At 43.8% G+C, this 72,089-nt stretch overlaps 1 protein-coding gene and 2 pseudogenes across 1 annotated transcript; all 3 read left to right on the top strand.

Annotated features, from left to right (window-relative positions):
* Positions 1-10,267: 10,267 nt before the first annotated feature.
* Positions 10,268-13,123, top strand: LOC136489980 (protein TRANSPARENT TESTA 9-like; annotated as a pseudogene).
* A 20,048-nt stretch (positions 13,124-33,171) lies between these two features.
* LOC136489979 (fatty acyl-CoA reductase 1-like) lies at positions 33,172-37,262 on the top strand. Its single transcript, XM_066486481.1, is given in 10 exon segments — positions 33,172-33,321; positions 33,449-33,552; positions 34,627-34,748; positions 34,750-34,818; positions 34,904-35,004; positions 35,150-35,342; positions 35,602-35,763; positions 36,194-36,275; positions 36,382-36,788; positions 36,914-37,262. Coding segments are annotated over 10 exon segments (1,503 nt in total). The 5' UTR covers positions 33,172-33,230; the 3' UTR covers positions 37,086-37,262.
* A 30,536-nt stretch (positions 37,263-67,798) lies between these two features.
* LOC136486475 (uncharacterized) overlaps positions 67,799-72,089 on the top strand; it is a 19,499-nt pseudogene continuing 15,208 nt past the window's right edge.

Below are 72,089 nucleotides of genomic sequence, written 5' to 3'. Positions count from 1 at the left end.
CACGTATCGGAGTCGGCGTGGACTCAGCAGAAGTTGGACGCTGGAATCTGTAGGTAGCCGAATCGTCGTAGATCGAGGTGCTCTATAGGTAGCCGAATCGCCACAAATGATGATGAAGTTTCCATGCAAAACCGAAGAACGATCTTGCAGACAACGTCATGTTGATCTTGGGTCCATCTGGCTCACCGGAGGATCAGCGCGCACAGCCCTACCTGGCGCGCCAACTATCGACAGAATATGCTCGGCAGTCCAACGAGGGGTATCCCGCAATGGTAGATTTGTCAGTGGAGGTGCACGTAATCAGGAACCAGATGGTGACACATGGCGCAGAGACAGCAATTTAGACATGTTCGGGCCGTTTGATCGACGTAATACCCTACGTCCTGTGTCTTTGGTGTATTGTATTGATCTGGACGACCAAGTAGATGTATGTATCCTATCTGCTAGGGGATCCCTACCTCTCCTTATATACTCTGGAGGAGGTAGGGTTACAAGTGAAGGGACCGTGATGCCTAAGAAGGGGGTTTGAATTAGGCAACTTAAAAAATTCTAACTCTAAACTATGGCCTCTTTTTCTAACCTTAGCAAAACCTATGCAAAAGATAAACTATCTAAATGTGCAATTACGGTTTTGCTAATGTGTTGCTATCTCTACCGCAAACGTAGTAAAGTAATCAATGTAAATGCGGAAGCTAAAGAGCAAGGTAGAGATATGCAAACTCCCATCGACGACTCTGGTATTTTTACCGAGGTATCGAGAAGCGCGCAAGCTTCCCCCTAGTCCTTATTGGAGCCCCTCGCAAGGAATCCCTCGCAAGGGCCAAGCTCTCGGTCGGGTAACTCCGTGGATAGCCTAGGGGCTTCCCCACATGCAAGTGGGTCTCCGACGTGCCTTTCGACAAGCCTCTCCTGGATGCTCCCCGCCGTCTTCACTATCAAGCTTCCGGCAGAAACGCCGCGGGCCTTGTTCCCTCCGGTACACGGTGGCGGCCACACCACAAACACGGTTGGTGTGATCTTGCAAGACTTCAAGCCCCTCCGATGTACAACAATGGTGCGTGCAAGCACCAAGTGGTAAAAGGTATGCAAACCTCACTAAACACTAGGCCTAAACCTAGAGCAAGCGCATGAGCGGTGGTCTAATCAACCTAAGCACTTCGCAAAGCACCTACACTAATCACCTAATGAATCATTAAGCTCTATGCAAGTGGAGATCACTAAAATAGTGTAGCAACACCCTTGGTATGTTTCCTCAGCTCCACACTCCTCAAATAGTCAGTTGGGGTTGTATTTATAAGCCCCACTGAGAAAGTAGCCGTTGGGGTCGAATTCCCGCAAAACTGCAACTGACTAGATGCTGAATCGTCCTGACTGGATGCGTCCAGTCATCTCGACCGTGGAGCCGGCAATATACTGATCGGACGCTGGCCAGCGTCCGGTCGCAGATTTGCCGCTCAGGAACCTTACTGTACTCGATCGGACGCTGCATCCCTGCGTCCGGTCAGTTTCGCCACCCATGTCCGGTCGTCCCGACTGCAGAGCCGGTCCAGTCGTCTGGTCACCCTGACTGTAGAGCCACCAGCGTTCGGTCTAGCGTCTGGTCGCCTCTACGAGCTCGTTTCTTCATGATCTTAGGTATGGCTTGGTTCCAATCTTCATGCTTGGACTTTGTTTAATATCTTGGGTCTTCTCTTGTGCTTCTAAGGTCTTTCTTAAGGTGTTGATCATCGGATCACCACGTCGCCTTCGTCCAAGTCACATCTTGCACCCTATTGAACTACAAAATAAACACTTGCAAATTCATTAGTCCAATTTGGTTGTGTTGGTCATCAAACACTAAAATCCAAAGTAAATGGGCCAAGGGTCCATTTTCCTTACAATCTCCCCCTTTTTGGTGATTGATGCCAACACGACCAAAGCAAGCAAATAATAAGAATTTGGAAGTTAAAAACTGCCTACTTGCTAGGATGCAATGCAAAGGGCAAGGTTATATGATACTAATTGACATATACCAATTAAAACTTTACTTAAAAGCTTGTCTTGCCCTTGCAAATATCCCCATGTGATATTATGGATTAAAGCCTAGCTTTCTACAAAATATTCTCCCATTACTTAGACTAACCCATAATTCACTTTCCTCCCTTTCTCGGACCATTACTACTTGTAACTAAAATGCTTGTCTTTGGTCCTTCAAATTCTCCCCCTTTGGCATCAAAACACCCAAAAGGAATACATTAGTAGCACAAGGGAGGGTCAAACTTTGTGAACCAAAAGAAGGATTTTATTAGCATGGAGTAGGTCCCAAACTTGACTATCACATTATATAGACTAAGCTCCCCCTAAATTTATGCATACATATGATAAAAAGAAAAGCATATGCATAATTAGCAATTTATGGCACAAGAGAGGTTAATCTATATAATGCATGGAGAAAGCAAATAAATATCAAAGTGAGATCAACATGGTGATATCGGTTTAGAAATATCACATGTGAAAATCAATTTGATTTCTACCAATTGAAGTATAATGCTTTCCTCTGGGGACTCCATTTTCCTTGCAATGAGACTACTACACACAAGATAAGCTTGAAAAGGTGTTAGTCTTAAAGCATCCAACTTGTAGATTAAGCTCCCCCTAAATTTGTGCACACAAGTGTTGAATACTTGTAAAATTTGTGCACATTGATTTAAGTATAAAAATACCACTTGAAAGATGATATTTGGGAGAGATTATCTACAATTTGGACTTTGGCACATATTAGATAAATAATTATAAAACAAGCTATGTGTCGTGCTCCTAAACAATTTTAAACCATGTAGGTTTGCTCCAAGGGTTGATAATGAAACCGAGCAAGCCTACCATATGATATACCTATTGAATGCAAGACAAAAGATTTAAGCATGTAAATGCAAACATAGGCATGAAAGATAACTAGATGCTTTAAAAGTTTATCAATTGAAAAACAATACCAATTGAAATGAATACTAATTGAAAGTAAAGACATCTAGTTATCTAACATGGGAAGGGGAATTTGGGTCCATAGTATTCACTAACCTACTTGGCAATGACTTTGTCCATTATGATGCACCCCATGAAATGCACCCAAACTTTGCCAAGTCTCCAAATTCCCTGTTGTCCGACGGACTTCTCACTTCCCTTTCGGGATCCAAACCTTCTTGGTGCTCTTCATGTTTGAAATGATTTCCTTTGGCACCCAAAAGCATTTGACCCCATAGTTGGCTTGCTTGTTCACCTTGATGGCCACCACCTTGTCATTTTTCTTCTTCTTCAAGAGATAAGGTGTGGAGGCCTTCTTGTCCACCTTGTTGGTGTAGGTGTTGGAGAGCTTTCTTGTTTGCTTTTTCTCCTTCTTCTTTGCTCCTTCCCCATTCTTCACCTTGCACTCATAGGACTTGTGACCTTCCTTGTGGCACACGTAACAAACCACGGTTTGTCCTTCATCAAGCTTCTTCACTCCCTTGACGGTGTTATCTTGATGAAGTTGGGTTTGCTTCGCCTTGCCTTTCACTTGAGTCAAGTCCTTGGTGAGGCGAGCTACTTCTTGCTTGAGTTGCTCATTTTCCTTTGCAACCTCTTGTGTGCATGTATCTACAACAACTTTCTCGACACAAACTTGGTTGCACAAAGGTGAGTCTAAACATAAATCATTACAAGAAGTAGAGGCATCCTTTTTAGACATGTTAAAGATAGAACTTTTCTTTTTAGATGCCTTGGTGGGGTTTGTGCTAACGGCTTCAAGATTAGCAACTTTATTAGTTAGCTCATCACAATGTTTGCACTTGGTTTCCATTTTAGCAAGCAAACTATTATATGCTTCTTGTGAGCTAGCTAACTTTTCTTTTAATTTTTCTTTTTTCTTTAAGAGTTGCTCATCATTGATTGTGCATGCATTTGTTGTTGCACTAGTCTCAAGTTTCTCAATTTTAGTAGATAGTTCAACATTGAGATTAGCAAAGTTCTCATATTGTTCAAGCAAGGTTTTATATGTTTTTTATGAACTATCTAGCTTTTCTTTTCAACTTTTGAGCTTCTTTTGTTGACTAGTGTAAGCTTTAGCATAATTAAGATTTTCTTGCACAAGTTTATGATAAGAAGGCATATCATCATCACTATCACTCTCACTAGAGGAAGAGCTTTCGTTACCTCGTGCCATAAGGCACACACGAGAAGAGCTTGATGATGAGTGCTTGCGGCCTCGCCTCTTGTGATGGGTTTCTTCTTTACTTGAAGAATCATCCCATGATCTTATTGATGTGAGGGCTTGGTTCTTGCATGCCTTCTTCTTTGTCTTGGGTGTGGGCTTGTTTGGACAAACTTCCACAAAGTGCCCCAACTCACCGCATCCATAGCATCCTCTCTTTCTTTGCTCATTTCTTTGATTTGTGAAAATGAAATCTTGAATTTGGATGGGCACACCCTTGACGTTGAGCCTTTGGATCATCTTCTCCACCTTGTTGATCACTTTGATTGATTCTTCATCAAGATCGGAGGTGGAGGAGGAAGATTGATCATCACTTGAATCTTCATCATCATCATCATCGTCCTCATCTTCTTCATCTTTACTTGAGGAACTTGAGCTTGAGCTTGTCTCAACTTGCTTGCCCTTCATCTTCTTTTTCTCGCTACAAGCGATAGCTTTGCGTTTGCTTGATGAAGAAGCTTCTTCTTGACCCATCTTACGTGACATTTCAAATGCCACTAACTTGCCAATGGCTATGCCCGGGGTCATGTTGCTCAAGTCCTCCATGTTGTGAAGGATGGTGATGATGCTTGCATATTTCTTTTGTGGTAGCACGGAGATGATCTTCCTCACGATGTCCGCATCATCTAGCTTTAATAATCCTATAGAATGGAGCTCATTGATAATTAGATTCAAACGAGAATACATATCATGAATAAGCTCATCATCATTCATTGTAAAGGAATCATAATTTTGTTTAGCTAGACAATGTTTTTGCTCATGGACATTACTTGTGCCGTCATGGAGCTCTTGGAGTTTTAACCAAATTTCATGTGCCGTATTTAAAGTAAATACTTGGTTAAACACATCCATGCAAAATGATTCAAACAAGCAATTCTTAGCTCTAGCATTAAAATGCATTTCTTTTTCATCACTCTTTGTGGGTTTTTCGGGATTCTTGATAGGTTTCATCCCGTCACGAGTGACTCTCCATACACCCAAATCAACCGCCTCAAGGTAGCAAGCCATTCTAGCCTTATAATAAGGGAAGTTAGTGCCATCAAAGTGCGGAGGCCTAGAGGTATCCATCCCAACCACTCTAAATAGCGTCGGCTCAACGGCGGTTAAGCCAAAGGTCCAAATTGAGCCAACCGGCTCTGATACCAATTGAAGGGACCGTGACGCCTAAGAAGGAGGGGGGGGGGGTGAATTAGGCAACTTAAAAAATTCTAACTCTAAACTATGGCCTCTTTTTCTAACCTTATCAAAACCTATGCAAAAGATAAACTATCTAAATGTGCAATTACAGTTTTGCTAATGTGTTGCTATCTCTACCGCAAACGTAGTAAAGTAATCAATGTAAATGCGGAAGCTAAAGAGCAAGGTAGAGATACGCAAACTCCTGTCGACGACTCCGGTATTTTTACCGAGGTATCGAGAAGCGCGCAAGCTTCCCCCTAGTCCTTGTTGGAGCCCCTCGCAAGGGCCAAGCTCCCGGTCGGGTAACTCCGTGGATAGCCTCGGGCCTTCCCCACGCACAAGTGGGTCTCCGACGTGCCTTCCGACAAGCCTCTCCCGGATGCTCCCCGCCGTCTTCACTATCAAGCTTCTGGCCAAAACGCCACGGGCCTTGTTCCCTCAGGTACACGGTGGCGGCCACACCACAAACGCGGTTGGTGTGATCTCGCAAGACTTCAAGCCCCTCCGATGTACAACAATGGTGCGCGCAAGCACCGAGTAGTAAGAGGTATGCAAACCTCACTAAACACTAGGCCTAAACCTAGAGCAAGCGCATGAGCGGTAGTCTAATCGACCTAAGCACTTCGCAAAGCACCTACGCTAATCACCTGATGAATCATTAAGCTCTATGCAAGTGGAGATCACTAAAATGGTGTAGCAACACCCTTGGTATGTTTTCTCAGCTCCACACTCCTCAAATGGCCGGTTGGGGGTTGTATTTATAAGCCCCACTGAGAAAGTAGTCGTTAGGGTCGAATTCCCGCAAAACTGCTACTGACCAGACGCTGAATCATCCTGACCGGACGCGTCCGGTCGTCCCGACCGTTGAGCCGGCAATATATTGATCGGACGCTGGCCAGCGTCTGGTCGCCTGCCACCGGACGCGTCCGGTCGTAGATTTGCCGCTCAGGAACCTTACTGTACTCGATCGGACGCTACATCCCTACGTCCGGTCGGTTTCGCCGCCCGCATCCGGTCGTCCCGACTGTAGAGCCGGTCCAGTCGTCCGGTCGCCCCGACTGTAGAGCCACCAGCGTCCGGTCTAGCGTCCGGTCGCCTCTGCGAGCTCGTTTCTTCGTTATCTTGCGTACGGCTTGGTTCCAATCTTCATGCTTAGACTTTACTTAATATCTAGGGTCTTCTCTTGTGCTTCTAAGGTCTTTCTTAAGGTGTTGATCATCGGATCACCACGTCGCCTTTGTCCAAGTCATGTCTTGCACCCTATTGAACTACAAAATAAATACTTGCAAATTCATTAGTCCAATTTGGTTGTGTTGATCATCAAACACCAAAATCCAAAGTAAATGGGCCAAGGGTCCATTTTCCTTACAAGTAAAGTAGCCTATTTGGTAGTATACAATGTCTTGCGGTGCACGCCGAGCAGCGCCGTGCACGCCTTAACCTTGTGGGCCGGGCCACCCCTGGGGGCGCAGCCCATGTCTTGGGGGCCATACCCCTACACCGTCTAATAAAAATCACGGCAAACTTTTGCCATTTCTTTGAACAACGACAGTACTAGCGCACGGATGTCCTGATGGACACCCGCGACTGCATTCCATTTCGCGTGCCCCATGCGGGGCCACACCGCCCGAACGTCACCAGCATCGAGAAGAGGGGAGGGGGCGGCACCCGCCTATGCCTCTGGTTCGAAAGGACACGCAGTGTGCGCCGGCCACGGCGTCTTATCGGATGCCCAGCCGGCGTCGGGAGGAGGGACAACGAGGCGAGACAACAGAAGGCTTGGAGGGAGATGCAACACCCGATTTACTTTTGAAACATCGATATGCAACCCTTGCAACATAGGTCTGAAGACAGATGAAACAATTGAAACATCCATAATTCACTCTGTTTCACTATGTTTGTCCACACCCTCAGGGGAATTGTTGTTGTAGTATTTGTTGATGGATTGGGAATATCAAGAATATAATATAGTTATTGCAAAATTTCCACTGCATGCCTCTAACTAAGTGCATTACAAGAAGAGAAGTGTATCATATTATATAAGGTTAGTCGCAGTGGGGTTTTATCAGAGTTTTATGGGCATTAAATAAGCTAGCATGACATAGCATAAGTAAGAAGAGAGCTGATTAAAATTTCATGTGATGAAATAAGTTTCATGAAGATAAAACTTGCCTACACCGTTCAGAACACATTGGCGTCTTGAAAACAGAGCCATGAAAACCCATTGAGACTGGCCTAAGGATACCATTTCATACTGCCTTTTTTCTCCTAGCTCAATCACACTTCAATTCATCACAGCCCATCATATATGCTATGGATAATCATATCAATGGATAAAGTAGAAAATCACACGAATAGCTAGTATAAAGATCTATATTGCATCATGGTCATAATTGTGGAAAACAACTGCGTGTGGGCTGCTGAATCTACGTGGGGGATGGCCAAATCCCCGCTCTCCCATGCCAGATTCGTCCAGCTCCGTCGGGAGGCGGCGAGTGTGGCTCCCAATCGGGTCAGTCTCTCGGCAGCGGCGTGGCTACTCCGGACCCATTGGTGAGGCTCCAGCGTCCTCGTGAGGTGGTGTTCCTATCGGCCATGGGGGCGCCATCCTGCTGGCTTGTGGCGCCGGTGTAGTGCCAAGCCTTCCTAGGACCAGCGGTTGGCCTCTGCACGCAAGGGTTTCTTGGGTCAACGGGCTCTTCATGACTGCTGCTAGTCCCTCATCGCTTCCCACCATATTGGTTAGGTATGGGGCGTGTTCCTGTGGTTGCGCGTGCAGGGACACCTTTAGCGCACGTGCTGGCGTTTGGTGTCGGCGGGAATGCCTATGTGATCACCGGCATTTTTCTTCAAGACAGACTTTGTCTGCAGGGGCTTCGGTAGGTTGCGGAAGGTAGGTTGCTTGAGGTCAGGGCAAAAGATTGAACGACCACGTCTGCGCACGCCTCATCTTTCTTGGAGGCATCCTCTTCGTTCCTCTTCTCCTACCATGTTGTGATTGCAGGTGAAAATCTTTGCATGACGGGATAGCTTGTCGGCGCCTTTGCCATCGTTTCCTTCTTGGAGGCATCGCTAGGTTCTCTAGCTCCACTATTGCACTCTAGTCATCTTGCCGTTGCTTTGCTCCAAGTTGTGTTTATGGTGGTGCTCGACAATTCGTTGTGGTTGTTAGTTGTGCTCTGTTCTGATTGACAGAGAGTGGTTGATTGAGAGTTGTTGCTAGTTTGGTTCTTGGGTTGAGTTGTTCTGAGTTGTTTTGGTTGTTAGCTAGATGACAATGCAGTTGAGTTGCTAGCTAGTTGGGTCGTTTTTGACCAAGTTGGCACAGGTTGAGCAAAGTTGTTAGTTGTTTGGATGATGTTCCAGAGTTTGGGAGGACGAGTGGCTCCCTGTTGTGTGGGTTCTGGGTCCAATTTTCAGCTCGTTCGCTGGTCTGGAGGAGACCAGCCGGCTGGTTCCCCTCACGCGACACTGTTCATCCATCCAGCCAAAAAATGTTTTTCTCTCACAACAAACCAGCCGGAACAGTATTTTTCAGCCAAGTTTTAGACCAGCGAACGAGGCCTTTCACTTAAAAAATTGGACTCACACATATTTTTATTTTCCCCGTCCAATAAAAATCGCGGTAAAGCTTTCAAGGGAAAACTTTTGGTGCGTCTGAAAATGGAGCAAGACGCTCTTGAAAACATTAGTAAACACAGCACCTGCAACATGTGCCTGAAGCACCTACAATATGCTCTCGAAAACACTTGAAACAATTGAAACATAGGATTGCAACATAGTCTTTTAGAGCAACATCTCCTTGCAACACAACACCTACAACATGCACCTGAAGCACCTGCAACATGCACTCGAAACACCTGAAACATTCAAAATATAGGCTTACATCATACACTTTTCAAAGCAACATCTCCTTCTGGTTGGGCGAACGGAGGCGTGCATCGGCACGCAGAGCTCGACGGCGGTGTGTGGAACTCGCCTGTGGCGCAGATCTCAATGGCGTGGAGCTCGCCGGCAACGCAGATCTCGGTGGCGTGGAGCTAGCCGGCGATGCGGAGCTCGGCGGCGCGCAAAAGGCGATGCCGCACGAGCCATCCAAAGCTTGGCGACAACGCGCAGAGGGCAGGGTGGGCCGGACACGACTACGCAGAGAACGGGTGGGGGCAGAGGCGGCGGTGTGCAGAGAGTGGGGTGGGCTGCGGCGATGATACAGAGGAGCACGACAACAGCGCTCAGACAACACAGGCATTTCGGAACGGAACGGTGCGTCCGTTCGGACAATCAGGCCGTATCATTATCAAATTGTTTTCTCTGTAAACTTGGGTAGGTTGACTTAGTTCAAATGAAAAGAGTAGCTTTTAAGATCTGAGATTTTAAAAAGATTGAAGAAATCTAATAAATATGCTTCTAATTTGTTTTCGTGAATTGAAAATTTTATTGACTCACCAATTGCTTTTTTAGGCATTGCGAAAAATTGCAACCCGATGAATAGTAGCGTTTTCATCTTATTTGGTAAATATTGTCCAATCGTGGACCAACTAAGCTCAAAAGATTCATCTCGTGATTTCCAACTAAACTGTGCAATTAGTTATTTTTTTTACCTACATTTAATGTTCCATGCAAGCAACTAAAAATTGATGTGACGCGGAGAGAGTGAAAAAACTTAATTTGGAGGCGATCTAAACAAGGCCTTAACTATCGGAGATCCTCTGACACGCTGACGCCGACTGAACTTCGACTATCTAATCGATTCCGGCCGTTCCTCGTTTCGTTGGCTACCGTTCATTGCTTTGCCCCCAGGGCCCACCAATTGCGGAAAAGAAAATTCGCCAACGAAGCAAACCGAAAAGGATAGCGGAAGTGCGAAACAGCGAAACCCAACAGCGAGGAGAGGAGGAAAAAAAAAAGGGAACGAGCCCCCTCGACCCGCGATCCCCGCGCACCGGCCGCCGGCGATCGCCGCCGCCGCGGATGCGACGCGCTCCCCCTCCGGCGGCGGCAGCGTGGTGGCCTGCGCACGTTCGTGAAGGGCCCCTCCGCCACGCGCCCCGTCTCCTGTGGCTCCGAGTCCGAGCTCGCTCACCGCGCCCGCGCCGATATCGCCCTCCTCGCGCCCCGCGCATGTGCCATCGCCCTCCTCGCGCCCGCGCCCGCGCGGACTCCCGCGCCATCGCCTCGGGGCGGAGCTGATCCGGATCCACCACCATGTGGCTTTTCTGGCGCACTAGGAACCGCTTCTCCGTTGAGGAGCTCCGGTATCTGACAGATCAGCTGCAAAAGGTTCATGTGGTCAACGAAGCTAATCAGGATTTCGTGATTGAAGCATTGAGATCAATTGCGGAGCTTATGATATACGGGGACCAGCATGATCCTTCAATTTTTGAGTATTTTATGGAGAAACAGATCATGGGTGAATTCGCTCGTATCCTAAGGATCTCTAATCTGTCAAGAGTGTTACTCCAGTTGCTGCAGACAATGGGCATCATGGTCCAAAATCTGAGAGATGAACATTCAGTTCATTACATCCTTAGCAGTGAGCACATCAACTTCTTCATCACGTACCCGTTCGATTTCCGGATCGATGAGATGTTATCCTACTACATATCCTTTCTGCGGGCGATAAGTGGGACGCTGAACAAGGATACAATTTCTTTGCTGGCGAAGACGGAAGACGATGAGGTCACTTCCTTTCCTCTCTATGTGGAGGCTTTGAAGTTTGCCTTTCACCAGGATAGCATGATTCGAGTTGCTATTCGTACCTTGACACTCAATGTCTATCGCGTTGGAGATGAATCTGTTAACAGATTCGTTTCCCGTGTGCCTCTGTCAGACTATTTTTCTCACATGGTCCAGCATTTTCAGAAGCAGTGCATTGACTTGGATAAGTCGGTCGCACGCTCCTCGCGAGTTGCAGATTCTTCTCTGCCGGTGTCTTGTGTTGAAGATGCGATCGTGCAGATTGAGGACACGCTGTATTATTTCAGTGATGTTATGTCTTCTGGTATTCCTTATCTTGAAAGGTTCATCACTGACAATATCTTGCAAGCTCTGGTGTTTCGGTTATTGCTCCCGTCATTGCAGAGGCAGAGCGCAGATTTGGACCTAAGTGTCACTACATCCATGTATCTGCTTTGTTGTATACTGCACATTTTGAAGAATAAGGATATGGCAAGTACTGTCGCTGCTGCACTTTTCCATCAACCTGATTGCCCTGATGATATGAAGCGAAGGACACCTCCTAATGGGTATACATCTGAGCATGATGATTGCAAGTCTGAGAATCATTACACCACTGCCTCTGCTGTCGAGCAATCAAATGAGGATGAGCCAAATTCTCTGTCTTCTGTTAGTTGGAAATGCTTGCCCAACCATTCACCGCCAAGTGATTGCTGCCATGGCAACACACCAAGGGAACACTTGCTGTCCTATATCACAGAAGGAGATGATTCACAAGCTTTGGGTTCATTGTGCTTATTCGCTACATTATTGCAGACGAAAGAACTTGACGAATCAATGCTGGATGCACTTGGCATCCTCCCTCAAAGAAAGCAGCATAAGAAGCTTCTGTTACAAGCTTTAATAGATGAAGACCTTGCTGAAGGACAATTATTTTCATCAAGCAGTGGTCTAAATGATGACAGCATTCACAGTGATTTTGATATTTATGTAAGGAAGCTTCAGGATAAATATGGGCTACAGTGTCACCATCCACAGGCACGGCAAATGACTTCCAAAGCTCACAGATATCAGGTGCTCGATGCTTTAGTCGACCTTTTCTGCAGATCAAAGGTTTCTGCAGATGTTCGCTTAGTTGGTGGCTGGCTTTTCCGGCAACTGCTGCCCCATGGAGAGGAAGAATTCACTGCTTTTCATCTAAGACGACTAAAGGATTCACACAAGGATTGTAGCTCAAAGCTTTCAGAGGAATCTGGAGGATGCTGGTTCGACATGCTTCTTCCTATCATTAAAGAGGCTTGGAGGAACTGCAAGAAAGAAATTGAGGCATCTTCTGTTGCCATTGCAGAGGGAGTCTATGAGATAGTTAAGCATTGCATTCTTGCTAGTTGTAGAATTACGAAAGCTGATGAAGACTGCCCAGAGGGAAGCCCAATAAAATACTTAGAATACCCTCCATGCATCTCCAAGGACATAGAAACATTTTGCTGGTGCAAGCAACCAATGGGGGAAGAAGAGATCGATACTGGCAGAATGGAGGAATATTCACACAGCTACACTGAACCGCTGATGTTGACTGATGACACGAAGGGAGGTTGTAGAAGGGAAACTTTCAGCAGCTATAAGCTTCAACTGCTTACCGTGCTGAACAATTGCTATAAACTGCAACAGCTTAACATGCTGAACACTTGAGTTGAACATTTGTAAAGCTTACAGAAGAGGATCGGGTTGCTTGGCCAATTGCCATATACTAGGGGCTGCTTCATTCAGGACTATGGATTCAACTGTGCTTCAGTGTTTTTTCTTTGGATAATTCGAATCACTTTGATTGATTTGAATGTGAAATAAGATCAACCCTATATTACCTCAGAAAAAAAAAAGACACAAAATTCGCCACCGGCCCTCGTCATCAGTCTCTTGGGCCACTGTGTGTGAGACTGAGTTAGGTAACGTTACCTGATCGATGTGATTCCATGTATAAGTGAAGTCTTGATTACTGCAAGACTATATATACAAGAAAAGAAAATAAATAAGGCTATGTTTGAATGCAAAATATTTTGAGTTTTTTTTTAAAAAAATACCATGATTTTCTAAAATACTGGTTTGATTTGAGAGTGTTATGTGATGTTTGGATGCAACAAATCTTATGATTTTGTAAACCATAATACTACAACATCAAGATAGGGCCTGAATCTTTTGTTGACATGCCTATATTCTAGAGAGATGTCAAATCACTCGTACATGCGAAATGCTCTATATATATACTATATACATGAACGTTGCACCTAACTATTTTCAATTTATGGTTCAGTGGTTATTTTATAAACATATGCATGTGGGCTCAAACGAGCCACACATAGAGAACTAGAGAACAGTAACACGCCCATGATATTCGAGAGATTGGTTAACTGATGCAAATAAAATAGTTTTGAGACCATGGGGGTGGATTGGTGTCTTCAACTACTGCAGCCTACTAGGTAGCGTTTGGATGAGAAGATGAGGAGGGACGGGACGGGATGGAACCAGGACGAGCGCCGTTTGGTTTAGAGGCAACCGGGGCGAGGACGTCCCACGAGCGAATATTCGCCCAAGTTCCGGGCTCGCCTCGCCCCCAGAAAAACAAGAGGTAAGGGAGGCTTTTACATGTACGCCATTAAAAAAGTTTGTAATTACACACAAGCCATTAAAAAAATTGACCGCACACGAGTGCCATCGTTCTGAATTTCTTTGCTCTCCAAGCCATTCCGTCGGTGGTCTGTTAGTTTTTCACCGTTACCTGTGGGCCCGGTCAGTATAAATGTCCATAATACCCCTCTCATCCTTATCCTCTCTCTCAAACTCGATCCACTACTACAAAATTCAATTTGCGCAGCGTCGTCCCGAAGGTCTCCGTGGCGGGCTCCTATTTTTGTCCGTCACGGTAAATCCCACGATTTACCGCGGCGGGCACTTTTTATTTTCCGCGGCGCGCATTTTTGCCCGCCACGGTAAAACGATTTACCGTGGCGGGCATATTAAGATGCCCGCCACAAAAAATACCCTATTAACCGTGGCGGCCGTCTTAAGGTGCCCGCCATGGTAAATCGATTTTCCGTGGCGGACACATTATAAGGCCCGCCACGGAAAATGCCACGGCCCAATAGGCACACCAGCGAGGCCCATATCCAATTCTGATTTATCGGGCTTATATATAGGGGGTTTTAGGGTTTTCACTCCACCTCTCTCTCTCCACCACTCCTCCCTCAACCGGCAGCCACTCTCTCCCTCTCCTCCGATCCTCTCCTCCCTCAACCGGCAGTAGCCACCACTCCTCTCGGTCCTCTAGCACGAGGCACGGCGTCCCTCTTCCTCCCTTCCTCTCCTCCTCGTCCTCCCTCAACCGGCGAACCTCCTCCTCCCTCTCCTCCTCCCTCAACAGGTGGTGGACGGTGGCTCGAGGCACGCGGTGGCGCGGCGTCGTGGCCGCGGATCCAGGCGAGGGCGCCGGTGTGGACGGACGCGGATCCAGGCGTGGATCGAGGGCGCCGGCCGCGGATCCAGGCGTGGATGGCCGCGGGTCCGGCGGTGGCGCGGCCGGGGAGGCCGAATCTACCACGAGCCCCTCCTTCCCCTTCTCCACCAGGAAGATCCAGGTGACGGCGGCCCTAGCAGAGGCCCCGGCGGTGGATCCGGCGGTGGCGCGGCCGACGAGGCCGGATCCGCCGCGAGCCCCTCCTTCCCCTTCTCCGCTGGGCAGATCCAGGCGACGGCGGCCCTGCCAGAGGTCTCGGCGGCGGATCTGGTGGTGGCGCGGCTGGGGAGGCTAGATCCGCCGCAAGCTCCTCCTTCCCCTTCTCCACCGGGCAGATCCAGGTGCCGGCGGGCAGATCCAGGCGGGGGTGCCCCCGGTGGAGGCCCCGGCGGCGGATCCGGCGGTGGCGTGGCCTGGGAGGCCTGATCTGCCGCGAGCGCCTCCTTCCTCTTCTACATCGGGCGGATCCAGGCGGAGGCGCCGACGGCAGATCTAACGATGGCGCGACCGGGCTAGAGCTGCGGCGGATCCAGGTGACGGCAGCGGATCGACGTCGACGGCGAGATCTAGGTCCAGTGCGGCCCAGATCCAAGCCCATGTGGGCTTTTCTTCTTTTTTTTGTTTTTTCCAAATGATTTACCGCGGCGGGCAAAGCAGCCCGCCGCAGGAAGGCCACGATTTACCGTGACTTCCCGGCAGCGGCGGACCGGTTTGCCCGCCGCAGGAAACCAAAAACGGCCGCCGCGGATAAACATTTTGTAGTAGTGATCTCTGAGCTCGGGCGGCCGGAGGGGGAGGCGAAGGCGGCGGCAGCGCGGGCAGCCGAGACTGCGCGCCAGGCAGCGACTGTGGCCCAGGCGGCTGCAGACGCTGCTCTGGCCCTGCGCGCGGAGGCCGGCCGCGACCTGGAGGTGGACGCGGGCGCATGGGAGCTGCGCGACGAGCAGACTGCACTGGAGTCGCAGATCTAGCGGGACTTCGACGCTCGGGATCGTCGAGACGCACGGGACAGGGTTGTGCAGTCGCCCCCCAGGCGCTGGAGGTGTCACGGCCGACGGCACGGGACGCGTCTGGGGGCGGGCGCGGACAGGTGCTCGTCGGAGCTCGGCCATCGTCAGTCTCGCCATTCGTCCGTTCCTCCCCCATCTCTCTCTCATTTGTTTCCTTCGGTGACGAATAGGCATGTGTCGCCGCCCTTCGCCAGGTCTTCACCTGCAACGAGCATCGACCAGGTACGCCCGCCTCCATCTGTCCCCTTCCTGCCGTGCGAAGCCGAGCACCCCGAACTCTAATGTAAGCTATTTGTTTCGGATCTGACCCCAATATTCATATACACATGATACCTGCTAACTTCGAGTTTTTGCGAACATTATGGGGTGGTCCGCCTGAGGCAAATCCGGTATTACTGCTTATGGTTTGAATTGTGATCTTTGTCTGTGACCTGTTTTGCTGTCCTGTCGCTAATCCTCATTGCATTTTGTTGAGATGGAATGATTCTGTACCAGTACTGTTGACACAAAATGTGATGCACTGTGCCTCACACACAGCAAGCCGAAAAGCGTAGCTTTGATCGGGTTCCCGGGTGCTTCGTTATCCGGAAGCGTGCCAGTCAGTTTGACCTAAAAACTAACAAGGGATAAAACAATTAAATGTCAAACCGGAACATGTCGGGTAATACCAGACAGTTCCACATATACGGCCCTGAAGCCACTTACGACGACATACAGCTATAGAGAACTGTCTGCCAATGAGTTCATAAACCATTCAGCTAATAGTAAGATGAATGCACGTGGAGACCTGATTGCCGAATACACGTGCATGGGAAAACACGTTTGAACAAGTGAAATTAATTATGAGTTAATGCATAACCAAGCTCGGCAGTTCAGCCGAATTGGGGTCCATAAAGAAGGAACGTGCAAATAAAAAACGATTAAACTAATCTAAAACCTGCATCTGCCGCACGACACCTGGTTTTGTTAAAGCTTAAACGTGATTAACATGCATGAACCCGCGACATGTGACAATCTAGATTAAAATAATTCAGCCATTATATGCACACTATCTAGTTGCAAAGGTATTATGAAAAGCAATGATCGTTGAAGCACGAATAAAACCACAAGAGAGAAAAGGCCGAACAATATCAATCTAGATTGGGCAGAAGTATGTTACAAATATATATAAAATGTTCTGTAACATGCAACACTGGATAACTTAATGAATCTATTTAGATTTGTCATATCTAAAAGAGCCGATAACTATCTTGCTTTCACTAAGCATATTGAGCAAACGCCTGCCGCACGGTATCTACTCATAAACAAAGCATAAGCAAAGACTTCTTGATTGTCAAACAAAGATCCGCCGCACGACCATTGAAGACAAACAAGACTACTTGCATCACGTCTAAATCCACCGCATGATACTAAACATGATAACAAGGTTGTCGGAACTTACGGAGGTCGACGGGTCGATGACTCCTCTCGAAGAACTCGACTGACACGACAAAAGGACTCGAAAGTTGGCACGGGGCCGGTTGTATTGATTTGGTTGTGAACCCTTATTACAATGGTCGAGGGTCAATATTTATACCCTAGACAAAACACGAGTCCTAGAGGACTACGATTTATAAAGGAACCTTTAAATAAACTTGGAAACTCACGATTCCTTACCCTAAACTTTTAGAGTCCTTTACTATTACAACTTTCACCTTTTCGATCGGCCTTGCCTGCCATCTTCTGTTTTTCCCGAATGGAATCACCGCCTTCTGGAGTAACCGACCGCAATGCATTTAGCCGACCGCTTGCCTTGTTTGCCGAATACCTTCCTTCCCGCATGTGGGTCTACCTGTCATCTTCCAGAATCGACCAAAATCCAGTGTTAACACATGCCCCCTCAATTTCGGGATAAAAGTTGTTTTATTCTGAAATTGACCACAAGCTCTTTCATTCCCCTAGGTCATCACCGTTCAAAACCGCAGCCGCTGCCCAAAAATTCAAGCTTTCAGCGCGACCTCGGACCTTCTTCAAATCTTCAATGGCGACCCAGGATGAAATCCCAGAGGTAAACTTTACTTATATTCGGCAACTTTCATTTTATCCTCCCGCTCCTCTTTTGATTTACTCCCCTTTGATTTCAATCATCTTCTAAAGGAATACAAGAGCCAGATTTTGATCCCCTATGCTGCCAACCCCGACTCCTATTTCCTCGGCCCAATGGGAAATCCTGACCCTTCTGAAATTATTGAGAAGGAAATCCAAAGAATTCCTTTCAAGTCTGGGATTACCTCGCCAAACCGATGGCCAAACACGTTCAAGAATTGGCCATTTCCCCCAATCACCGGATGGCGTAACTGGTACAGGAGAATGCTGGAGAAAAGCAGCAGCCACTGGGAAAGTCAGGACATCAGTCATTGTCTGGAGTTATCTTTAGCAGAGACACCCAGGAATGACTCCCTTCTGATAGCAGCTTCTCATTTTTGGTCTGACGCTATCAATGCCTTTATCTTTGGTCATGGTATTATGACCATCACTCTAGCCGACGTATTCATGATGACTGGCTTGAATGTGTCATTGCCAGTATACCCCTACAAGTACAAGAGCAAAAGTAACCAAAGAGCCGTCAGCTCTGGATGTGGATAGGTCAAACATATTTAGAACTACATGAACGCATCTGGCGCCGTCTCTGACAAAGAGTCGAAAGCCTTCATGAATATGTGGCTATGCAGATTCATCTTCTGTGGAAAATCCAATGAATCAACCCTGAATCACATGGTAATGGCTGAAGACTTGGCTGCAGGCACTCAGATCCCACTAGGCAAACATCTCTTAGGGTCTGCTTATCATATGATGCATCAGATCACCCTTCAAATGCGCCAAGGTGGAGAAATTTCTTGTGTGAATGGTCCCTGGTGGCTAATTCAAATGTGGCTCCAGCTATATATGCATCAGATAACTCCTGTGAGCCTCTTCAACCTAAGTTTTCCCTCAGTTAACTATGCTGAAGGCAGCACAGCAAAGGTTAAGGCTTGTCAGACTTATGGGGAAGCAGCATCATCTATAAGCATTGATATAGACATTGGTCACTTCTTCAAGCTATTTTTCAAAGGATTCGGCAATGTGCTCTGGTTTCCTTACAGAGAAAATGAAAATCTGACTTTGCCCTGCAAGTTTAGCTATGAAATTGGTTGTTCAGGCCAAGAATCCACGGAGATTTTCAACTCCTTTATCAAACCTTGCACTTTGCCAGCCGAATTTCATCATGGAGAGATTAGTACAATCCACCTATGAATTCTATTATCCAAACATGGTGGCCAGACAATTAGGATGTGGCCAACTGCCTCCAAGATTCCTCTTCTCAGCAATCATAAAGTCAAGGGAAGTAATAACAGAAAGAATGGAAGCCAAGAAAATCTTTGAATTAGGATGGGAATTACCAACATATGAACCATCTCCATTTGGGCTAATAGATGTTGCTCATCCCTTCTTTGTCTCTTGGTGGCAAGAATGGCATGCTCACATCTTCAATATATCAGTTCATTCTTTATGCAAAAACTTGCAACCTGACTTTGCTTCTGATAGTGAGGTAATTTCATTATGCTCATAATTTCTTACTCCTAGACCCACTCCCTATTTTAAAATCTGGTTATGCACAGGATCTCGAGTTTACTCTCCCAGCCAAAGCACTCCAGTACTATTTGGCTGGTCCCAAGCCTGCCCTGGGGTTTGATGCTCCAGACTTAAAGGAATTCATGAAAACTCCTGTAACTTTGGATTCAGCACCTTTAAAGGCATTCATGAAAACTCCTGCTACTTCAGCTGCTGCATCTTCAAGAGGAAAAAGCAAAAGGAAAACACCTGAAAGTTTCCTCTTACCCAAGAAACCGAGGACCAAGAAAGCCAGATTACCTCCTAAGGTATGAACCTTTTATTTTCTTTATCAAGTTAACAACCTCACTTAATAGTAAACCTGACCATCTCTACATTCATTACTTCCATTGCAGCCACAAGTCGAAATTCCCACACTGGGCAATACCTCAGCGCCTGCAGAACCAACCCCTGAAGTTTCTACTGAAGATGAAGAAATTCATGATAGCGAAATTTCAGAGACTCATGAAGCTGAAGGTTCAAAGGCTTATAAACCTGATGAGACTATAGGTAACATTGTTCAACCAATTCTCTTTTTCTTTCTTTTAATAACATCTATTCTCTTATGCTCATTATCATTTACTTCACTGAAAATAGATGAAATCTTAGATGAACTGGCAAGGGAAACCTCTCCTGATCAAGCTCCAAACCTGTCCCCTCTGAATCTTCAGCCAAGTTCCCCAGCAAGCCATGGTATAACCCATCCTGATGATCAACCAGCTCAGCAGGTAATCCTTTGTTTTAACCTATATTTTAGCAAAATTACCCAATCGGCTAACACCTTCTTTCTTTTCTTTTCTTTAGAAGAACATCACTAAACCGACCACCAGTTACTCCTTCTCTATTGAGGACTACATCATTGAGAAAGGTGAAGAGATCACTTCCCATCAAACCTTATCACTGGAAAATCAGGCTCGGCTAAAAGAGGTGATCATTCTGCTGAACAAGGATACCATTAGTCTGGTTCAGGATGCAGACCAGATAAAAGACCTCCTTGAACTCATTGATCAAGATATCCCCTCTGCTCTCAAGGCTCCCCTAGAATCTGCAGCCCATCTTGACGACCATTTTGCTATGGTGAGAAGGGCAACCAAAAATATATCTTCGAGGACCGCTCTGCAGAAGGATAGATCTCTGAAAAAGCTGGAGATTAAAGATCTTCACTCTCATATCCAGACTACGAGAAATTCCTTGGCAACCTTGGAGCCTGAACTGAAAGCCATGGAGGATGAAAAAAGCAGACTAGAAGCTCAACTAGCCGAACTGAATGCCAAAATTCAGTCTCACAGGGCCCATATAACTAATTTGCCGAAGAACATAGAAGCAGCTTCACTAAAGATAGCTTCGACCATCAAAGAAGATCAGCAGATCAAAACTAAGTTATCCAGCATCCAGAGTTCTGAAGATGAAGATCAAAAAGTGCTAGATAATGTTAGCCGAATCAGGACTGAGGCTATAGAGGCAATCAATCACCTTCTGAACCAGTAGACATTGGATTTGTAATAAACTTAAGTGTGATATCTTCTTTCCCTTGATTAACCAGCTTTATGTTTACTTATTTTTATTCATTCAAAAGCAATCGGCCCCTTTCCCTTAACTTACTCGATTGGAATGTAGCCGATTGTCTCCATTCTTCCGATAGCCGAACGAGTCCAATTCAAATATTATGAGGGTATAACCGAACAACGTTGGCTCCAACAAACCAAGGAGATATTCGAGCGACGTTCGACTTAACCCATGCCTGGCCCAGCCCAGTAACGGCCCAGCCGAAAGGGAGAAAACCTACTCCGCCGTTCGGGATTCTCGCCCCACAACCCCGTGGAATTCACCATGATCCCTCGCTTCGGCTTATAAATAGACTTTTCCGTTGGCCTTCATCACTATCTTCGCCTCAGCGTTCTCACATCCGTCTCTTCTACTTCCTTCGTTCGATTCATTCCAGAAGGAAACCCTAACCTCCATCAAAGCAAATGATGAACAGTGGCAACCGTGGCAAGCGTCCTGCCGACGGAGAGGCTGAAGGAAGCAGGGCATCAGCGCTGCCGGCGTCGTGGGTATGATTCGGCTTTTTGCCCCCTTTGCAATTTCCTTGTTCATCTCTTAATTTCGATTTCTTCTTCCTCATTCATCAGGATAAGGGTCATCAGCTCTAGCCAATACCATCTCCTTCCTCCAGTGACGGCAGCTCAACCGGGAACTCCATCATCCGGCTCCTCCGGGTCTTCCAGCTCTTCAAGCTCTTACCACTCCAATCCTTGGGGTTCGGCAGAGCCAGCAGATGCACACCATCCATACTCTCACGAGGAGGCGCTCAAGTTTCGCCAGGAGAGGGACGAAGCCCGGGAGGAGCTAGGCGACGTCTCCAAGAAGTTCGGCATCGATCAAGCCGAATGGGAGGACCAGCGGAAACAATTCTGCGACGCCATCACCGGTTTGATATCTTCATTTAGTTTTATCATCCTGACTTCCTTTGCTTGCCGACCCATTTCTTCTTTTCTGCCCAGCTCTTTCCGCGGAGAATGACCGCTTGAAGACGGCGGCGAACAAGATTGCCGACAAGGTGAATGCTCAAGGGGAGACATCCGAGACACGCCTTGATGCTGTGGACGGCCGCATTGATCAGGCCGTCATCCAAGGTGTGCACCTCGGCGCTTCTCTCGGGCTGGCGGCAATGACCTCCCAAACCAACGAGGACTACTCCTCCCAACCAGTTGGCTTTGTTGGAGGACGCCCGGACGAAGTCGACGACATCGATGAGCGTCTGGAGGCCTACGACGATCATGCTGCTGCCCTTGCCGAAATCACAAACCCCCAGTCCGTCCTCAACAAGTTATTAGAGGAATAGTTTGTATTAGGATGGACTTTTTATAAATAATCTCGTCCTTTGGAAGAATACTTATTTCTTTGATTCTTTTCGGTAAAATTCCACTTGCGACTGTCAGAAAAATGCTGAAAACAACCCAGTTTCGGATAAACATTCTTGTGCTAGAGGCGATGCAAACTGCATCGGCTATTTTGTGCTAAAGGCGATATGAACGATATCGGCTATTCTCAGTCTTGTATCTGATCTTTAGGCTAAAGGCGATATGAACAATATCGGCTATTCTCAGTCTCGTATTCGATTTTCAGGCTAAAGGCGATTTTTTCTTTGTCGGTTTTTCTGATCTACATTCATGAACCAACCTCAACACTGGGGTAGTATTTCTTAAGAAATCTTCCATTGATAGCTCTGGTAAACCCCTCCCCAAATAAAGTCTTCAATATGTATGCATTGCCAGGTACACATTCTACTATTCGGAAAGGACCTTCCCAATTTGGAGACCATTTGCCGAACGCTCTATCCTTTGTTCCAACTGGCAATATAGTTTTCCAAACCAAATCTCCTTCTGCGAATTGCTTCAGCCTAACCCTTTTGTTATAATACCTGGCAACGCGTATTTTATTTTTCTCAATATTTTCCAATGCCTTGAGACGAATCAAATGTAAATCTTCCAATTCATCCATCATCAGATTCTTATAATCTTCTTTTGCCAATTCTTTCTGTAACACAACTCGCCTTGAATCTAACCGTAACTCCCATGGTAGTACAGCATGATGCCCATAAACCAGTTCATAGGGAGACGTTTGAGTGGATCCATGACAAGCCATTCGGTAAGCCCACAGTGCTTCATTAAGAACCAAGTGCCATTTCCTTGGTTTTTCATCAATCTTCTTCTGGATAATTTTAATCATAATCTTATTTGATGCTTCTGCCTGACCATTAGCTTGTGCATAATAAGGAGAAGAATTATACAACTTAATCCCCATACTTTTGGCAAAGTCACAAAATTCTGAAGAAGTAAATTGAGTTCCTTGATCAGTTGTTATAGTCTGAGGAATCCCAAATCTGTGAACTATATGTTCCTTAACAAAACTGATCATATTCTCTGACGTTACCTTCTTCAAAGGGATAGCCTCAACCCACTTGGTGAAATAATCCGTGGCCAAGAGTACAAATTTGTGTCCCTTACTAGAAGGAGGATTGATCTGACCAATTAAATCTATACCCCATCCTCTGAACGGCCAAGGCTTGATTATAGGATTCATAGCAGACGCTGGAACTTTTTGAATATTGCCGAATTTCTGACAATTGTGACACCCCTTGTAATATTCAAAACAATCTTCCAACATAGTTGGCCAAAAATAACCAGTTCTCCTAATTATCCACTTCATCCGATAAGCTGACTGATGTGCACCACACAATCCTTCGTGAACCTCATACATCACTTTCTTGGCCTCTTCTTGACTTAAGCATTTGAGCAATACTCCATCGATGGACTTGTAATATAACTGATCATCAAGAAACACAAATTTGAGAGCTTTGTACCTGAGTTTTCGGGAAACCTTTTGAGATGGATTTTTCAGATAATTGGTAACTTCGTATCTCCAATCACCATCTACTGGATCAGTATTTAAAACATCTTCCTCCATAGCAAAAACTTCCCGATTCTCTCGATATCTAGAAGCAGCTTGAGCTAACTTATTTGCTTCTTCATTGTACTCTCTAGGGATATGATGCAAGGTTACTATCAGAAAATTCTTCAAAAGTTCTCTACACTCCTCATAATATTCTCTTAACACATTGTTCTTGCATTCATACTGACCATTCAGTTGATTAATCACCAACTCAGAATCCCCAAAGATTTCAACAGCAACGGCCTTTACTTCTATAAGAAGCTGAAGCCCTCTAAGCAATGCTTCATACTCTGCCTGATTGTTAGTAACATGAAATTCAATAGGAACTGCATACTCAAAAGCTTTTCCTTGTGGGGAAATCAAAAGAATACCAGCACCTCCACCTTTGTTACAAGATGATCCATCGAAGAACAAGGCCCAAGGCACAATGCTTATCGCCTCAACAGAAAGATCCCGATGTTGGGTAATAAAATCGGCAATAATTTGACCCTTTACCGCCTTTGCCGATTCATACCTTAAATTAAATTCTGACAATGCTAAAATCCATTTGCCAATTCTTCCATTCAAAATCGGCATTGATAACATATGTTTGATTACATCAAAACTAGAAACCACCACGCATTCGGAATTCAACAAATAGTGCCGTGATTTGGTACATGAGTAATATACACACAAGCAAAGTTTTTCTGTAGCCGAATACCTTGTTTCCGGGTCTAGCAGTTTTCGGCTAAGATAAGCTATGACTCTTTCTTTTCCTTCAAACTCTTGCATAAGGGCCGATCCTATCGTTAAGGCTATCGGCCGCCACATACAACTTAAAAGGCTTGTCAAGTTGTGGAGGTACCAGCACAGGTGGTGCTTTCATATATTGTTTGATCTCATCAAAAGCCTTTTGTTGTATGTCACCCCATATAAATTTTTGATCTTTCTTGAGCTTTAATAAAGGGGAAAAGGGTAAAACTCTTTCTGATAGATTGGATATGAATCTTCTTACAAAGTTGATTTTGCCTAACAATGATTGCAATTCTGTGAGATTAGTTGGCGGCACAACTTTGTCTATTGCTTCCATGCTCTTTTTCCCAACTTCAATTCCTCCTTTATGAACTAAAAATCCCAAAAACTCACCAGCCGAAACTCCAAAGGCACATTTGTTTGGATTCATCTTCAAGCCATGCTTTCTTGTGCACTCCAGAGTCTTTCTTAAATCGGCTAAATGTCTTTCATGATTTCTAGACTTAACTACTACATCATCGATGTAGATTTCTACAATCTTGCCGATCAGCTCGTGAAAAATATAATTCATAGCTCTTTGATAAGTTGCACCGGCATTCTTTAACCCAAACGTCATGACTATCCACTCGAACAAACCAATATGACCAGGACATCTGAAAGCTATTTTCGAAATATCTTCTATTGCCATAAAAATTTGGTTATAGCCAGCATTACCATCCATAAAACTAATGACCTCATAACCTGCTGCTGCATCTACCAGCAAATCGGCAACTGGCATTGGGTAACCATCCATGGGAGTAGCCTTATTAAGATTTCTAAAATCTATGCAAACTCTCATTTTTCCATTTTTCTTGTATACCGGTACTATATTTGAAATCCACTCTGCATACTTGCATGGCCGAATGAAGTTTGCTTCTATTAACCTTTCAACCTCCTTCTTCACATCGGCCAATACTTCCTCTTTGTATATCTTCCTTGGAGGTTGTTTATAAGGACGAAACCCAGGTTTAATGGGTAATCGATGCTCAACAATGGAACGATCCAATCCAGGCATTTCCGTGTAATCCCAAGCAAAACAGTCTTTAAACTCTTTCAACAAATCTATCAACTTTGATTTATATTCTGGGTCTAACTTTGCACTAATATACATCGGCCTTGGCTTAGAACCATCACCAACATTGATTTCTTCCAACTTATCAGCCGACATAAAACCACGTCCCAACTTTCCTTTGTTGCCATCGACGGGATTTCCCATTAAAAATTGCTATGAGAGCCGACTGCTTGGATCGGCTGTTGGCCTTCGCTGAAAACATTTACATGACCTTTCTTTCCACACTTTTCCAGAGAAACAATCGACGCCCTCATATTCCCAATAGGTAGATTCTGTGGCAGCAACACTTACCGAATTATCAGCATGTACAACTTCAACATCATCTCCAATCCATTGAATGAGAATTTGATGCATAGTTGAAGGAATGCAACAATTAGCATGGATCCAATCTCTGCCCAAGAGTAGACTATATGCCCCCTTGCCATCAATGACAAAAAAGGTAGTAATCAGAGTTTTTGACCCAATAGTCAGCTCGACATGGATAGCACCTCGGGTATCAGAAGGATTGCCAGCAAAGTCCCTAAGCACCATGTCAGTTTTCAACAATTCTTCATTAGTCATCCCAAGTTTCCTGAAGGTAGTATAAGGCATGATATTGATAGCAGCCCCTCCATCGACAAACATCTTAGTTAAAGGCTTGCCATTGACATATCCCTTTAAATAGAGTGGTCTCAAGTGACGATTCTTGATTGGTTTATCAAAAACAGCCTGCTGTGTTAATACAAGCTGAGCCATCAAATCCTGACATTCACTTTCATCAAAATCAGAGTACACCTCTTCTTGGACATCTTGGCTTTCGGGAGCTATAAACTCTAATGGGAGGAAGAAAGCCATGCAAGCATTAGCCGAAGGACCACATCCATCAGGCTTCTTTTTAGGACGCCAAATTTGCTTTGTTTCGGTAACTTCCTGTTCCAACTCCCTATTCCTCAATCGTTGCACTCTTCTAATCTGACTTTTCCTCAGGCCTGGAGGACACCACTGTCCTTTTTGCCATACGTATTTATAGAAGTCAGCTTCTTCATTATGCACTCTATCATGAATCCAACCTGAACCTGCAACTCTTTTCCTTTGCTGATTCTCAAAGCCACCTATTTTTAAGCGCCGATCATCTTCAGGAACCTTCGTTCCAAGTCTTTCATAGACGGGACGGCGGTTGACTCGAGATTGCCTATACTCGGAGTATTGAGCACTACACTCCGGACAATTATTTCTTGCAGGCAACCTCAAACCTTCATTCCAACAATGCCTAAAGAACGAACAACCCCAATGAGACTGCTCCTGTTCTGTCATGTATTCTTCTTGCTCCCTTCGGTATACTTCTTCCTCATACCTCCGGCATTCTTCCATAAACCATTGCTTCTTACAGTATTCCTTCTCTTGTTCCCTCTGCCACTTGTTTAGCAAAATACGTGATGTAACTCTGGGTTTGGAAGTTTGACCTTTCTCGGTTCGGCTATTCTGAAACCAAACTCGTTGCTGCAGCTCTCTACTGGTAACTTGCCGATCCGGGTCAACAGCACCACTCTCCTTTGCTCTATCAGAAGTCAACACCTTCACCTTGCCCTTACCCTTGAGATCATTGGCAGAGACCACATTCACAGAGAAAGAAATCATATTTTGTGGAAAAGGCTGATCATCAATTTTCATCTTACCATCAAACCTCAAATGTCCCTCTTGGATAGCTTTCTGGATTCGTATTCTGAACACTCGGCAATCATTAATAGAATGAGAATTAGTGTTATGAAAACCACAATACTTTTTGTCTTTCACTCCTTCAGGACGTAGCATAGGATGTCCTTCTGGTAGCTTGATGCGTCCTTCCTTTATCAACAATGCAAAAAGTCTGTCTGCCTTAGTAACATCAAAATCATAGGTTCCCTTTTGTTGTTTCAACCAGCGTTGACTAACTTGAGTGGGTTCCTTTGCCCAATTTAACTCAGCTGCAGCTATCTCATCTTCATCAATATACTCAGTCGCTTCATCCAGAAAGCCTTGATACACCTCATTAGTGGCATTGTTTTTCTGAAAGCGATTATCTCTCCTGAATCCTTGGGCTTGATTACTCATAGCTGCTAAACGCTGTGCAAGTTGGCCAAGATCATCAAACTCTAAACCGAACAACTTCTCCCTGATATTCGGCAACATTCCTGCTATAGCTATTCCAGGTAGTTGATCATCTGGTAAATTTAGAGAATAACACATATTCTTGGTCTCCCTAAATCTGCGAAGATACTCCAATGGTGTCTCATTTGTTCTCATCCTCAGACTCATGAGATCAACCAACTTCTTCTCATTAGTACCCGTATAGAAATATGAATGAAATTTCTGCTCTAGTTCTGCCCACGTACCAATGGAATGAGCTGGTAGAGACGTAAACCATGTGAAAGCTGGTCCTGTAAGAGACAAAGGAAAATATCGAATCCTCCAAGCTTCATCTGAAGCAGCTTCTCCAAGCTGCATTAAGTACCGACTGACGTGCTCTATGGTACTAGTATCATCTTGACCAGAAAACTTGGTCAAATCTGTTGGAGGCTTTACCCTTGGAGGCAACGCCACTCTGTTGTACCATTCTGGATAAGGAAACTTGTATGAATAGAATTGATTCTTTGGTTTCAAGCCGAACTGATTTTGCATCATATCAGCCATCCTGTGCATTAAAACATCAATGCCTGGATCCTGATTTCCTTGTACTTGCACTCCAGAAGGCAATCCTGAAACACTTCTATACCCTGGATTTGGCACAGCATTGATAGCACTGTAATCAGTAAATTCTTGATACCCATCTCCATACATATTCTTCTGCAATTTGTTTGATGCTGGAGAAACTCTATAAGCTGAAGGTGGCACTTCTCCTGTGGTACCAAATGTCACCTGGCCATAGGTGGGATGTGATTGCTTTTCAGTGTGAGTCAATCCACCTATATTTGAAGGCGACGCTACTTCTTTTCCAACAGGCTTCTCATGATGCTTTGGAACATTGAAAAGCGTCGGCCCACTGAGTGGTCCAACATTTTCTTCGAAGTATTTATCAACCATTGGGCCAAAAGTACTGATCATGATTGCCCGAAAGGTATTCAGAAAAGCTGTGTGATGGTTTGTCATGGTCTCTCCCATAGCTTTATAAACCAGGGCTGCCATCTTCTGAGCATCCTCCTCTTCAGTGTAATCAGTTTGATGCGGAAGAAGAACCCTTGGCATTGACTGCTTTTGAAATACTTTATTGCTCTTGTTTTTGGAAAAAGACATCAAGCATTTCCGTTGGTATTGCTCACATGCTTGTAGCACTAAATCCTTGTAATTATCTGGCAATTCTGCCATGCTTACATCCAGAACATGATCATTGTTGATCTCAGATGCCATCTTGAACTAGCAGATTGTCCCACTGGGCGTGCCAAAAAGTGTGTTGACACAAAATGTGACGCACTGTGCCTCACACACAGCAAGCCGAAAAGCGTAGCTTCGATCGGGTTCCCGGGTGCTTCGTTATCCGGAAGCGTGCCAGTCAGTTTGACCTGAAAACTAACAAGGGATAAAACAATTAAATGTCAAACCGGAACATGTCGGGTAATACCAGGCAGTTCCACATATACGGCCCTGAAGCCACTTACGACGACATACAGCTATAGAGAACTGTCTGCCAATGAGTTCATAAACCATTCAGCTAATAGTAAGATGAATGCACGTGGAGACCTGATTGCCGAATACACGTGCATGGGAAAACACGTTTGAACAAGTGAAATTAATTATGAGTTAATGCATAACCAAGCTCGGCAGTTCAGCCGAATTGGGGTCCATGAAGAAGGAACGTGCAAATAAAAAACGATTAAACTAATCTAAAACCTGCATCTGCCACACGACACCTGGTTTTGTTAAAGCTTAAACGTGATTAACATGCATGAACCCGCGACATGTGACAATCTAGATTAAAATAATTCAGCCATTATATGCACACTATCTAGTTGCAAAGGTATTATGAAAAGCAATGATCGTTGAAGCACGAATAAAACCACAAGAGAGAAAAGGCCGAACAATATCAATCTAGATTGGGCAGAAGTATGTTACAAATATATATAAAATGTTCCGTAACATGCAACACTGGATAACTTAATGAATCTATTTAGATTTGTCATATCTAAAAGAGCCGATAACTATCTTGCTTTCACTAAGCATATTGAGCAAACGCCTGCCGCACGGTATCTACTCATAAACAAAGCATAAGCAAAGACTTCTTGATTGTCAAACAAAGATCCGCCGCACGACCATTGAAGACAAACAAGACTACTTGCATCACGTCTAAATCCACCGCATGATACTAAACATGATAACAAGGTTGTCGGAACTTACGGAGGTCGACGGGTCGATGACTCCTCTCGAAGAACTCGACGACACGACAAAAGGACTCGAAAGTTGGCACGGGGCCGGTTGTATTGATTTGGTTGTGAACCCTTATTACAATGGTCAAGGGTCAATATTTATACCCTAGACAAAACATGAGTCCTAGAGGACTACGATTTACAAAGGAACCTTTAAATAAACTTGGAAACTCACAATTCCTTACCCTAAACTTTTAGAGTCCTTTACTATTACAACTTTCACCTTTTCGATCGGCCTTGCCTGCCATCTTCTGTTTTTCCCAAATGGAATCACCGCCTTCTGGAGTAACCGACCGCAATGCATTTAGCCGACCGCTTGCCTTGTTTGCCGAATACCTTCCTTCCCGCATGTGGGTCTACCTGTCATCTTCCAGAATCGACCAAAATCCAGTGTTAACAAGTACAATTGATGCATACCATGTGATAGTTGATCTTCTGGCTAGAAAGTCACGTTGAGAGAGATCGAGTTTGAGGGAGAGGATAAGGATGAGAGGGGTATTATGGACATTTATACTGATCGGGCCCATAGGTAACGGTGAAAAACTAACAGATCACCGACGGAATAGCTTGGAGAGTAGAGAAGTTTAGAATGATGGCACTCGTGTGCAGTCAATTTTTTTAATGACATGTGTATAATTATAAACTTTTTTTAATGGCTAAAAGCCTCGAAAAACAACGGACGGGCGAGGTCCTCGGTGGGACGAGCCGCACACGCGCGTGAGAAGAAACGAGGACAGGAGCGGGTGCTTTGCCACAGTTGGGGAAGAAGGACGAAGCAGGACTCACCGGAGTTGCTGAGGAAGAAGCGGTGCGCGGCCATGGGGGCACGAGCTCCGCCCTTGGCGCCGTCTTGCCTGGCTCCGGCGAGCGGCCATTGGAGCACGGGCTCCGCCCCTGGTGCCGTTGTGCCCAGCCCCGGCGAGATCCGCCCCTGGCGTCGTCGTGCCCGGCCACGGCGAGCTCCGCCCCTGGCGAACCGCGAGGAGGTCCTCGGCGCGAGCTCTGAAGCCGGCCCTGGCGTCGCCGCGAGAGCTCCAACTCCACCGGTGGAGGAGGCTCGGGGCGCTGCGCGGAGGAAGCCTGGGGCAGTGCATGTCCGAGCTCTGGCGGAGGAGGCGCAGGGCAGCCCTGCTGCGAGCCACCAGCGGGCTGCGGCTCTGACGCGCGGAGGAATCGCGGCCTCACGAGAGGTTGCGTGGAAAGCGATGGAAGGGATAAGGAGAGAAAAAGAAAAAGAAAAAGAAAATTGACAAATGGGCTCCACCTGTTATTCACTTATTCCACTTTTAATGTCTTCTAACCAAACAAAAAACGGGTTGGTTCCATTTCTACCAACCAAATAGAAAATAGAGTCGGTCCGTGTCACTTATTATATATGGGACCATACCATTCCACCTTCACTCTCAACCAAACGCTACTTAGAGTACTAGCTAGAGGTTAGTTAGAGTCAAGTTCACAAATTTGTCTTTTACACGCTATATTTTGGTTGATGTACGATTAATGTAAATTTCTGCCGGGAGCAGATTACGTGGCATATAGAAACATGATTAAGCAAACTTCAGTTCGGTAGGATCTTTTAGATAGAATCTACACCTACCTGACTTCGAGCATTTTACGGTATCATATTTATGACTACTTATTTATTTAGTGGTAACCAACACATATACTCCCTCGATTCTAAAATATAAGATATTTTAGTTTTTTTAATATATACAGTTTTTAATATGCACTTAGATATACACTATGTCTAGATACATAGTAAAAATAACTATATAGAAAAACTAAAATATTTTATAATTTAAAAGGGAAGGAATATTAGTTTATAATGAGGCACTTATTGTATAGAGACTTTGTTGATCACAATTCTCAAGGTACGTCGGTAAAGTCCTTTGAGGCGCTCGTAGTCATAGTGAACGTATATAGTGCCTACATCCTATATTGAAAAGGGAGATTTTAATGTTCCAACCAAACAACCTCAAATAACTATATCTCAATTACTCTTTGTTCTAAATTACAGTAGGTGAGTACATGTTGTAATTGTATGGTTCATGCGTTTCAGATGTATGTTGTATATGTTATATTTGGATGTTGTCAAAGTAGATCTGGTGTTGCATATATTGCAATGGCTATACACGTATGTTGCAAGTATACGTTCTAAATGTTTTGACTGTTTTAGACATATGTTGTAAGTGCTTTATCTGGATGTTGTAGTGATTATACACATATGTTACAAATGTGTGTTCCAAATGTTTCATCTATTTCAAACGTATGTTGTAGCAAGTATTTCATGTTGCAAGTGTTTCATGAGCAGGCACAGGAAGCGAGCGCAGGCGGTCCCCACGTGCGTGCGGGAAGTGAAGCGGGTGCGGGCAGTCCCCACAAAGCGGCGTGGATGCGGGCTGGTGTGCAGGCGAGCAGGCGGGTGAGCAGGCGCAATAGGCAGCCCTGGGCAAGCGCAACAGGCCAGCAGGCGCGGGCATCCGTTTCAACGTCCTGGCGCTAGCCACACCATAAAAACTAAAGAGAAACGACGCAAGTGTTCCCATTGGGTGACATGGAACATGCATGATGGGTGGCTCACCTAAAATTTATCATGGGAAGGCACCGTATATATTTCACTATGTCCAAATTTCTAGAAGGTCCGTTTACTTCGCTGAAAAAACAAATCGAAACATTGTTTCAACTGATTTGTTGTGAGAAAAAAATACTATTCCAGCTAAAAAAACAAGTTGAAAAATACAGATTACAAGAGAAGCCAACAGTGCCAAAGTGATCGGTCACCATGTGCCGCTATATATATTTATTATATATATGATCATTGAGCACTCACATGGAAATCAATGCTCCAGTTCTAGCAGGGTACTATATGTCAACAAGTGGTTGATGAAGTGAAACAATTGACTGTCGACAGTCAAAAAAAATTTAGACCGTCTTTTGAAATAAAATACTGTATAATATCATGATTCATGACTTTTAATTATCATCTTGCCGATCAACGCAGGCCTAGAACAAAAATATATATATACTTCATTCAAACTGACGTCAGCACATCAGTCAACAACAGTATAGCTAGCTAATCCAAATGGAGAGCTCAGCAACACGGACGACGCTTTGCTTTGTCCATAATCAATTAGCTCCTCTATTTGTTTACTGCAGCAACCATCCTGCGGGTTCCTGCTGCCCGGCCACTGAAACACATCTCTCTTCCTGCCTATAAATACATGGTCTGTTTCTCTGCAGGATCCCAAAGCTAACATCCCAGAGCATAATACATCTCATCAGAAACTCTTAGACCGACACGGACCACGTACTGCTTGCACATTCGAAGATGATAGGTGAACTGGATTCAGATGTTGTTGTACGCTACTTCAGAGGCAAGAGCATCCTGATCACCGGTTCAACTGGCTTCCTGGGGAAAGGTACGGTACCTCTTCATGCATGCATGAACTCGTCCACAGCTAGTACTCTTTCAGGGTGTCTGCACAATGCATGGCTGGCTGATCATCTCAGGGGGTGCTTGTTTTCTGCATTTTCGTCTCTTCGTAGTGCTTGTGGAGAAGATACTGAGGGTTCAGCCGGATGTCAAGAAGCTCTTCCTGCTCATTCGAGCCGCCGATGTCGAGTCTGCGAAGCAGCGGGTCGAGACTGAGGTGAAAACAAAATATTTCTCTATTCTTCCTTCCACATCTTATTTTCTGAAGTTGTATCCAATGGCCCAGTCTGAACTTTTTCCGTCACATGCAAATATTTTTCTGGAAACCATTTTTCTCCGTACAAAGACAGATGAATCATTTTTTTTTTCCCGAAGGGTGGGCAAGAGCTTTGCCGAAATATATTAGTAGGAGAAAGAAAAATTATACAGAAAAGTTACTTACCCGAAGGAAAAAAAACCAACAAGAGACCACTGTCATGGAAAAAACTTGCTCCGACAACAGAGGAAAATCATGTATGAATCTTTTAAGTACGCAAATTTGATGTCCTCTCTATCTTTACCTGTGCTCGTGCAACTCATGCAAGATGCATGCACCACCCAAAATCCCAAATCTTGCTCACGCAATATTAGTAAAGGAAACAAGAGCACTATACAAATTTGTTCTTATATCTGAAGAGCAAACTATTTGTTTTGCAGCTATGTCTAACCATCCATTACCCTTATCACCCACTCAGCAAAATATGCCCTCCAATCCGACTTCAATATAATATGTCCTGTTGTACAGCAGAAGTACGTAACTGTGTGGCTATACTGTGCAGTAACCATCAACAACATGATGACCAGAACAATACTCAAATATGTTTTTTCCTTGAACAAATCTGTGACCAAAGCAGAATAGATCCCTTTAATAGAAGAAGACAGTGATGGGTCGGTAGAGGTGGCAGTTGCGGCAAAAGCTTTTGAGAAATGAATAGTAGCATAGCACAGATATGGAAGTAAGAGACATAGTGACCCCTTGCAATAGCTGATGGGGACCAAGTTCTGAAAGCGCAACTCTGCAGGTTTGCTGAGTCAGAATGTCTCCTGATGAATTTGCTAGCTGCATTCAGTCTGAAATATATTTTCTTCTGACCAAAATTAGTGGCCAATGCATAGGTCATTGAATGTTTGAAGCAAGAAGTACTATATACCGAATAACTGTTGCCACTAATAATATCAGTCTTATGGTAATCTTTCTATGCAGACTCTGTTTTTTTAACGAAATATGCAAACTCTGTTTCGTTATCGCTAGGTGACAGGAAGGGAGATCTTTAAAATTTTGAAAGAAAAGCATGGCAATGGGTTTGAAGGTTTCATCCAAGAAAAAATATGCCCTTTGCCAGGAGACGTCATTTATGAGAACTTGGGCCTAGCCCCTGAGAGAACTATGGAAAGAAATAGACATCATTGTCAATGGAGCTGCAACTACAAATTTCTACGAAAGGTCTGAGCTTATTTCTGTTAACAAATTATTTCCGATGGCATGAATATTGTGGAAATATTTGTTCAATTATCTGGCCAAACTGCAGGTATGATGTGGCTTTCGACACAAACGTCATGGGTGCCAAGCACATCTGTGAGTTTGCAAAGAGGTGCAGTAAACTCAAGATGCTGCTACACGTTTCAACAGGTAGGAAAGCAACAGTCCTGTGTTCCTTTGTGGCCAAATTTGGAACCATCCATTTTCTTCAATTAAGGGGTACAATATAAGTACAACTAAAAAAACTATCAGCAATCTGAATCCATATATATAATGATGACACTTTCATGAGCAGCTTATGTAGCCGGTGAACAAGAAGGGATAGTGCTAGAGAAGCCATTCCATTTGGGTGAAACCCTGAGGGAAGGCACACAGCTGGACATCAAATCCGAACTGAATCTGATAAAAGAGACAAGGAGAGAACTGAAAGCCAACTGTTCTTCGGAAAAGGCTGAGAGAAGAATCATGAAGGAGCTTGGCCTCAACAGGTGAGTGAGAACTAGAGAACTCATTACTACAAAAGTACATTTGCCCTGTTAATTATGTATCTTTGGCCCCGTTCGCTTCGTTGAAAAAACAAGCCGAAACACTATTCCGGCTGATTTGTTGTGAGAGAAAAACATTGTTTCGGCTGAAAAAACAAGCTGAAAAAGACGGATTATAAGAGAAGCGAACATGGCTTACTACTACCTACTAATACTTTCCAAATAATCACAAGCACATGACATGTCTCTGTCAATGATGAAGGGCAAGGGAGTTCGGGTGGCCAAACACCTATGTGTTCACCAAAGCAATGGGGGAGATGCTGCTGGGGCACCTTCGAGGAGATCTCCCGGTCGTCATCGTCCGGCCTAGCATCATAACCAGCATCCTGAACGAGCCGTTGCCTGGATGGATGGAAGGGATCAGGTAGGTGACCAAAAGGACAAGAAATAATTCACAAGATGTGCAGACATGTGTCAGGTACTGCCTGTCATGTGGGCCCAAGCCAGGCTAGCACATGGGGGCTCCAGCTACATAAAGGGGATCAGGAGGCCAAAGCAAGGCATCAACCAAATCATCAGAAATCATATTACCTTCCCTAGTTTATTACGAGTACTTTACTGTTTTTCTTCCCCAACTCTCCCTATCTCTCTTGTACCCGGACTCCTATCTCCAGTTCCTTCTAGAGCCTTCTAGATACTGTTGGTGTGAGATTTAGTTGCCCAGGATTGGGGTTTCTAACAACATGCTTCCAATAATTCTCCATTGATTTCTTCATGGCAGCAAGCAATGCAGTCAGCAGTATATATGCACAGTGAATGAAAAACAAAATGCATGGTTGCCTTCAATTTTGCAGGACAATTGACTCGTTCATCATCGGCTACGCCAAGCAGGCTCTGTCAATCTTCTTAGTTGATCTCGACTTGATAATGGACGTGGTGAGTTTCCGATCGAACGCAGCATCAAATTTAGAGAAATGTATGTATGTACTGTAGCTATCAAGCAGCAAACCAACAAGGACGCACGTATTCTGATTTCTGACAGATTCCTGGGGACATGGTGGTGAACGGCATGATGGTGGCAATGGCGGCGCACTCGGAGGAGCAGGGACAGCAGCAGAGCATCTACCACCTGACGTCGTCGGTGCGGCACCCGGCGTCCTACGCCGTCCTCGCGGAGTGCGTCCACCGCTACTTCCTGCACAATCCACTGAGGTCCGGGGGCAAGAACAGCGAGCCCGTGCGGCCTAGCAGGATGCGCTTCTTCCGCACGCTCCCTAGGTTCCGCGCGTACATGGCCGTCAAGTTCAGGCTTCCCCTTGAGATCCTTCGCCTGCTGAACATTGCCCTGTGCGGCGCTTTCTCCCGGCGCTACGACGAGCTCAGCCGGAAGTACAGATACGTCATGCATATTGCAGAGCTGTACGCGCCATACGCCTTGTTCAGAGGATGGTAAGGAATCAGCCGACCAAAGGCTTCTTCTTCTTTTCATTTTTTTTTTTTTTTTTTTTTTTTTTTTTTGCATTTTCGGATGCATGGCCGACAGCTCATCGTTGTTCTTTGGGTTTGGTCGAAAGCTTCGATGACTCCAACACGGAGAGGCTGAGGGCGGCCATGGCGAACAACAATGGGCAAGACAAGAGGAGCAAGGGATATGACGACTTTTGTTTCGATCCTAAGTGCATAGACTGGGACGGCTACTTCTACAGGGTTCACATCCCCGGTGTTGTCAAGTACCTGTGTGATTAGTAGAGAGAGAGCTAAATGTATCTCGTGTGTTTTAAACTCTTAATACACAAGTATGCCGATGTGTTGTGCTGCAAATATTAAGTCAGAGTGTCAGAGAGCTGCATTTGCAGATTCTTTCCCTAGCATTCTTGTTCAGTCATTCTTGTTCAGTGGCTATAATGAAAGCAAGTCATTAGATTTCTCATGTTGCCAGATTCTTTTTAAGAATGATGGTACAGGTTTTCCTTTATTTGGTCTTTTTCTTTGAAACTGGTTTTCCTTTGGTCTTATGCCACCGAAAGGTGTCTTATGTTAGGAGCTTGGTTGCAATGGGTGAACAAAGAAAAAAACCTTATCTACCAAAGTTTGGTTGAGGCAAGGACTCAGGTACACTTACACTCACACTTACACTTACATAAGCTAGAATTCTTTAAGCCAAAAACTCAATACTTTAATAATAATATAACACATGCCAAATTAATTTTTTAAAAAACTAGCTATTTTCACCGCCAAGGGATATAGCGTGACATACTAGAAATATACCCCGCACGTTGCCGCGGGATTTTATTAAAAATAAATCTGCTATATACATAGCATTACTATATGGTATTCTATATACTATGTACACATATATATGAATTTGACTTGTATGTTATTTTATTGTATCAAATTGTAACACCCTAAAATTTATCTATTTTGAAAATAGGTTTAAAATGATTTATTTCTGAATTTTATGCTCATGAAATATAGGAAAGTAAAATTTTTCATTAAATTAAAATTCATCATAAGGTAGCAACATGTTTGTGCATACATGCCCTTGCATTTGATTTATTTAGTTGAGTGGTTTTGATTGAAAATTTCAAATGGGTTAAATTGCTTTTGCAAATGAAATTAGAAATGGCATTGAAGTAAAAGAAAAGAGGGAAAATAAAATTTGAAAAATAAAAGAATTTAAAAAGGTTGTAAAATTTATTTTTGAGAACTTACTAATATTTCTCACTTTTAGTCAAGTTGAAAAGTATACTTGAAATTCTAATTGAATTTCGTTTGAAAAAGGAAAAGGAAAATAGAAAAGAAAATTTGGAAAAGTATTTTTCATTTCTCTCTCTCTCACTTCTTTTCTCGGCCTGAAGGCCTGCTTCCTCCTCTTGCTCAGCCCAGTAGCTGGCCTGGTAAAAGCTCTAGTTTGGTTTTGGTGAATTGATGAAACCCTAAGTGCTAACCTAGTTTATCAAAGTGATTATGAGATAGGTAGCACATTCCAAGTGGTGAAGCAAATGAAGATCAAGACATGATGATGGTGATGCCATGGTGATGATCAAGCGCTTGGACTTGAAAAGAAAAAAGAGAAAAACAAAAAGGCTCAAGGCAAAGGTATAAATTGTAGGAGCCATTTTATTTTGGTGATCGAGACACTTAGTGAGTGTGATCACATTTAGGATCGATAGCCGTACTATTAAGAGGGGTGAAACTCGTATCGAAATGCGGTTATCAAAGTACTACTAGATGCTCTAACTCATTGCATATGCATTTAGGATCTAGTGGAATGCTAATACCCTTGAAAATGTTTACGAAAATATGCTAACACATGTGCATAAGGTGATACACTTGTTGGTTGGCACATTTGAGCAAGGGTTATGAACTTCACCGGCGGAGTGCGGACAGTCCGACGGTGCCACCGGTGCCCTATACAGAAAAGACGGAGGTCACTGTAAGTGACCGGACGCTGGTCTCGAAAGGACCGACATGTCCGGTCAATAGAAGCAGCGAAGACGCTAGCGTCGGTCTCTGACCGGACGCTGGGTCACTTAGTGACCAGACGCTGGAGGGCTACGTCCGGTCCCACTGATGTGGCAGTACACAGAGGAGACGCCGAGTGACCAGACGCTGGGTGAGTCCGGTCGAGCATGACCGGACGCGTCCTGTCATGATTTCTCATTTTCTGGATGTTTACTGGAAATGACCGGACGCTGAGGTCCAGCGTCCGGTCACTTCATAGCAGCGCGTCCGGTCATTACTTGACCATTGAGATCGGGCGAATAGCATTTGAAGCCGATGACACGTGGCATGCATCGCACGACCGGAAGCTGGGGTCCTGCGTCCGGTCGATATGACCGGAGCGTCCGGTCACCCCATGTTGTGCCCAGTGAAGGGGTACAACGGCTCTATTTTGTGGGGGCTTCTATTTAAGCCCCATGGCTGGCTCAAGCTCACCCTCTTGGCCATATGCATTGACATAGCAACCTTGTGAGCTTAGCCAAAGCCCTCTCACTCATCTCCATCATTGATTCATCATCTTTGTGAGATTAGGAGTGAATCCAAGTGCATTGCTTGAGTGTTTGCATCTAGAGGCACTTGGTGTTCGTGTTTCACTGTGGGGTTCACTTGTTACTCTTGGTGGTTGCCGCCACCTAGATGGCTTGGAGCAGCGAGGATCGTCGAGCGAAGGTTGGTGATTGTCTTCGGCTCCGATCGTGGTGATTGTGAGGGGTTCTTGACCTTTCCCCAGCGAAGAGCCAAAAGGTACTTTAGTGAATTGCTCGTGGCTTGCGTGATCCTCATCTTGTGTTGGTTGTGCGGCACCCTATTGAGGGTTTAGCGTGTGATGACAATTAGCGCGTGAACCTCCAAGTGAGTGAATCGCCACAACAAGGACTAGCTTGCTGGCAAGCAAGTGAACCTCGATAAAAATCATTGTGTCATCATTTGATTCTGAGATGATTGGTCTTCATTGGTTTTCATTCTTGTGATTTATTGGTTCATTCCTCGACACGGCAGTATAACTATCTTGATCTCTCTCTTTACATTACCACAAACTAGTTATCAAGCTCTTTAGTGTAGCTAGTTGTGAGAGCTTGTTAGTTTGGTTAGTGTGGCTCTTTAGTTAGCCTTTGAGAGCATACTAACTCAGTGTAGTGACATAGTCATTGTGTGGTTAGAATCTATAGAAACTAGAATTGTGGTAGGTGGCTTGCATTTTTAGTAGGCTAGCGCAACACTTGCTTCACCTCATAATTGTCTAACCGGTTTGCTAAGTGTTGTTGTAGAAAATTTTAATAGGCTATTCACCCCCCTCTAGCTATTAGGACCTTTTAAGTGGTATCAAAGCCAAGGTCACCGTGATTTAAGGCTTAACAACCTTTGGTGTAAAAATGGCTCAAATCAACAACACCAAGAAGCCACCCCAATTTGATGGCTCAAATTATCACTATTGGAAAGCTAAGATGACAACTTATATCAAGTTAATCAATAGAAAGGTTTAGAAGGTGGTAGAGACAAAGATTGAGATTGAAGATGAAGAGGCTCCCACCGCCGCCGAAGAAATGCTACTCCAAAATAATGACATTGCTCTTAGTGCCATCCATGATGCGTTGGATGAGAGAACTTTTGAGAAAATCAAGAATATTGAGAGAGCTCATGAGGCATGGAAGAAACTAGAGGAATCATTTGAGGGCACTCAAGCCATGAAGGATGCAAAGGCATACATTCTCAAAGAGAAGTTTGCAAGCTTCAAGATGAAGGAGGATGAGAGCGTGCCGGAGATGTTCCATAGGCTTCAAGTGCTTGTCAATGATCTCAAAGCACTTGGAGAAGAGGTGAAGGACAAGGACTTCTCCCACAAGTTCTTGAGATGTTTTCCTTCAAGATTTGGCACATTAGTCACTATTCTAGTGAGGAGTGGTTTGGACACCATAACACCAAACCAAGTGTTGGGAGATATTATGACCGATGATACATATAGAGATGATGATAAGGAAGAAAAGAAGGAAAAGAAAGATGAGAAGAAGAAGAGTGTGGCATTCAAGGCCACATCATCCAAGGGCAAGGCAAAGCAAGAAACATCAAGTGAAGATGATGATGAGAAGATGGCTCTTTGTCAAGAGATTTGGCAAGTTCATGATGAAGAAGGGCTACCATGCTAGAAGAAAGAAGTCTTCATCCAAGAACAAAGAAGAGTCAAGAAGGTGCTTCAATTGTGGAAGCAAAGATCATCTTGTTGCTCAATGCCCATACAATAGCGACAAAGATGATGACAAGAAGAAGAAGAAGAAGGACAAGAAGGAAAAGAAAGAGAAGAAGGATAAGATGACCTTCAAGAAGGAGAAGGGTGGTTCATATGTGGTCACTTGGGATAGTGATGCTTCCTCAAGTGATGATGATGATAGTGATGATGACAAGACCACCAAGAAGAAGGCACTTGCAAGCATTGCTAGAGAAGCCTTCTCTCTTTGACACTCCATCATGCTTCATGGCTAAGGCCACTAAGGTACAAATTTGTGATGATGGAAGTGATGAAGAACATGATAATGAAAATGAAAATAAAAATGATAGTGATAGTGATGATGATGAACCTACTAAGGATGAACTATTTGACATGCTAGAAGATGCTAAAGAACACTTTGGCATTAAGAGAAGGGAATGCAAAAGCTTGCATAAGGAACTAAAAGCCCTTAAGCAAGCCTTTGATGAGCTCAATGCATCTCATGAGAGGCTAGAGGAAGCCCATGAGACGCTTGGCAAGGCACACAAAAAGCTTGAAAAGGCTCATTCCTCTTTACTTAATGAACAAAATAAAAAGAAGCATGTTGAGACTTGTGATGTAGGCTTAACTTGTGATATAATTGATGAATCATTATCTATGCCTATCATTGTTGCTCCCGCTAACCCTTCTTGTAGTACTTCTACTTCCACCTCATCTAGTAGTGATGGTTTCACTTGTGATGCCTCACTAATGGTTGAGAATGAGACCCTCAAGAAGGAGGTCAATAAGCTCACTCACACCTTGGCTAAGGCCTATGGTGGTGAGGACCGCTTGCTTATGTCTTGGGTAACCAAAGAGCTTCTCTCTACAAAGAGGGATTGGGCTATACCCCCAAGAAAGGTAAGGCGGTCTTTGCTCCTCACAAGACTAGTTTTATGAAGAACAATGGTCGGTTTTGCACTAGTTGTAAGCAAGTTGGTCATAAAGAGCATGAATGCAAGAACAAGAGCAAAAATGCTAATGTATCCTCAATTGATATTAATTCTTTCTATGTGCTTACTAAGGGTACAAATGGTGTGAGGGCTAAGTTCATTGGTAAACCATGGATGGGCTCAAATAAAAAAGTCATTTGGGTACCAAAGAGCTTAGTAACTAACCTTCAAGGACCCAAGCAAGTTTGGGTACCTAAAAAGAATTGATCTTCTTTTGTAGGTCAATTACAAAGCCGGAGGAAGGCATTGGGTTCTTGATAGTGGGTGCACTCAACACATGACCGGTGATGCAAGAATGTTCAACTCAATCAACACCAACGGCAATGATGGTTATGATACTATCACATTTGGTGATAATGGCAAAGGCAAGGTCAAAGGGCTTGGTAAGATTGCAATATCCAATGACATGAGCATTTCCAATGTGTTGCTAGTAGAGAGCTTGAACGTCAATTTACTATCTGATGAGGACATCACTACTTCATCGCATACAAGCCAAGTAGAGGAGGAGGTCCAGCATGGGCGTCCAATTCATCTTTTTCATGGTGGAAGCCCAGTCCAACTCAAGTTCGAGTCCAGTTCGGGCTCTAGGACCAGTCTGCCTTAAACTGGTCACCTAGGACGCATCCGGACTCTGTTTTTGACGATCCATATATAGTTGGAAATCTAATTTGATAAGGAAGCCAATCCAAGTGGTTTCACGTCAAAAGACCTTCGGAATCAATGGGAATCATCGAAACAAGTCAGTGTCCAGAATCTGCCAGGGTGCTACGACACCGTCTTTTGGTCCGTTGGACCGTGTATCGTGTTTGGGCCCATTAGGGGGCGCGTCCAGGGGAGGTGACGCCCAAGACTCTATAAATAGCAGCCGTCGCTCTCCTTAGGGTTTGGGTTTTGTTTAGTCCTTGATTTCCTCATGAAACAGACATCGTTTTGCTGCAACTGTCGCCGCCAAGGCCGCTTGCTATGAACCAGGGCCCCAGTTCTTGATCTTGTTCGCCTATGGCGATTAGTCCTTTCGAATAAAGACTTGAACTCCTTCTTGATTTCATAAGCCTCATATTTATTTGCAATTTCAGATTGCGTTCATCCCGTTCTTGCTTGTGTTCTCGATTCGCTTGCAGGAAAGCCTTCTCGGCGAGGTCAATCGCGTTCGCGTGGTTGATAACCAACGAAGCAGTGGTGTAACGGTTGCGGGGGTCTAAATCAATCTTGGTTCAAAGCCTAGATCGTGAACATCGAGTCTCCACCAATCAACGCTATCATACCTTTCAGAAGATTGGGCCTAGTCTACATCACTATCCGTGGCTCAATTATGTGATCTTGGATTCAAATGCATATTTGGGGTAGATGATGTAGAGATCATAAGTGTAGATGGCTCTAACTTGATCTTCAAAGGCTTTAGATATGAGAATCTATACTTGGTTGATTTCAATGCTAGTGAAGCTAAATTATCTACATGTTTGTTCAGTAAGTCTAGCATGGGTTGGTTACGGCATAGAAGGCTTGGTCATGTTGGAATGAAACAATTGAATAGATTGGTTAAGCATGACTTGGTTAGAGGATTAAAAGATGTTGTGTTTGAGAAGGATAAGCTTTGTAGCTCTTGTCAAGCAGGCAAACAAGTTGGAAACACCCATCATAAGGAAAGCATGATGAGCACTAGTAAAGCATTTGAGTTATTACACATGGATTTGTTTGAGCCAACTCAATATACTAGCATTAGTGGTAACAAATATGGCTTTATGGTAGTGGATGATTATACTAGATACACTTGGCTATTCTTTCTAGTGGACAAAAGTGATGTGTTTGCAACATTCAAATCACTTGTCAAGGGCATTCACAATGAGTTTGAGACAACCATCAAGAGAGTTAGAAGTGACAATGGTAGTGAGTTTAAAAACACTAGAATTAATGAGTTGTGTGATAAATTTGGAATTAGACATCAATTCTCGGCCAAGTACACTCCACAATCAAATGGCCTTGTTGAGAGGAAAAATAGAACACTCATTGATATGGCAAGGTCTATGCTTAGTGAGTACAATGTGAGTCAATCGTTTTGGGCCGAAGCTATCAACATGACTTGCTATTGTAGCAACCGCCTCTATTGTCACCCATTGAAAGAGAAGACACCATATGAGCTCTTGAATGATAGAAAGCCCAACATGGCATATTTTTGGGTCTTTGGTTGCAAATGTTATATCTTGAAGAAAGGCACTAGATTGGGCAAGTTTGACAAGAAATGTGATGAAGTATTCCTACTTGGATACTCCACTACAAGCAAAGCATATAGAGTTTGGAATTTGGATAGTGGTACTCTTGAGGAAGTTCATGATGTTGAATTTGATGAAACCAAGGGTTCACAAGAAGAGAATGAGAACTTGGAAGATGTTAGAGGCATTCAACTTTCAAATGCCATGAAGAATATGGATGTTGGTGAATTGAGGCCTAGGCAAGTGAATGATGATGAAGATGATCAAGTGCAAGTGCTCTTTAACTCAAATGTGCAAGATGATACAAATTAAGCTAGTACAAGTGGATCTCATGATAATGAATAAGATCAAGTGGCTAGTACATCATCTCAACCCATTGATCAAGCAAGTACAAGCAATCAAGTTCTAATCCTTCAACCAATCAATATTGCAAGGGATCATCTATTGGACACTATAATTGGTGATATTTCTAGAGGTGTACAAACAAGATCAAGATTGGCTTCATTTTGTGAGCATTTCTCATTTGTGTTATCCATTGAACCAAAGAAGATAGATGAAGCATTGAAGGATGTTGATTGGGTGAATGCTATGCATGAAGAATTGAATAATTTCATAAGAAATCAAGTATGAGAATTAGTGGAAAGATCAAAGGGACACAATGTGATTGGAACCAAATGGGTCTTTAGAAACAAGCAAGATCAAGATGAGATAGTAGTAAGGAACAAAGCAAGATTGGTAGCATAAGGCTATACATAAGTTGAAGGTCTTGACTTTGGAGAAACATATGCCCCGGTTGCTAGATTGGAAGCAATTAGAATCTTGCTAGCCTATGCTTGTGCCCATAATATCAAGCTCTATCAAATGGATGTAAAGAGTGTATTTCTCAATGGTTACATCAATGAAGAATTATATGTTGAGCAACCTCTCGGTTTTGAAGATGACAAGAAGCCTGACCATGTGTACAAGTTGAAGAAGGCATTGCATGGCTTGAATCAAGCACCTAGAGCATGGTATGAGAGATTGAGGGACTTCCTACTCTCTAAAGGGTTCACGATGGGAAAGGTTGACATCACTCTTTTCATCAAGAAGATTGGCAAAGACTTGTTTGTGTTGCAAATCTATGTTGATGACATCATATTTGGATCAACCAATCAAGACTTTTGTGATGAGTTTAGAAAGATGATGGCTAGTGAGTTTGAGATGTCCATGATTGGAGAGTTAAGTTATTTCCTTAGTCTTCAAATCAAGCAATTGAAGAATGGTACATTTGTGAGCCAAGGCAAGTATATCAAGGACATGATCAAGAAGTTTGGCATGAGTGATAGTAAAGCGATTAGCACACCAATGGGCACAAATGGCAACTTGGATAGTGATGCAAGTGGCAATATGGTGGATCAAAAATTATATCGGTCTATGATTGGAAGCCTACTCTATGTGATCGCATCAAGGCTGGATGTCATGTTTAGTGTGTGCATGTGTGCAAGATTTCAATCCTCACCAAGAGAAAGTCATTTAAAGGCTACAAAGAGAATATTGAGGTACTTGAAGCACACACAAAATGTTGGTTTGTGGTATCCCAAGGGAGCAAAGTTTGAGCTAGTTGGTTAGTCCGACTCGGATTATGTGGGATGCAAGGTTGAAAGGAAGAGCACCTCAGGCACTTGTCAATTGTTGGGAAGATCACTTGTTTCTTGGTCATCAAAGAAGCAAAATAGTGTTGCATTATTAACCACTGAAGCCGAATACATATCCGCCGGTAGTTGTTGTGCACAAATACTTTGGATGAAGGCCACTTTGAGTGACTTTGGAATCAAGTTCAAGAAAGTGCCATTGCTATGTGACAATGAGAGTGCAATCAAGTTGATCAACAATCCGGTTCAACATGCAAGAACAAAGCACATTGATGTTTGTCATCATTTCATAAGAGATCACCAACAAAAAGGGAATATTTACATTGAGAGTGTAGGCACCGAAGATCAACTTGCCGATATATTCACCAAGCCATTGGATGAGAAAAGGTTTTGCAAGCTAAGGAATGAGTTGAACATATTGGATTTCTCAAATATGTGTTGATGCACCCCCCACTTATATGACATGCCTCTCCTTCGAGCAATCCAAGGTAAAAATTGATTGGCATGGCATACTTCCTTGCTAAGGACATGTTTAGTGCATCTAGACATCTTTCACATTTAATAGGCTCACTCATGAAAATCAAATGAATTTGATGATTATATGGTACCACTATTGCTTCTATGCTTATTTTGATCTAGTGGTAGCATATGACATGTTTGTGGGCTTGTAAACCTAATGTTTGATCTAGAAAATGAGCTCTAAGTATTTAACTCAACATGGTACAAGATAACCCTTATTTGGAGGTGTGAAGAAGCTTATCCTTGGATCAAACCGAGTTAAATATCTTTGGCAAATGATCTAGATTGGACCAAATTTGGGAAAATGATCCTCACCCCATTGATTGACATTGATAATCTCAACCTATCTATATTTTGAACCTTTGTGGTCATTGATGACAAAGGGGGAGAAAAACAAAGATATTAGTAATATTAGTACATGGGGAGAAAAAACAAAAGATATATTAGTGTACAAAGATAATGAAAAGACAACAAAGGGGGATTTGACATAGGGGGAGAGATATGACAAAGGAAAGGGATCAATTAAAATTTTGAGCACACAAGTAGGGGGAGCAAGCTCATGAACTTGTATGGTGCATTTGAATGTGCATTTCATATGTTTGCTTTCATGGCACAAGCTTTAAATTTCAATATCCATGCTTGTGTGGTATATGCTAGTTATAGGTTTGAATGATGAAATGAAAATCTAGCATGCATAAGTTTATCTAGTGATTTCATTTTCAAGTGTTTCCAAGTGGTATCGAGCTAACCATGGTGCTAAGGATGGTATAATGGTGCACTCTGATTGGTATCACGCTTCAAAGGTCCATCTTTTATACCTTAGCATCGTTTGGTAGACATTGTCTCCTATATTTACTATCTAAGCATATGTGCAAGCTACAATCCAAACTCTTAGCACATATGTAGGGGGAGCAATTGCTACCATTTGGGGTTCATGAAACTTGTCCATATCCTTTACACATGGTAAATATGCTTGGACAAGCAACAGGGATTCAATTGAATTTCAATTCATATCTTTGTGAAAGGGTTGTCATCAATTACCAAAAAGGGGGAGATTAAAAGCTCTAGTTTGGTTTTGGTGAATTGATGAAACCCTAAGTGCTAACCTAGTTTATCAAAGTGATTATGAGATAGGTAGCACATTCCAAGTGGTGAAGCAAATGAAGATCATGACATGATGATGGTGATGTCATGGTGATGATCAAGCGCTTGGACTTGAAAAGAAGAAAGAGAAAAACAAAAAGGCTCAAGGCAAAGGTATAAATTGTAGGAGCCATTTTATTTTGGCGATCGAGACACTTAGTGAGTGTGATCACATTTAGGATCTGAAGGGACCGTGACGCCTAAGAGGGGGGGGGTGAATTAGGCAACTTAAAATTCTAACTCTAAACTATGGCCTCTTTTTCTAACCTTAGCAAAACATATGCAAAAGATAAACTATCTAAATGTGCAACTACGGTTTTGCTAGTGTGTTGCTATCTCTACCGCAAAAGGAGTAATTCAATCAATGTAAATACGGAAGCTAAAGAGCAAGGTAGAGATATACAAACTCCCGGCGACGACTCCGGTATTTTTACCAAGGTATCGAGAAGCGCGCAAGATTCCCCCTAATCCTCGTTGGAGCCCCTCGCAAGGAATCCCTCACAAGGGCCAAGCTCCCAGTCGGGTAACTCCGTGGATAGCCTCGGGCCTTCCCCACGCGCAAGTGGGTCTCCGACGTGCCTTTCGGCAAGCCTCTCCCAGATGCTCCCCACCGTCTTCACTATCAAGCTTCTGGCCGAAATGCTGTGGGCCTTGTTCCCTCTGGTACACGGTGGTGGCCACACCACAAATGTGGTTGGTGTGATCTCACAAGACTAAAAGCCCCTCCAATGTACAACAATGGTGCTCACAAGCATCGAGTGGTAAGAGGTATGCAAACCTCACTAAACACTAGGCATAAACCTAGAGCAAACGCATAAGCGGTGGTCTAATCAACCTAAGCACTTCGCAAAGCACCTACGCTAATCACCTAATGAATCACTAAGCACTATGCATGTGGAGATCACTAAAATGGTGTATCAACACCCTTGGTATGTTTCCTCAGCTCCACACACCTCAAATGGCCGGTTGGGGGGTCTATTTATAAGCCCCACTGAGAAAGTAGCCATTAGGGACGAAATCCCGTTTTTTCTGCTACTGATCGGACTCTGACCAGCGTCCGGTCAGCACTGACCGGACTCGTCCGGTCACAAAAATAGCTCTCTGGAACCTTACTAATGTTGACCGGACTCTAGCACTTAGCGTCCTGTGCAGCGTCCGGTGCAGCGTCGTGTGCATCGGAGCATCCGGTGCAGCGTCCTGTGCAGCGTCCGGTCGCTGCTGTTGCCGAGCCTCTTGATCAGAGTGTCCGGTGCAGCGTCCGGTGCAGCGTCCTGTGCAGCGTCCTGTCACCTCTGTGAGCTCGTTTCTCTGCGATCTTGCGTCCGGCTTGGTTCCTTTCTTCGTGCTTAGACTTTGCTTGATATCTTGGGTCTTCTCTTGTGCTTCTAAGGTCTTGCTTATGGTGTTGATCATCGGATCATCACGTCGCCTTCGTCCAAGACACGTCTTGCATCCTATTGAACTACAAAATAATCACTTGCAAATTCATTAGTCTAATTTGGTTGTGTTGGTCATCAAACACCAAAATCCAAAGTAAATGAGCCTAGGGTCCATTTTCCTTACAATCTCTCCCTTTTTGGTGATTGATGACAACACGACCAAAGCAAGCAAATAATAGAATTTTGAAATTTAAAAACTACCTACTTGCTAGGATGCAATGCAAGGGGCAAGATTATATGATGCTAAAAGATACTTCTTGTAAAACTAAGGAATATCACATAAAAACTTATCTTGTCCTTGCAAATGTCCCCATGTGGCATTATGGATTTAAGCCTTGCTTTCTATAAATTCTCCCCATTCCATAGGCAATCCATAATCCACTCTCCTCCCTTTCTCGGACCATTGCCACTTGTAGACCATTATAGTCTAGCTTTTGGTCCTACAAATTAATACTTGCTTTTGGTCCTAAAAATTCTCCCCCTTTGGAATCAAACACCAAAAAGGAAGACATTAGTAGCACAAGGGAGGGTCAAACTTTGTGATCCTTTGTGTGTAGAGTGGAATAGGTCACAAAATTTGACTCTCACATTATATAGAATAAGCTCCCCCTAAATATATGCATACATATGGTAGAAGGCAAAGCATATGCATAATTGGCAAAATATTGCTCAAGGGAATTTAATCTATATAATGCATGGAGAAAGCATATAAATATCAAAATGAATTCAACATGATGATATTGGTTTAGAAATACCACATCTGAAACCTAATTTGATTTCTACCACTTGCAATAGGTGGTGGATACTTGAAGTATGATGCTTAACTCCGGGGACTCCATTTTCCTTGCAATGAGACTACTACACATATGATAAGCTTGAAAATGTGTTAGTCTCAAGGCATCCAACTTGTAGAGTAACCTCCCCCTAAATTTGTGCACACAAGTGTGGAATACTTGTAAGAATCATGCACATTGATTTTAGAATCAAAATACCACTTGAAAGATGACATCACATGAATGTAAGAGTCATTTTCGAAGATGATATTCGGGAGAGATTATCTACAATTTGGACAATGGCACATATTAGATGAACAATTGTAAGACAAGCTATGTGCCGTGCTCCTAAACAATTTTAAACCATGTAGGTTTGTTCCAAGGGTTAAGAATGAAACCGAGCAAGCCTACCATAAGATATACCTAGTATATGCATGACAAAAGATATAAGCATGCAAATGCAAACCTAGGCATGAAAAACAACTAGATGCTTAAGGATACCAATTTGTAAGAAATACTACTTAAAGGAAGTACCAATTGAGAGTAATGACATCTAGTTACCTAACATGGGAAGAGGAATATGGGTCCATAGTATTCACAAACCCACTGGGCAATGATTTTGTCCATCATGATGCACCCCATGAAATGCACCCATACTTTGCCAAGTCTCCAAATTTCCCGAAGTCCATTGGACTTTTCACTTCCCTTTCGGGATCTAAACCTTCTTGGTGCTCCTCATGTTGGAAATGATCTCCTTTGGCACCCAAAAGCGTTTGACCCCATTGTTGGCTTGCTTGTTCACCTTGATGGCCACCACCTTGTCATTTTTTTTCTTCTTCAAGAGATAAGGTGTGGAGGCCTTCTTGTCCACCTTGTTGGTGTAGGTGTTGGAGAGCTTACTTGTTTGCTTCTTCTCTTTCTTCTTTGCTCCTCCCCCATTCTTCACCTTGCACTCATAGGACTTGTGACCTTCCTTGTGGCATATGTAACAAACCACGGTTTGTCCTTCATCAAGCTTCTTCACTCCCTTTACAGTGTTATCTTGATAAAGTTGGGTTTGCTTCGCCTTGCCTTTCACTTGAGTCAAGTCCTTGGTGAGGCGAGCTACTTCTTGCTTGAGTTGCTCATTCTCCTTTGCAACCTCTTGTGTGCATGTATCTACAACAACTTTCTCAACACAAACTTGGTTGCACAAAGGTGAGTCTAAACATAAATCATTACAAGAAGTAGAGGCATCCTTTTTAGACATGTTAAAGATAGAACTTTTCTTTTTAGATGCCTTGGTGGGGGTTGTACTAATGGCTTCAATATTAGCAACTTTATTAGTTAGCTCATCACAATGTTTGCACATGGTTTTCATTTTTGCAAGCAAACTTTTATAAGCATCTTGTGAGCTAGGTAACTTTTCTTTTAATTGTTTATTTTTCTTTACAAGTTGCTCATTATTGATTGTGCATTCATTTGTTATTGCACTAGCCTTAAGTTACTCAATTTTAGTAGATAGTTCAACATTGAGATTAGCAAAGTTCTCATATTGTTCAAGCAAAGTTTTGTATGCTTCTTGTGAACTATCTAGCTTTTCTTTTAAACTTTTGAGCTTCTTTTGTTGACTAGTGCAAACTTAGCATAATTAATATTTTGTTGCACAATTTCATCATAAGAAGGCATATCATCATCACTATCACTCTCACTAGAGGATGAGCTTACGTTACCTCGTGCCATAAGGCACACACGAGAAGAGCTTGATGATGAGTACTTGCGGTCTCGCCTCTTGTGATGGTGTTCTTCTTCACTAGAAGAATCATTCCATGATCTTATTGATGTGAGGGCTTGGTTCTTGCATGCCTTCTTCTTTGTCTTGGGTGTGGGCTTGTTTGGACAAACTTCCACAAAGTGCCCCAACTCGCCGCATCCATAGCATCCTCTCTTTCTTTGCTCATTTCTTTGATTGGTGAAAATGAGATCTTGAATTTGGATGGGCACACCCTTGACATTGAGCCTTTGTATCATCTTCTCCACCTCGTTGATTAATTTGATTGATTCTTCATCAAGGTTGGAGGTGGAGGAGGAAGATTGATCATCATCACTTGAATCATCATCATCATCATCATTATCCTCATCTTCTTCTTCATCTTCACTTGAGGAGCTTGAGCTTGAGCTTGTCTCAACTTGCTTGCCCTTCATCTTCTTTTTCTCGCTACATGCGAGAGCTTTGCCTTTGCTTGATGAAGAAGCTTCTTCTTGACCCATCTTACATGACATTTCAAATGTCACTATCTTGCCAATGACTATGCCCGGGGTCATAGTGCTCAAGTCCTCCATATTGTGAAGGATGGTGATGATGCTTGCATATTTCTTTTGTGGTAGCACGGAGATGATCTTCCTCACGATATCTGCATCATCTAGCTTTATTAATCCTATTGAATGGAGCTCATTGATAATTAGATTCAAACGAGAATACATATCACGAACAAGCTCATCATCATTCATTGTAAAGGAATCATAATTTTGTTTAGCTAGATAATGTTTTTGCTCACAGACATTACTTGTGCCGTCATGGAGCTCTTGGAGTTTTAACCAAATTTCATGTGCCGTATTTAAAGTGAACACTTGGTTAAACACATCCATGCTAAATAATTCAAACAAGCAATTTTTAGCTCTAGCATTAAAATGCATTTCTTTTTCATCACTCTTTGTGGGTTTTTTAGGATTCTTGATGGGTTTCATCCCGTCACGAGTGACTCTCCATACACCCAAATTAACCGCCTCAAGGTAGCAAGCCATTCTAGCATTATAGTAAGGGAAGTTAGTGCCGTCAAAGTGCGGAGGCCTAGAGGTATCCATCCCAACCACTCTAAATAGCATCGGCTCAACGGCGGTTAAGCCAAAGGTCCAAATTGAGCCAACCGGCTCTGATACCAATTGAAGGGACCATGACGCCTAAGAGAGGGGGGGTGAATTAGGCAACTTAAAATTCTAACTCTAAACTATGGCCTCTTTTTCTAACCTTAGCAAAACCTATGCAAAAGATAAACTATCTAAATGTGCAACTACGGTTTTGCTAGTGTGTTGCTATCTCTACCGCAAAAGGAGTAATTCAATCAATGTAAATACGGAAGCTAAAGAGCAAGGTAGAGATATGCAAACTCCCGTCGATGACTCTGGTATTTTTACCAAGGTATCGAGAAGCGTGCAAGCTTCCCCCTAGTCCTCGTTGTAGCCCCTCGCAAGGAATCCCTCGCAAGGGCCAAGCTCCCGGTCGGGTAACTTCATGGATAGCCTCGGGCCTTCCCCACGTGCAAGTGGGTCTCCGACGTGCCTTCCGGCAAGCCTCTTTCTGGATGCTCCCCGCCGTCTTCACTATCAAGCTTCTGGCCGAAACGCCGCGGGCCTTGTTCCCTCCGGTACACGGTGGCGGCCACACCACAAACATGGTTGGTGTGATCTCGCAAGACTAAAAGCCCCTCCAATGTACAACAATGGTGCTCACAAGCATCGAGTGGTAAGAGGTATGCAAACCTCACTAAACACTAGGCCTAAACCTAGAGCAAGCGCATAAGCGGTGGTCTAATCAACCTAAGCACTTCGTAAAGCACCTACACTAATCACCTAATGAATCACTAAGCACTATGCAAGTGGAGATCACTAAAATGGTGTATTAACACCCTTGGTATGTTTCCTCAGCTCCACACACCTCAAATGGCCGGTTGGGGGGGTCTATTTATAAGCCCCACTAAGAAAGTAGCCGTTGGGGACGAAATCCTGCTTTTCTGCTACTGACCGGACTCTGACCAGCGTCTGATTATGAAAACGGCTCTCTGGAACCTTACTGATGTTGACCGGACTCTAGCACTCAGCGTCCTGTGCAGCGTCCGGTGCATTGGAGCATCCGGTGTAGCGTCCTGTGCGGCGTCCGGTCGCTGCTGTTGACTCTGTTGTTGCCGAGCCTCTTGATCGGAGTGTCCGGTGCAGCGTCCGGTGCAGCGTCCTATGCATCGGAGCGTCCGGTGCAGCGTCCTATGCAGCGTCTGGTGTAGTGTCCTGTGCAGCGTCCTGTGCAGCGTACTGTCACCTCTATGAGCTTGTTTCTTCACGATCTTGCGTCCGGCTTGGTTCCTATCTTTGTGCTTGGACTTTGCTTGATATCTTGGGTCTTCTCTTGTGCTTCTAAGGTCTTGCTTATGGTGTTGATCATCGGATCATCACGTCGCCTTTGTCCAAGTCATGTCTTGCATCCTATTGAACTACAAAATAATCACTTGCAAATTCATTAGTCCAATTTGGTTGTGTTGGTCATCAAACACCAAAATCCAAAGTAAATGAGCCTAGGGTCCATTTTCCTTATAGGATCGATAGCCGTACTATTAAGAGGGGTGAAACTCGTATCGAAATACAGTTATCAAAGTGCCACTAGATGCTCTAACTCCTTGCATATGCATTAAGGATCTAGTGGAGTGCTAACACCCTTGAAAATGTTTACGAAAATAATCTAACACACGTGCATAAGGTGATACACTTGTTGGTTGGCACATTTGAGCAAGGGTTAGGAACTTCACCGGTGGAGTGCGGACAGTCCGACGGTGCCATCGGCGTCGTATACAAAAAAGATGGAGGTCACTGTAAGTGGCCGGACGCTGGTCTCAGAAAGACCGGTACGTCTGGTCAGTAGAAGCAGCGAAGATGCTGGCGTCTGTCTCTGACCGGACGCTGGGTCACTTAGTGACCAGAGCGTCTGGTCACCCCGTGTTGTGCCCAGTGAAGGGGTACAACGGCTCTATTTCATGGGGGCTTCTATTTAAGCCCCATGGCTAGCTCAAGCTCGCCCTCTTGGCCATTTGCATTGACATAGCAACCTTGTGAACTTAGCCAAAGCCCTCCCACTCATCTCCATCATTGATTCATCATCTTTGTGAGATTGGGAGTCAATCCAAGTGCATTGCTTGAGTGTTTGCATGTAGAGGCACTTGGTGTTCGTGTTTCGCTGCGGGATTCGCTTGTTACTCTTGGTCGTTGCCGGCACCTAGACGGCTTGAAGCAGCGAGGATCGTCGAGCGAAGGTTGGTGATTGTCTCTAACTCCGATCGTGGTGATTGTGAGGGGTTCTTGACCTTTCCCCAGCGGAGAGCCAAAAGGTACTTTAGTGAATTGCTCGTGGCTTGTATGATCCTCATCTTGTGTTGGTTGTGCAGCACCCTATTGAGGGTTTGACGTGTGATACCAATTAGCGCGTGAACCTCCAAATGAGTGAATCGCCATAATAAGGACTAGCTTGCCGGCAAGCAAGTGAACCTCGGTAAAAAATCATTATGTCATCATTTGATTCCGAGATGATTGGTCTTCATTGGTTTTCATTCTTGTGATTGATTGGTTCATTCCTCGACATGGCGGTATAACTATCTTGATCTCTCTCTTTACATTACCACAAACTAGTTATCAAGCTCTTTAGTATAGCTAGTTATGAGAGATTGTTAGTTTGGTTAGTGTGGCTCTTTAGTTAGCCTTTAAGAGCATACTAACTCAGTGCAGTGCCATAGTCATTGTGTGGTTAGAATCTATAGAAACTAGAATTGTGGCAGGTGGCTTGCATTTTTAGTAGGCTAGCACAACACTTGCTTCGCCTCATAATTTTCTAACCGGTTTGCTAAGTGTTGTTGTAGAAATTTTTAATAGGCTATTTGAAGGGACCGTGACACCTAAGAGGGGGGGGTGAATTAGGCAACTTAAAAACTTCAACTCTAAAACTATGGCCTCTTTTTCTAACTCTAGCAAAACCTATGTAATAGATGAACTATCTAAATGTGCAACTACGGTTTTGCTAGTGAGTTGCTATCTCTACCGCAAAACAAGTAATGTAAACAATGTAAATGCGGAAGCCAAAGAGCAAGGTAGAGATATGCAAACTCCCGTCGATGACTCCGGTATTTTTACTGAGGTATCGAGAAGCGCGCAAGCTTCCCCCTAGTCCTCGTTGGAGCCCCTCACAAGGAATCCCTCACAAGGGCCAAGCTCCTGGTCGGGTAACTCTGTGGATAGCCTCGGGCCTTCCCCACGCGCAAGTGGGTCTCCAACGTGCCTTCCGGCAAGCCTCTCCCAGATGCTCCCCGCCGTCTTCACTATCAAGTTTCCGGCCAAAACGCCGCGGGCCTTGTTCCCTCCAGTACACGGTGGTGGCCACACCACAAACTCAGTTGGTGTGATCTCACAAGACTTCAAGCCCCTCCGATGTACAACACTTGTGCTCGCAAGCACGGGGTAGCAGGAGGTATACAAACCTCACTAAACACTAGGCCTAAACCTAGAGCAAGCGCATAAGCGGTGGTCTAATCAACCTAAGCACTTTGCAAAGCACCTACGCTAATCACCTAATAAAACACTAAGCACTATGCAAGTGGAGATCACTAAAATGGTGTATCAACACCCTTGGTATGTTTCCTCAGCTCCACACTACTCAAATGGCCGGTTGGGGGTTGTATTTATAAGCCCCACTGAGAAAGTAGCCGTTGGGGTTGAATTCCCGCGAACCTGCTACTGACCGGACACTGAATCGTCCTGACCGGACGTGTCCGGTCGTCCCGACCATTGAGCTAGTAGTATACTGATTGAACGCTGGCCAGCGTCCAGTCGCCTGCCACCGGACGCGTCTGGTCGTAGATTTGCCGCTCTGGAACCTCTCTGTACTCGATCGGACGCTGCTTCCCTGCGTCCGGTCGGTTTTGCCGCCCGCGTCCGGTTGCCCCGACTGCAGAGCCGGTCCAGCGTCCGGTCGCCCCGACTATAGAGCCACTGGTCCAGCGTCCGGTCGTCCCGACTGCCGAGCCACCAGCGTCCGATCCAGCGTCCGGTCGGCTCTGCGAGCTCGTTTCTTCGTGATCTTGCGTACGACTTGGTTCCAATCTTCATGCTTGGACTTTGCTTGATCTCTTGGGTCTTTTCTTATGCTCCTAAGGTCTTGCTTGAGGTGTTGATCATCGGATCATCACGTCGCCTTTGTCCAAGTTGCGTCTTGCACCCTATTGAACTACAAAACAAACACTTGCAAATTCATTAGTCCAATTTGGTTGTGTTAGTCATCAAACACCAAAATCCAAAGTAAATGGGCCAAGGGTCCATTTTCCTTACAATCTCCCCCTTTTTGGTGATTGATGCCAACACGACAAAAGCAAGCAAATAATAAGAATTTGGAAGTTAAAAACTACCTACTTGCTAGGATGCAATGCAAAGGGCAAGTTTATTTGATACTTAAAGATACCAATTGAAATCATATATGATATTAAGGGATACCAATTGAAATCAATTGTAAGATACCAATTAAAACTTAAATGAAAGGTTATCTTGCCCTTGCAAAAATCCCCATGTGGCATTATGGATTCCTACAAATTTTACCATTACTTAGACTAATCCATAATCCACTTTCCTCCCTTTCTCGGACCATTACCACTTGTAGACATCAACTTGATGCTTGCCTTTGGTCCTTCAAATTCTCCCCCTTTGGCATCAAACACCGAAAAGGAAGACAATAGTAGCACAAGGGAGGGTCAAATTTTATGATCCTTTGTGTATAGAGTGAAATGGATCACAAAATTTGACTCCCACATTATATAGACTAAGCTCCCCCTAAATGTATGCATACATATGGTAGAAAGCAAAGCATATGCATAATTCGTAATTTATTGCACAAGAGAGTTTAATCTATATAATGCATGGAGAAAGCATATAAATATAAAAAGAAATCAACATGATGATGCCAATTGAAGAATGATGCTTAACTCCGGGGACTCCAATTTCCTTACAATGAGACTATTACACATGTGATAGGTTTGAAAAATTGGCACCATTTGAAAAAGTGTTAGTCTCAAAGCCTTCGTCCAAGTTGTAGAACAATCCTCCCCCTAAATTTGTGCACACAAGTGTAGTAAACTTTGTGGAAATCATGCACATTGATTTTAGAATCAAAATACCACTTGAAAGATGACATCTCATAAATGTGAGAATCATTTTCAAAAATGATATTCGTGAGAGATTATCTACAATTTGGACTTTGGCACATATTAGATAAACAAGAGTAAGACAAGCTATGTGTCGTGCTTCTAAGCAATTTTAAACCATGTAGGTTTGCTCCAAGGGTTAAAAATGAGACCGAGCAAGCCTACCATAAGATATACCTAGTGTATGCATGATAAAAGATATAAGCATGCAAATACAAACCTAGGCATGAAGAGTAACTAGATGCTTAAAGATACCAATTGTAGGAAAAACTAATTGCAAGATGAACCAATTGAAAAGTAATAACATCTAGTTACCTAACATGAGAAGGGGAATTTGGGTCCATAGTATTCACTAACCCACTTGGCAATGATTTTGTCCATCATGATGCACCCCATGAAATGCACCCTCACTTTGCCAAGTCTCCAAATTCCCCGAAGTCTGACAGACTTCTCACTTCCCTTTCGGGATCCAAACCTTCTTGGTGCTCTTCATGTTTGAAATGATTTCCTTTGGCACCCAAAAGCGTTTGACCCCATAGTTGGCTTGCTTGTTCACCTTGATGGCCACCACCTTGTCATTTTTCTTCTTCTTCAAGAGATAAGGTGTGGAGGCCTTCTTGTCCACCTTGTTGGTGTAGGTGTTGGAGAGCTTGCTTGTTTGCTTTTTCTCCTTCTTCTTTGCTCCTCCCCCATTTTTCACCTTGCACTCATAGGACTTGTGACCTTCCTTGTGGCACACGTAACAAACCACGGTTTGTCCTTCATCAAGCTTCTTCACTCCCTTGACGGTGTTATCTTGATAAAGTTGGGTTTGCTTCGCTTTGACTTTCACTTGAGTCAAGTCCTTGGTGAGGCGAGCTACTTCTTGCTTGAGTTGTTCATTCTCTTTTGCAACCTCTTGTGTGCATGTATCTACAACAACTTTCTCAACACAAACTTGGTTGCACAAAGGTGAGTCTAAACATAGATCATTACAAGAAGTAGAGGCATCCTTTTTAGACATGTTAATGATAGAACTTTTCTTTTTAGATGCCTTGGTGGGGGTTGTGCTAACGGCTTCAAGATTAGCAACTTTATTAGTTAGCTCATCACAATGTTTGCACATGGTTTCCATTTTAGCAAGCAAACTATTATATGCTTCTTGTGAGCTAGCTAACTTTTCTTTTAATTTTTCATTTTTCTTTAAGAGTTGCTCATCATTAATTGTGCATGCATTTGTTGTTGCACTAGTCTCAAGTTTCTCAATTTTAGTAGATAGTTCAACATTGAGATTAGCAAAGTCCTCATATTGTTCAAGCAAGGTTTTGTATGCTTTTTGTGAACTATCTAGCTTTTCTTTTAAACTTTTGAGCTTCTTTTGTTGACTAGTGCAAACTTTAGCATAATTAATATTTTGTTGCACAATTTCATCATAAGAAGGCATATCATCATCACTATCACTCTCACTAGAGGATGAGCTTACGTTACCTCATGCCATAAGGCACACACGAGAAGAGCTTGATGATGAGTACTTGCGGTCTCGCCTCTTGTGATGGTGTTCTTCTTCACTAGAAGAATCATTCCATGATCTTATTGATGTGAGGGCTTGGTTCTTGCATGCCTTCTTTGTCTTGGGTGTGGGCTTGTTTGGACAAACTTCCACAAAGTGCCCCAACTCGCCGCATCCATAGCATCCTCTCTTTCTTTGCTCATTTCTTTGATTGGTGAAAATGAGATCTTGAATTTGGATGGGCACACCCTTGACATTGAGCCTTTGGATCATCTTCTCCACCTTGTTGATCACTTTGATTGATTCTTCATCAAGATCGGAGGTGGAGGAGGAAGATTGATCATCACTTGAATCTTCATCATCATCATCATCATCGTCCTCATCTTCTTCTTCATCTTCACTTGAGGAACTTGAGCTTGAGCTTGTCTCAACTTGCTTGCCCTTCATCTTTTTTTTCTCGCTACAAGTGAGAGCTTTGCCTTTGCTTGATGAAGAAGCTTCTTCTTGACCCATCTTACGTGACATTTCAAATGCCACTAACTTGCCAATGGCTATGCCCGGGGTCATATTGCTCAAGTCCTCCATGTTGTGAAGGATGGTGATGATGCTTGCATATTTCTTTTGTGGTAGCACGGAGATGATCATCCTCACGATGTCCACATCATCTAGCTTTAATAATCCTATAGAATGGAGCTCATTGATAATTATATTCAAACGAGAATACATATCACGAACAAGCTCATCATTATTCATAGTAAAGGAATCATAGTTTTGCTTTGCTAGACAATGTTTTTGCTCACGGACATTGCTTGTGCCGTCATGGAGCTCTTGGAGTTTTAACCAAATTTCATGTGCCGTATTTAAAGTGAATACTTGGTGAAAAACACCCATACTAAGTGATTGAAACAAGCAATTTTTAGCTCTAGCATTGAAGTGCATTTCTTTTTCATCACTCTTTGTGGGTTTTTCGGGATTCTTGATGGGTTTCATCCCGTCACGAGTGACTCTCCATATACCCAAATCAACCGCCTCAAGGTAGCAAGCCATTCTAGCTTTATAGTATGGGAAGTTAGTGCCATCAAAGTGCGGAGGCCTAGCGGTATCCATCCCAACCACTCTAAATAGCGTCGGCTCAACGGTGGTTAAGCCAAAGGTCCAAATTGAGCCAACCGGCTCTGATACCAATTGAAGGGACCGTGACGCCTAAGAGGGGGGGGTGAATTAGGCAACTTAAAAACTTCAACTCTAAAACTATGGCCTCTTTTTCTAACTCTAGCAAAACCTATGTAATAGATGAACTATCTAAATGTGCAACTACGGTTTTGCTAGTGAGTAGCTATCTCTACCGCAAAACAAGTAATGTAAACAATGTAAATGCGGAAGCTAAAGAGCAAGGTAGAGATATACAAACTCCCGTCGACGACTCCGGTATTTTTACCGAGGTATCGAGAAGCGCGCAAGCTTCCCCCTAGTCCTCGTTGGAGCCCCTCACAAGGAATCCCTCACAAGGGCCAAGCTCCTAGTCGGGAAACTCCATGGATAGCCTCAGGCCTTCCCCATGCGCAAGTGGGTCTCCGACGTGCCTTCCGGCAAGCCTCTCTCGGATGCTCCCCGCCGTCTTCACTATCAAGTTTTCGGCCGAAACGCCGCGGGCCTTGTTCCCTCCGGTACACGGTGGCGGCCACACCACAAACTCGGTTGGTGTGATCTCGCAAGACTTCAAGCCCCTCCAATGTACAACACTTGTGCTCGCAAGCACGGGGTAGCAAGAGGTATGCAAACCTCACTAAACACTAGGCCTAAACCTAGAGCAAGCGCATAAGCGGTGGTCTAATCAACCTAAGCACTTCGCAAAGCACCTACGCTAATCACCTAATAAAACACTAAGCACTATGCAAGTGGAGATCACTAAAATGGTGTATCAACACCCTTGGTATGTTTCCTTAGCTCCACACTACTCAAATGGCCGGTTGGGGTTGTATTTATAAGCCCCACTGAGAAAGTAGCCGTTGGGGTCGAATTCCCGCGAACCTGCTACTGACCGGACGCTGAATCGTCCTGACCGGACGCGTCCGGTCGTCCCGACCGTTGAGCCGGCAGTATATTGATCGGACGCTGGCCAGCGTCCGGTCGCCTGCCACCGGACGCGTCCGGTCGCAGATTTGCCGCTCTGGAACCTCTCTGTACTCGATCGGACGCTGCTTCCCTGCGTCCGATCGGTTTTGCCGCCCGTGTCCGGTCGCCCCGACTACAGAGCCGGTCTAGCGTCTGGTCACCCCGACTGTAGAGCCACCGGTCCAGCATCTGGTCGTCCCAACTGCTGAGCCACCAGCGTCCGGTCCAGCGTTCGGTCGCCTCTGCGAGCTCGTTTCTTTGCGATCTTGCGTACGGCTTAGTTCCAATCTCTTGTGCTCCTAAGGTCTTGCTTGAGGTGTTGATCATCGGATCATCACGTCGCCTTTGTCCAAGTTGCGTCTTGCACCCTATTGAACTACAAAACAAACACTTGCAAATTCATTAGTCCAATTTGGTTGTGTTAGTCATCAAACACCAAAATCCAAAGTAAATGGGCCAAAGGTCCATTTTCCTTACACTATTCACCCCCCCTCTAGCCATTAGGACCTTTCACCTAGCCCTCTTCATTTCCCCATGTTGGCTGGGCCGGCCCAGTGAGCCCTCTCCTTCTCCCTTGGCGCCCGGTCTAGTTCCCTTATTCCCGCTTGGCCCAGTAAACCAGGCCGCAGCCCAGTCACCGCGTAGGCCCACGCGTGGAGCCATGCACCTGCCTCCCCTTCATGCTGTTGCTGCCATCATGGCCCACCTGTCAGTCGTTTTCTACCCTGCGGTGTCACCAAGCCGGACTCCTTCGCCACCGCGCTGAGTGTCCGTGTCCATCCCGTCGCCGCCTTGCCTTGCGACTCAAGTAGCCCGGCCTCATAAATACCGAAGCCGAGCCATGCCATTTTCCCTAAACCTGATTTCTAGCAGCTGCATGGCCCAAGCACCCCAGCTGCACACCGCAACCTAGTGCTGCCGTGTCGTCGTCGCCCGTCGAGCAAAGCGCCATCATCATTCGCTCCGCGCCGCCAACCTTGGCCTAGGTGAGTTCGCCATCTCCTTCTCCTTCCTCTCGTGCTCCCAGTTGATTCTCTCATGGACCGTAGGTGTTTTCCCCTGCTCGCCGCCGAGTTCCTCAATGCCGGCAATGGCGCCGCCGCCTGGAGCAGCACGCCGGAGACCTCCATCTCCCTCTCTTCGCTCTCGAACGTCCGATTCGAAATCAAGAGTCCAGATTAGAGGATACCCCTTCATTGGAAGTTTTACAAAAACCACCTTATAACTATCTGAGTCTTAACCCATAGTCCATCGCGTCTTTCCAGATTACGTTTTCTTCCGTGGAAAGCGTAGTTTCTTCGATTTAGATCCAAAATACGTTTTTAGTTATTTACAGATGCCACTTATTTTGTTTTGGCCATAACTTCTTCGTTTTAACTCCGATTTGATCCGTTCAACTTGCGTTAGGTTTGTAATTTCATAATCTATATGTTCATACTACTATTAAATATGATTTCAACTTTTCAAATTCGAGGTTAGATTTAATCTATTATTTTGTTAAAGCAAATCTTGTTTATTTCATATCTTCTGTGTTTTAACTCCGTTTTAGCCCATTCAAGTTGCATTAGATTCATAGCGACGAGATCTATGCATTAGTAACAGTGGTTACTCTATCACTATTTCTAGAATTTCATGGTTTAAACTCTAATTTGAATAATAATTATGCAACTAGATTTTATAGATAAAATATGATTTGTTTTACTTTAGTTTTATAATTCGAATCTAAATTTGATTTCATTCAATTCATATAAGCTTTTATATAGTTAAAATAAATGAAGCCTATAGTTTTCTTTTCCGCGTATAAAGTAAATTTTTCGGTAGTTGTATCTTTTCAACCGTAGCTCCGATTAGAGTGCTTCTTGCGACTGTGTGTTTGTAGCGATACGTAGAATCGTATTTCAAACTCTTTTACTTATTTTTCTATGATTGGTGTACTGTTCTAATCTAGATCTATTGTTTGCTTCATGTATGATTGCCTAGATGCTTGTGTGGTGCTTTATGATTAAGTCCAGTCGGTGAGATATACGTGGTGATCAAGAAGAAGAAGAAGAACATTGAAGATTAAAGCTTACTGAAGGATCGGTGTTTAAGGCAAGTATAGCATGGGATCATCCTTGTTGTCCTATACACCTTTAATCATTTAATTCATACTGCATGTGTCTACCTTGACTGCCATTAAGGATTTCCTAGTAATTTGTTACCCTATACCTTGATACCTTTGGGTTACTGCATTGGGTAGTATGATGCTAGTGCTCAACTACAACCATGATCTTGTAACTTGACTAATGATATATGCAATAAACACTAAAAGATGCTTTTTAGCAACATGGAACAAGGGGGCTAGAGCATTGGGCTGTTTTATGGTGCTCTAGATTCCTCTCCCTAAGGACTTATCTGTAAGTGATCATCCGGGACTTACAGTACAGCTGTGAGGGCTACATGGCTCTGGCTTTAGCTCAGTATGAGGACCTTTTCTAGCTTGTTAGTGGTTACCTTAACTGGCATAAGAATGGCTTGACAAATCAGGTATAGTGCGGCCTCTGTCCCCTTGAGTATAGACTGCGCGTCATTGTGCCATCGGGAAGGAGGACTCTATATCTGTTTGCCGAGTGAATCTAATGGCCCTAACTTGTTAGACGAACCTTTGAAAGGCTTCATAGTGAACCCTACTGACCTTCCTTGGTAGTGGGTCAAGAGAATGATCACCTCGGGCGAAAGGGTAAATCACGACTCACAGTGAAAGTGTACAACCTCTGCAGAGTGTAAAACTGGTATATCAGCCATGCTCACGGTCACGAGCGGCCTTGGAACCCTTACGGAATAGATGATCACTAATGGTTAATGATGATGAACATGGATGATACTGATGATGAATATGCTCATTAATGATTACTGTTTATGCTATTCATTATTCATGTTTACCTAATCATGTGTTTACATGGGCTTGTGATATACTTGTTGCTACTCAATTGCTAAAATCGTTACTCATTAAAAGCTAATCGCAGTCAACCAGTGTCAGCTTTTTGAGCCTCATGAACCTCATGTTATATTTATTGAGTACGACATGTACTTACGCTTGCTATATTTTTTTCAATTGTTTGGATAAAAATCCCGGATGGGTACTAGATTGTTAGAGTTTGGAGGAATTAGGCTTGTGATCAACCAGTCAGTTGTCCCTATGGATTTAGAGTCTTTGCCTGAAGATCAGAGTTGTCTTTCCGCGGTCTATACTCTGAGGTTATATTCTTTATACTAATACGCTATGTATTTAAGCATTATCTTTTGATATTACCCTTATTTGTAGCTATATGTGAGATTTGGCTTTCTGGGCTCACATATGGTGTGTACCTAGTTTTGTTCTTAAAATCGGGTACTACAAAATGGTATCAGAGCAATGCTGACTGTAGGATACAAGCGTAATAGAAATTGGTCGTTCTAAGGTTTAGAAGTTGCTACAAAAACCCTTGCTCTATGAACTTTGATATTTTATTCTCTACTATATCTCTACCTTTGCTATTCGTCTCTACCTTGTTGCTTATTTTAAAGTCTTTGTTCTCATCTCCACTCCTTGATTTGATATGCTTTTAGAACCATTGCTCACCACCTTCTTGCGTAATCTAAAGATAAGTCCTAGGATTGTTACCCCTAGTACAAAGAGGACGATAGTATCACAAGTTGAGTCAATGATTGAGTTGTGCATCTTTATTGCTTGTTGAGATATCATTATGCTTATGATTGTTTTGAATCTTTGTAATGATTGCAATGCTCTTGTTGGGTGTTCCCACAATTTCATATAGTTTATAGGCCTAAGGTAGTTAGGTTGTGGTTTTCTTCTGTTTCCTCTATCCTGTCTTTTCGGATGCAGACTACACTCTTCGGCTTATATCTCTAATCTTGGATGACCAAAAATTATGAGAAAATTCTGAACAATATTAGACTTCAATATCTTTCTGTGACCGTAAGAACCACCCTCATATCTGTTTTGGTTATGGAGCTATGAAAATCACAAGGCGATGCATCTGTGCTGTTTGGAATCTGGAGTAGTTTCCCTTGTGCACTGTTTTCGACCAAGTTAACTGCAGAATTTGAAAAAGTGTTCTATAAGGCACCCAAATTCTTCCTCTAGACCCCATTCCCGTTGGCTCGCCCCTCGGCCCCCCTCCACTTGTTGCGGCAGTTTCTCCCCGCGCCCGTACGGATCCTTCTTCATCGGCGACCTATCGGCTTCCCTCTGGCAGCCTCCCCTACCTCCGGCGGCCTCCCTTGCTCCGGCAGCCGCAACCCTCCCCTCCCTCCAGCGGACGTGGCCCCAACCCGGCGGGGCCTGTGCCGGAGCTCCTCCCGGCGCAGCGGTCCTAGCCCGGCAGGAGGCGCGGCCTCCCCGCAGCTGCTCCCGGTGCAGCAGGCCTAGCCCAACGGGATCCCCTCCGGCGCGGCCCCTGCCATCCCTCGATGAGCGGAGGTCTCCCTGACGGCCTCTCTCCGACGGTCGCGGGCGGATCTGCGAGCACGCAAGTGCGGCGAGCACTCTAGAGAAAGCATGAAGCCTGCTCCGACGTACGCGGGCGGATCTGCCGGCGCGCTTCTCCGACGCGTGGCCCGCCATTGCCCCGCCACGGGGGCACTGCTCCGACGCGCGGCCCCTTCCTCACTGCGCGGGCACTACCCCAATGCGCTCATCTCCTTTGCATCCTGGCCTCTCTATGTGGGGGATGCAGGGAAGAATGGTTTGAGCCAATGATGAGGGAGTCCCTCATGTCATTGTCTTGCCGATTTAGATTTAGGGGCTTTCATTTGGGGGTGATGTTGGAGTGGAAGCAAAATTATAGGCACCAAAAAATAGAGGATCACCTAAATAAAAAGTAGGCGCCCTATTTTTTGGGCTAGTGCTGGAGTTGCTCTTATGTGCACACAATGTAATATCTTTTGCGGTATTGCTACATGATATCATCTTCTTTAATAAATCTCCTAGTGCATATTTACAAAAAAATGCTATCAAAATAAAAGATTTTAAAACCTATTTAAGCGGGGTTTTAGTTTTACCCGTCTCGTCATGTAGAATATACGGGTACAAACGGTTTGGAAAAGGATACTCCAATCAAAAGTTATAATTATTTAAAGTAAAGATGTTTTTTTCCTGGTTTTTGTTAGCGTGACGTCAGTAGAAAGCTTTGCAAGTTTCACCTCTGACCGTACTCTCCTGTACTAGTACAATCTTCTATCTTCTAGACATGCGTCGCCCGCGCATACTGAGGTTGCGCGCTTGACCTACGCGCGACGGGTCGCGGTTATCCCAGTCCGCCATTAGTAACCGGAGTAAGTTTTATTCCAATCAATTTGATTACGTCTCTTCAGTGAGTATGAATCTTCAGAGAGTCAGCGGTGGTTTTTATCGTAATCAATTTGGGTACGTCTCAGAGCCCAACGTTTTTCATTCTTCCGATGGATAAAAAAATATATAGACCTTATAACTAAAATATCAGGTTTACACCTTATTCTTTTTATGAAATTGACTAAAATTAGTTGGAGATAATTTCATATGATTGTCCACTACTTTATGCTGATCGGTGTGACTAGATATATAAGTGAATCTCATATCAGAAGCCGGACCGTAAAATTAAAACCCTTCTGTTTGTACCTTAAAATTTTAGCAAAATATATTGAACTTTTTTTGGAGGTAGACTAATATATATGTGAGTCCCACGTCAAAAGCCGTATCCTAAAATTTAAAATATAGGGATAATTGGCCACAGGACATGCCAAATGAGCACCGACGGCTGGTAGACACCGCAAATGCGCCAATTTGCTGCCGGCCACTGTGTTTCCACTTTGAGTTGCCAGAAGACACCCTTACTACAATTTGCTGCTGGCTATTGGAGGATTTTGTGCATCTGCTGTGCCTCCAATGCATATGCTGCTATGAACTTCTGCACAGAGTAGTAAGGGTGCACAAAATCCTCCAATATCCAGCAGCAAATTGTAGTAAGGGTGTCTTCTGGCAACTCAAAGTGGAAACACAGTGGCCAGCAGCAAATTGGCGCATTTGCGGTGTCCACCAGCCGTCGGTACTCATTTGGCATGTCCTGTGGCCAATTATCCCTAAAATATAATGTTCACACTTAATTTTAGTGACAATAACCGGAATTTTTTAGAGATGATTTAATATAATTGTTGGGTACTTTGTACATATCTATGTAAGTGGACAAATATATATTGGCCCCGTGTTATAAACTTAAAACTAGTATATTAAAAGCTCCTGTACCTCTAAGTAGTCAAGTTCACCTAAATCAAATGGACACCAATTTTTTGAGTTAATATCCGATGATTATAAACATCCCAATCTGAATAGATTCCATCCAAGTCCATTCAAATCAACTAAAGTCCAATTATACTTTGGATTATCCAAATCCACAACCACCTCTGCTCGCAACAGGCCGCTAGAGTTATATAACGACCGGGGTCCGTCCGTACATCTCCAGCCAGCCAATCTTCAGCGGTAGCTTCCCTTCTTATCTTCAATCATCTCTCACCGATGAAGGCGAGTCCCTGTTCTTCTCTTATCCAGATCTGAAGGCAGCTAATTTTCAATTGCAACCTCCATCTTCATTCAGGTTAGTGATCGATTCCGCCAATGATTTCTCTACGCCACTGACCAATAGCGTCCTAGTGCCTTTTCCTACTAACCAGCTGCTAGTTCATCTGCGTTTAAGCATAGACGGGCTTGACGGTTTGCCCCTTAAACCCAGTTACTCCCTCATGTCGGTGAACATGTTGTTTCCCGCAGGAGAAACAGGCCAGCGAAAACCAAAAATTTTGAGCGGAGGATTGCAGGACAGGACATTGTGAAGCTAGAGAAACAGTTGTTGTTGTTTTGGTCTGACGGTTTGCCTGTGTCTTCAGGTCAGGACATTAGTGATTAGTTCTGCAAATTCATTTCCGCATTTGCTGTGACTAAAATGGATTGTGAAGCTAGTGTGCACAATCTCTTGGAACGCATGATAGTTGATGAAAGCATAGAGCCGACAGGTCTGCCATTAGCACTTCTGAAAGCCATCACCAATAATTTCGCAGAAAATCAGCAAATTGGCAAAGGGGGTTTTGCAGTTGTTTACAAGGTACATATCATATTTGTATCTCTCAATCTTCTTCAGTCTTGATCACAACTAATAGATGTAAAAGCTCATGCTCATGCATGTTGGCACGGCAATGTGTTGTGACTGCAGGCACAGCTTCAGGGTGGCACAATCGCTGTGAAAAGACTGTCTCCAGAACTTGATATGGACGAGAAGAACTTCAAGCATGAGATTAGCAGTCTCATAAAGGTGAAGCACAAAAACATAGTAAGGTTCCTAGGATATTGTTCCGACACACAAGGGAAAGTAGAGACGTACGAGGGGAAGACGGTCATGGCTGACGTACAACAAAGGTTGCTCTGCTTTGAGTTCCTGCCAAATGGGAGTCTTGATCGGTATATTACTGGTATGTCTGTGTCCATCTCATATTTTGACGAATGAGGTCCATATGCTCCCTTTAGGTCCCATTTTTTTGTCAATCACGGGTCGTCTGTTCGGATTATGATACTGTTCCTGTTCCATTCCCCTTTTTTTCATGAACGGATGAGCAGATGCATCCCGTGGACTCGAATGGAGGATACGCTATCAAATAATAAAGGGAATATGAGAGGGTTTACATTATCTGCACCAAAACAAAATAGTTCATTTAGATCTCAAACCTGCAAACACACTGTTGACCTACAATATGGTGCCCAAAATTGCTGATTTTGGTCTCTCAAGGTGCTTTGATGAAAACCAAAGCCATGCTATAGCTTCAAAACTGGTTGGAACATTGTAAGCTATCTATGCATCTTGAAATCAAAGCTTATTGATGAGAACATTTTTTTTTTCATTTCTTAATTTGCTTCTTAATTCCTCTGGCCACAAACTTTGTCATGCAGGGGATATTTGGCACCAGAATCCTATAGTAGAGTAATCACATTCAAGTTAGACATATACAGCCTTGGTGTTATAATCATGGAGATATTGACAGGAAAGAAGGGGTATTCTGAGATTGAGAATGTAAGAATATTGCACATGACCAATCCAAGACAAGGCTACAATGTTAAGAAAATTTTCAATTATCAAACAATATGGTTTTGTGCAATATACAATTGTAACCCTAATACAATATATTTTTCCAACAATTCTTAAGCAAGCCAGTGAAATTTGTTTTACTTATTCTACAGATGTAATAAGTCTAGTTAACTATCTAAATGTTACAACCTAGCAGCACCAAAGTAAACACTGCAGAGCACCAAAGTATTTGGCATGCTTTACTTTCTTTGTATGTCTTATGTCTGTATTTGCATATTTTTTTCTTTTTTTTAGCTGTATGCCTATCCTTTAGGCAGAGGCTGGGAGCATTTCGTCCCCAAGCCGTGTATCAACTCGGTGTACTGCTTCTGGGATGCAATAAAATCTTCCGTTTCCAAAAAAAAGTATTTATATATCAGAAGTCTTTACAATATTTTATTTACTTGCACATGCTATAATTTCCAAATCTATGATAAACCCTAACTCATGGTTACTTGCAATGTTTTAGGTACTTGAAAGTTGGAGTAATAGGTTCGAAACATTAAATCAAGACACAGAACTGAACCAGGTAAGGGTATGCGCCAAGATAGGGGTAGAGTGCAGTGACTTCAACCCAGCGAAGAGACCAGTTACACAGTATATAATTGAGACACTTTATGAAATGGAGCAGACATATGGTTTTATTGAAACCGACCTCTGTACTCCATCAACAACACATGTAAGTTAACTCATGACACACATAGAATCCTTTAACTTCCAAGAATGGCTTTTTAGAGCTTGGGCACAGCACCGTTTTCAGTTTCTTGCTTCGATTTGGCGGATAAATTAAGTGAAGTCAGCTTGAAAAGGAGTCTTCTACTGAGCTGGAGAAAGTTAAACGTAAGGTACCACGAGAGATGAAAATCAAAGTATATATTCAGTATTTTTCAACATCTGATATTTGTTGCATAAAGCCAATAGTAGTTTCTATGACATTGATAGACAGTAAAGGGAATTGCGGCAAAAGCCAGACAACACTCGCCATTTATAGATAACATCCAGCACTCCAGCCTCTGATTATTCTACTGGAATCCATGATCACAGGATTGATTAGTTACCCAATATAAAAATCTAGGGAATTAGCTGTACTAGGCAACATATATAGACGAAGTACGACATACAAGGCTGATATTGTTAATATACTCATCCACAGTTGTAATGGTTGCCCGAGATCAGCAACTAAGAGCACCATCAAAAGCGGAGAGCTTGGCCTACCACGGAGTTGGAGCAGAGTGCTACAAGCACAAAGCAGAGTGATACTCTGCAATGCTCCTTCCGTTGGGCTTTTGGGAGTTGTTTTTCTTAAAAAAAAAAAAAGCCAGCCAAAGGGATATAAATCAGAAGCTGTTTTTTTTTTTCAGAAGTAACTGTTTTTGGTAGTACAGTTTTGAAAGTACCTTTTTTTTTGAGAAAGAGTTTTGAAAGTACTCATCAACATAGAGGAGCAACAGTGTTCAAAATAGATGCAATGAATCGCAATGTGGCTACGTAGGAGGCAAACCACTGGTACCAAGCCGGTGGTGCCTGCTTGAGGCTAAAAGAATTCTTGAGGAGACACACATAATGATGGACTGAGGAATCAATAAATCCTGGAGGCTGAATGTAGGAGTCGTACACTGTCTCGATCATCAAGGTGGCCATGGAGAAATGTATTTATAACATTCAATTGGTGAATGGGCCATCTATGTGTGGTGGTGATGCTAAAAGCAACCCAAATTGTCAAAGGTTTCACAATCGAATTCAAGGTTCCATCATAATCTAGACCAGGATGCTAATAATTTCCATAGGCTATTCATCAAGTCTTTTAAGACCGAGTCCAGGATCCTTCATACTTTAGCTGCCTTTTTAGACCGAGTCCATGTGCTTCAAGTCAAGGTGCTTTAGTTTATCTTCACACATCTTCAAAAACCTCAACCATTTTTGACCGAGAAATTTGCTCATGGTAGTGAAAGTGCGAGTGTGGAGGGACATATTTATAAGCCCTTACTAATCCAAGGTTGTTTGGTAATTGATATTTGACTCTGATGGAGCATTAATTTTTGTGGTACCTGATGGCTGAGCAGCGTCGAGAGATAGACCCTCTGATTAACAGAAACAGATACTTTTTAGGAGCTACCTCGAGGCAGGCATCCAAAGAAGAATGCCTATGTTAATCAATTATTTACAGCGACGGTCGTGTTAGAACGTCCACCTCTATTAATCAATTAATAGACTCTGACTTCTTAAAATGTCCGTTCTGTAAAAATTGCTATTAACCGAGGCAGATAATTATATGGGTCCACCCTTAGAAAAAATCGGTTAATAGAGGTGGCATGCTTAAGAGACTTACTTCTAGAAAAAGTTATCTCATAAAATTCATAACGTTTTTTAACCAAAATTGTAGAGCTCGATGCAATCTACAAATTGTAGTCGATAAGTTTTTCTATTCGTAATTGTTTAGAGTCCCAACAATTCATTTAACTTCTTCGATTTGGAAATTTAAAGTTTAGTATTTTTAAACAACCTCGGATGTTGGCATGGTTTATACGGAGCTTGTCTATCAAGGAGGGTGTCCCCTCGTCTCCCGCACACCAAGTCGTCATCGCTTCACACCAAGCTCAGAGGGGTGGGACCAGAAG

This window comes from Miscanthus floridulus, chromosome 10, assembly GCF_019320115.1.
Source record: "Miscanthus floridulus cultivar M001 chromosome 10, ASM1932011v1, whole genome shotgun sequence".
Lineage (NCBI taxonomy): Eukaryota > Viridiplantae > Streptophyta > Magnoliopsida > Poales > Poaceae > Miscanthus > Miscanthus floridulus.
Note: the sequence above shows the minus strand (reverse complement) of the source record. Positions and strands in the feature narration are given on the sequence as shown.